General features: G+C 38.8%; 2 protein-coding genes across 2 annotated transcripts in view; both read right to left on the reverse strand.

Annotated features, from left to right (window-relative positions):
* Nucleotides 1–1603, reverse strand: part of LOC134747038 (uncharacterized) — a 10605-nt gene extending 9002 nt beyond the window's left edge. Inside the window, exon 1 of the mRNA XM_063681596.1 lies at nt 1488–1603. Within this exon, the coding sequence (XP_063537666.1) occupies nt 1488–1527 (40 nt within the window). The 5' untranslated portion in view covers nt 1528–1603. The remainder of the gene's footprint in view (nt 1–1487) is intronic.
* Nucleotides 1604–21319: 19716 nt separating this feature from the next.
* Nucleotides 21320–60736, reverse strand: LOC134747047 (coronin-7). The gene is made up of 23 exons (XM_063681606.1): nt 60560–60736; nt 59720–60097; nt 58172–58358; nt 55707–55907; nt 54879–55100; nt 53919–54046; nt 52887–53027; nt 49829–50293; nt 48468–48576; nt 47924–48025; nt 46996–47116; nt 45961–46059; nt 45104–45207; nt 43818–43931; nt 41428–41670; nt 40201–40460; nt 39277–39398; nt 38363–38501; nt 35839–35970; nt 33754–33828; nt 29527–29662; nt 24784–24896; nt 21320–23440 (listed from the first exon to the last, which is right to left on the reverse strand). Exons 2-23 carry the CDS (start codon nt 60026–60028, stop codon nt 23348–23350), a joined length of 3615 nt encoding a protein of 1204 aa, XP_063537676.1. The 5' UTR covers nt 60029–60097; nt 60560–60736; the 3' UTR covers nt 21320–23347.
* Nucleotides 60737–60948: the final 212 nt, after the last annotated feature.

Here is a 60948-nt window from a genome sequence, read left to right on the forward strand (position 1 = left end):
TTAGGTTTAGTTTTTAGTTTTAATTTAGTTTTATTATATAGATAAGTTCGTTTTCAAGAAATGTATTGTTATTCCTTTAATAAATATGTATATAGGTAGTATAGAGCAAAATTTATAAAATGATTAGATACCTAAATTAATTTGTTACAAATTAATTATCACAGTAGAGCTGTAATGTTAATTATAAAACTTGTCAAAACATTTATAACTTGTCAAAACATTTTATTTTCACGTATAAATTCAATATACGCGATATAATCCGTTTTCATAGTTTTATTTCATGAGTAACTATCGCGGTAACCGAAGACAATATTATTTTTAACTATTTAAATTTATTCTAAACAAAAACAAAACGGAACACGAGTTGCGTTTGAACGTAATACTAATAACCGTTAAATTAAAGCAGAGCTTTAGGATATCATTCGCAATTTTAATACTGTACGATATGATAAGACAATATGAGTTCTCATCTCAGTAGAAACGAGAGATGTGTAGTAAAAATACGGATATTGCCTTGAATGAATGAATCAGCTTAATAAGCAGGGTGAAATTAGTCATGAATGAACCACCGAAAATGTGTACGAGTAAATTACGTTTACACGTTCAGCGGAGAACACAATTTAATAAACTTACTCTCTGTGCCGTACACCCCATAAATGACCGGTAATAGCATTTCCCACAGTCCGCCTAAACTATACCTAACGCGTCGAATGATGTAGCTGTCAATGTCAAATGTTTTAAGTTTAGCACATTTATTTATTTGAAATTGTAACAATCAAGTAAAAAAATTGGCATAAACATAGGTTAAATAGGGTAAATAGTTCTTCGATTGTTTTTTTCTTAAGTTAAGCCTGACCAAAAGAGAAATGAAGGAACTGTCATAGCCTCCTAAGGCCCAGCTATACAAATTAAAAATCCAAAATATGCCACTGAAATTTGAACCTTTTGTGTAGGAAACAGAGTTGATTTTGCGTTGTTGGAAAATTGAAAGAAACAAAGCAAAAGCGACTGTTCCAATAGAATAGGATTTAAATTTCGTCGAACTGAAGAGGTACTATAGGTAGGACCTTGGGCCTTAGGAGGATAGGGATCATCACTAAACGCGCGAGATATACGTACAAAACTACAAAAAAAACCACGAGAAACGTAATTAGTAATTAATAAAATCCAGCACAGGGCGAATATGACCTGTACCATATTGTACGTACGATATTTTTTGTACCAATATTTTTTGACAAATATTTCTTGTACTATTTTTCTTCTGTATGATTATTACAGCAAGGTAGAAAATCAAATGTATAATAAACGAACTCAACATAAACTAAAGATATCATTATAGTATTTTTGCATAACTATCCGTCAATGCTAAAAGTGGATATGAATTAACGTATAAACAAGTAAATATTTTCATCAACAAATGCACAAAAGTAATTTTAATCCACTGACGTAAATAAATGAGAAAAATAAGAAATCACACTGCAACAAACCTGCACAAACTCCGGCAAATTGCATCTTCATTGTTTTCATCACGCAGTTTAAAAAAAAACAATCAATTTAACACTAGCACGTCCATCAGGACCGCCGATAACAATACCACTACACCCCATTAATACTTAAATACCGCGAAACACCAACTAACAACATAAAGTCACAAGCGACAAACCGTATTGTACAGTCGAGTCCACAAACATCTGTACGAGTCAACGTTACAAAAACATATAAACACGCCTCTAATACACTGGCAATAAGGTCGTGTATATATTTTTGGAACATTAGCCTGTAAAGATGTTTGACTCGACCGTACCCCTCCATACACGGGCCTCGAATGCCTTTAACCATTTTAAATCTTCTACGGTTCAAAGGTTTTATTTTTAGTCACTCGGTGAAGTCACGCGTAATATGGATCAAACGAAATTATATACGCAATGTGAATTAAAGAATTGACGACGCCTCCGGGTGCCCGTAATACGGGCCTATGCCCACGTTTTTAAACAATTGGGTCGGTATACTGGGGATATAAGGGACTTTCAAGGCTGTTGATAAAAATACCTGAACAGTCCTTGCGTACCATTAAGACAGTCCTGGGCACATGATTCTGAAACTATGTACCTATAGATGTAACAGTTTTGAATGATTCACGGTTAGTTTTTACAAGACATATCGACTGGGATATGGACCGTGATTACCTTTTGTATTGTTTTCGAGCTCCCGATATTTCGACGCAGTTACATTCATCTTGCTCACGGGTCACTGAAGATATCCCGGCGGTCGATAGAAGTCTATGTAGATGTATTTCTTTACATACTAAGTATAAAAAGAAATATAGTACTTTTGTACCCGCGAAGTATGCGGTGTCCAGAAAACTGGTCCCTATGGCTATTAAACAATATTATGTATTCTGATACATTCAAAGAAAATCATAGTCTTTGCCATTATTTCTTACAATTTTAAATTTATGAATTAAACCAATTTTCAAAATCAATTGATATATCCTTTAATAGAACGGTAATATTTAAGTCGCATATAATCGTGTTGAATCATTCATTACTGTATCATTAATGTATCATTGCATCCCAGATAGCAGTGACGTCAGCGACGTCATAATGACGTAATAATGACGTTACAATGACGTATAAATGTTACCTGGGCAGGTACGTAAGATGATCTAACTCTCCCAATGGTTCAAGTCTGCCGGTTTTCATTTATCTACGCTCTACGCTACTCACACGCGAGACGGGTTCTTACTTCTTAGTACGAGTCAGAATGAAGAAAATCGTTCCAATCGTCTGTTGTAGCGTGTGCGTAGTAGAGTAGCGTGTGCGTAGTAGAGTAGCGTGTGCGTAGTAGTGTAGCGTGTGACGATTATTAATCTAAATACGAGCACAGTGGGCTTTAATATTACTTTAAGGGTCAAAAACTTTTTTATTATGATATTGTCTTCGGTTGCCGCGATAGACTCATGAAATAAATCATCACCCGTTGAACACGAACGCTGTAAAAGGTTCGAAATATCGTGATGTAGTATTTTAAATTCATTATACGCGATATAAACCGTTTTCATACTCATGAAATAAAACTATGAAAACGGATTATATCGCGTATATTGAATTTATAATACATCCCGACGTTACCATACCCGTCCCGTTTTCATACTTTTATTTTTTAGTATGAGTTAGGTTTATGCAACTTTCCTGTGGACATCATAAAATAAACGGATTTCAAAGCCTAATTTTCGTACTTGCGGAAAACCATAGACTGTGCAGGACGGGGTTCAGGCAGACCGAAGATGGCGGGACGACTTGGACGCATTCTACCCCGAATGGTGGGAAAATGCCGATGACAGGCTCGAGTGGAGAAAACGAGGGGAGGCCTAAGGCCCAGCAGTGGGACACCAAAGTAGGGTAATAAAAAAAATTACAAAAAAATTAGAACTTTATCCTAATATAAGCATGTAAAAATCTTTTTCCCCTCACTAGCTCGGAAAGACGTCTTTTATCCTTTAAAACAAGCGGGGAAAAACGCATTTTATCCACTAGTGGGGAAAGTAATTTGACCTTGGATGGAGCGTGTTTAAGTAGCTTGACAGATAACAAAACGTAAAACGCTCATAATAATGGTTCTATCGATATTAATTATCATTAAATAAATGGTTTGAGAATCTAATAAAAAATACCAGATTTAGCTTTATTTAATGATTTTAAGTCATAAACCTTAAAATTCCATAATAAACGTTTGTTTTTTTAATAATTATGTTAAATATAATTCTGAACGCACAAGTTAAGCCGATGCAATTTCAAAACGCATCATTGACATTTCATACGTCAGAAATGTCAACATTGTCAACAAAATTTTGGACTTCCGGTTCGAGCGCCATCTTGATAGTTAGCATCGTGATTAATTACTTTGTTTTTTGCTTATTAATATTGTTTAAAGTGTAATATCGATAGCTTATTATACAGTAAACTAATGTGGTAGTGTGCAGTGAATGGAGAATTAATTTTGAAGCGCGTTTAACCACCATCTTGGAGTCAACGGCCGGTAGTCCACGTGCTTCTTGTAAAGTCTAGCTATCGATTTACAAGAGCTAACAAATCACCGTACACTGTCTTGTACAACCGTACAATTTTTGTCGTTTGTAAACCTCTCAATACCTTGATACTGGCGAAATAGTCCAACTGGGCTGAAGCCATAATTTTAAAAGAAGAAGAAGAAGAACAAAATTTTTACTTAAAAACTTCTCACGTAAAAGTACACAACTTCCAGAGTTTTCTGTTATAATATCGTAAAGAAATTAGTGATTCCAGTGATGAAGATGATCTAACGCCTGTGGATGTTGCACTTTCCTCGCTATTGTGAGGTGAAAAGTTTTGTGTTACACACGGGCTCAAATGTATTTTACTTCTCGTGTGCTGAAACACTCGCGGGTAAAATACAACTTTGCACCCTTGTATAACAAATAACTATTACAGTACATATGGTGCTATTTTCTAAAACGTTGTACGATACACGTGCGAATAGGTAATTACCAACTCGTGTCGATTTAAAACACTCCCTGCGGTCGTGTTTTAATTTATCGCCACGCGTTTCGAATTTCCTCTTTTCCGCACTTGTATCGTAAATAACTATTACTTAAAAATTGCATGACGAAGTCTCATAAAAATGTCTCATTAACTTTTGCAATGTCCACAGAAAATACAGCGGTTTTTAACCTTTAATGAATTTAGTTTGTTTTTTTCGTACTAATTACATGTTCTATAGTTTGTCAAAGGTCTATCTCATTTCAGATATAGACAGAGAGAATCATACTATATTTGTCTTATACTAGTACTAGCACCCAAAAGAAAAGGATGAGTATAGTTTTTTTGTTTTTATTTACTGACAATTTTGTTTGATTAACTATAATTCATCTGTCGATTCAGAGTGTGACTACGAATAAAGCCAAACAATTTACACTTACACAAAGTGTGGAATGGTGTGGATTACAATACTTCCGCACCACGCTTACGCGGACGTAACAGCCATTAAAAAAAGTTTGAATTTGGAGCTTATTGCACGGGGATACGGTAAAAAATTTAATGAGTTTTCGAACAGAATTAACCATCATCTAGAAATCAATTAATGAGAGTATGTTTTGTCCCTCGCAGAACTGTGACCGACCATTCAATATAGAAAAACGTGTGGAAAAGTGTGTAACACACAAAAGTTAGCCACTGCAAACTCAGCTTTAAGTGCTAGCCGAAAAGTTCAAATTTCCAATAAAAATATACTAGTTTTGACCATTTGGCGGTAAAATCTTATTGCATTGTTCACTATTGTTTAAAAACAGAGCAACTGAAGCGTGTTACGTATTATGTTATAACCTTTTTCACACCGGTCAGTGACCGTTCAAAGTCAAAGTCAAAACATTTTATTTGTGTTCGTGTACCGTAATACCGTAAATATAATTGATGACCTTTATTATAATCAGGTCATTTTCGCGTTTGTAACACGGATGTTAAAAGGAAATTTACTGACAGCAACACTTATCATTTTTCAAACTCACTCAGTATTAGGTAGGTATAGTTAAGCCAAACATAATACCCGTCCACATTTTTAAATATTCCATTATGACCTGACGTAGTAAAATACACATTGCCCCTTCAAATCATGAAAACAAATTAAAATTATAATAAACATAATTAGAAGTTATGTTTACTTAATTATTTTAATCAGCGTTAATACATCCATTTAAAAATAATTTAGATCTACTTAAAAAGTAAAGGTTAAAATAAAATACCTACCTACTACCTACCTTACCACTGCGTCGACCGAATGGGATAATGCCCTGAACCCCTAGGGGAGGGGTAAAATGGGGGGGGGGTGTAAATTTCATTAGATACCGTGACGATGACGTGCGTACTCATTTGAGTTATGTCTATTTTGTATGGGATTTTGAACAGCGCGCCAAGCGGGACGTTTTGGAAACTTAAAATTCCATACAAAAAGACACTTAACGCAAACGCGTACTTCACGTACGCTATCGAATAAAATTTACACCCCCTAATAGTACCCCACTGATGACAGAAAGTCACGATGTAACAAATATGTCTAGGTGTCACAATGTCCAAAATGTAAGCCCTTTTTTCGGGAATTTCTTTAGTTTTAAAAGTTTGGAGTTAACGTAACGTTAACAGAACTAATTGGCAGTAAAACATTATCATATTTTTTATTTTCATAATTACAGATAGGTTTCAGGCCCAGTATATTGTACTTGTCAGTTATTTGCCCCCGGGGTCAATTTATTTACTAACGAAACTAAAACACCCCTGTGTCTTCATCGCACGCGCATCGCATTGCATAGCTTCCGTTCTAAGTAAAACACACAAGTTTAAAAGCAACTATAGCGACTTTTCGGTAGCCAATCGGCTTTCTTAAATAGATTAAGGCCCAAGCTCGCAAAACACCTGATTTTAGCTCCATCATATCAGAAAGGCGCCATTCATTTATTACGTAAGACGATTTTTGCCAGTTTTTGACCCCCTCCCAACCCTATGTAAGAAAAACTAAGATTAGCCGGACCCCCTCCCCCCTGTATTGCATAAGAATCTAAGGAAAAAAAATAATACTTGTTTGTTGTTGTTTGCAACCCGATGGGATGTCCTTGGTTCCTTGGAGCTTGGGACGGATGTTGGTGTGGGATGCTACCTGCGTAGACACACTGGCACCGTCCCACCTCCAACGGACTAATGTAAAAGCGGGCGGAGCGGCGGAAAGCGCCGAAATTTTAAAACGTAATAAATATTAGAGCCTCGGTAGAGAGTATCATTTCGTTCCATTTGGAGTTGAAACTCTAGGTCCATGGGGTCCCAGCGCGCATAAGTTGTTTGCAGAAATCGCGAAGCGTCTGGTTGACGTAACTGGTGACCGAAGAGCTGGCGGCTTTCTCGCACAACGTATCAGCATTGCGATACAGCGGGGAAATGCCGCCAGCATCCTTGGTACAATGCCTCAAGGGCCTATTTTAGATTTAAGCTAGTTATTAATTTCGTTTACGTAGTACCACTGTATATATCTTGTATGTAAATAAATACTTGTTTGCTTTGTTTGTTTTAATTTAAAAAAATATTGGAATGTTTATTTGTGCCTACAAATCATCTTACGTAATAATAAATGATTGGCGCCAAAAATGTAGGCTCTGAAGTATCCCCGGTCACGTCACGGTGACGGATGACGGACGTTAATCACGACCGGTCCCGGACGAGTGGGACCACAAAGCGGCGGACGTCGCTGCCGGAACCCGGTTTTGTGTGACTGTCAAGTAAATTCCCAACGTTTCCTAACTGCACTGACTTTGACAGGAGGAGTTGCTTGACGACCGCCATCTTGGCGACATCGAGTCGGGATTAATTTTTTGTTTTTGCTCATTAACGTTGTTCGAAGTGTAATACTGATAGCTTATTATGCAGTAAACTAATGAAGACGTGTCCGGATAATGAATAATTAATCTAGATACGAGTTTATCCACCGTTTTGGCATCAATGCCAAGTAGCTCCACGTGGCCCTTGTATAGTCGCTATCGCTAAATAATAACACAACTACCGAACAACGTCGTGCTCTAAGAGCATTTGGTATTTTTACCTCTAACCGTATCTGGATAGAGCCCTAGAGGCCATAATTGTATTATTTATACTTTTACCGTACACTTGCTGATTTACATCAAGAATGAAGAAATATAACTCGATCCCACGTGGATCCCACTGACGTTGGCGAAATCATCGACAGTATCGATGGAGCCATTCTACATAAAGATTGATTGATTGACTTTGACAGAACGAACTGATTTAACAATCGGTTGAATATGCGGACATTGAACTATTATTACTAACGTATAGAACCGGCACAGAGAACCAGTATTTTGCGCCATGAGTTGCTGCCGTTTTGGCATCAAACCATGGAAGCGGAGCGTGAATCTCGCGACCTAAACGCGTAAGCGCCATGAATTTTACGGCGCTTACGGCGTTTTTGATCGCGTGGTACAGGTTCTGATTGTGACAATTTCATTGTTTGGTATTACGTCTCTATAGTAATAATAACTCAATTTGTATGTATATCGGTTGGTTAATAGGTAGAGATAGAGATACAGAGATAGAGATCTTTATTTGCATACCAGTATGTTACATAGGTACATAATGGACCCTGGAAGGGTATAGCAAAAACATGTTATTCACTATAATATATGCTACTTATTTGTATTAAGTGCTAATTTTCTAAATTACAATTCCAACCAAGTAACAAAAATTGTTTTAAGTTAATAACAACATAGATAGGTAAATATAATTATTTTTATTACCTCTCCTTTTTTAACTTTTTGCGACAGTTTGATACCTTATCGATCCTGAATTATTTTTAAATTGATATATTTATGCTGATAAAAATAACTGGTTGTACCTAAATGCGGTTATTAACTTAATTATTACTGTACCTAGTTAATTTAAATTTGTTTTCAAAACGTCAACACTGATTATGAGACTATTAAAATTGATTAATTAAGCAGGGTATAAATTGGGCAAAACTAATGTTAATGGTACATTTCAAAGTCACCATGGATCATACACTGCCGGTGATTTTCACCCTGGTGATTCAAGCATTATGGGGCTCTGGTAAGCCATAGACTGTTAATATCTTGGCCACCTCGAAAGGACGGGTAAAGATCGGACAGCCAAAAGGTCCTACTTGGGTCGACCAACTGGACGCCGTCCTGTTGGTCATCCTAAATATCGTTGAGCAGATCAGTGGAGACAGATCTCCGTGAGTTCGGCGTCGGCGAAAGCTGGCGTGATACCGCTCTGGACCGAGCAAAGCGGCGTGCTCTTGTGTCGGAGGCCAAGACTCATTAAATTTTTGGTTATCGCGTCAGCCAAGTATGAAAAACCTCCTTTACATAAAAGGGGAAAACTAGTTTTCGTCCCGTTCCATATATGTATTCCATATAACGGGTGTTTCCTGTAACAGGAGCAATAAATTAAGCTGTAGGCTGTACTCCTCAAACTGACCAACATTAGCTCAGCAACTTTTAAAAATAGCTTGTGTTTTGATTTTTATTACACTATAAAGTTTATTTTATAGTATTACTTTATAGTTTATTCTAAGACGCAATGTATTGCAAAATTTGTTATGTTTAAAGAGTGACAAGCAACGTCAAACACACAGATGGCAGCGTACATTGAAAATAATATTTAATTAGTATGAAAAAGGTATCTAAAAATTTATTAATTTTAAAAAGTTGCTGAACAAATGTTGGTCAGTTTGAGGCGATAGCGACTCACAGTATTGGGTGGGTAATAGTATCTGCAGTGCATAATTAGTGACTTCGTCCAGCAGTTTTTGAAAAATTGTAGCGCTTTTCTAGATCATAATAGGGTTGCCAATAAATATTAATATAGCAATCTTGAGGCCTTTTTTTATTAATTGAATCGACTCGGAACCTGATTAAACTAAACAACTTTCGTTCTCAATACAAGGTTTGTGTTTTACTTCAGTTCAGGTGATTCACTGCACCTACGTTAAAACAGGCATACGCAAAATCTTCCCATTCAATTAAATATGATTAGGGGCTAAATGATATTCTCTCAGATGAGGATATCCGTTTCGAATCCTTGATTAAAAATCTATTTACCGAAGCTAACATTTAGTTTTCACATTCCAGCCTCCGCCTCCCTGCTGGGCCCGCGCACAGCGGCCACCGAGATCAACCTAGCCGAGGTGGAAGGGAATGAATATTGCCACTCCTGCGTCAAAATCGACAACATCTGTTACAACCACAGCCTGTTGTTCGAGCTCCCTGCTCCCTTCGGTGAACACCCCCTCGTTAAACGAATGGGCATCATGAAGGCTACTGACGTTCTATACTACACCTTCGAACCTACGTTCAGTGATAAAGAATACTCCAAAGTTGCCTTCGTGTCGTTACGCTCTACGAAATTCTCTGGCGTCATTACTGGCTGGCAGAATTTCAACTTTGGTCCCTTCGATATAAATCAGAAAGATAAAAAAGTATATCTAGGTGGTTCCGACGGTATATGGGTTGTTAATTCTACCAGCCATATCCCAACATTTTTTGGCTTGAAAGCTAATCTCATCACTAACGTTGTCGTAAAGGACTTTGTGTATCTTACCAGGTCAGATCGTCAAGGAATAATTAAATATGTAAACGGTATGTTTGTGAACGTATTAGGAAATAAATGGATAAATAATTTTGTTTTGGATAAAACTGTCGGATATAATATTGTGTATTTAAATGAAACTGGTTTATATATTTCATTCAATAATAAAAACCAGAATGATGTAAGACTATCAACGGAACGGTTCATCAGAGGTTTGAGTGTTGATGCGAAAGGAACTGTATACGCGTGGCATGTGGATGGGATTTATAAAGTGACTGTAGGCAAAGTTTTTTCCCAGTCTACATTGAAACGCGTTTCAAATATAGCTCCCGATGCTTTGACGTTTGATGAATCAAACAACATCATTTATTCGAACAGTAAAACCTTGTACAAGTTAACTAAAGTTTCTACCAATAAGTGTTGGTAGGTAACTTATTCCAGTTAAAGATTTCACGTTATCTGTAAAATTACGTGGTCAACTACTTAATTTGCTTTGCTTTGCCATGGGAACCGGAAAACTGGTGCTGTATTTTGTTTCGAAAGAATAAATGAACCTTGCTTTTTTGCCTTTAATTGGTGTTAAAATAAATTTATCCTAAACCTTTCCTCTCTGCCTTTACCTACTGCAATGACGTCAGATGTCGCCAGATAACTAGTGTACTTTGGAACTAGTTTTCACTATAGTGGTAACAAATGCTACGCGCTACGGCGTAGCGCTCGTAGCCCATCTCCGCATCCTTCGTTCGCTTTTCTCTTTCTTTCAGACGCCTGGCCCCGTAGACAACATGCCAATCACTAACGCTCCGTAGCGAACGAAATGCAACTGTCACTGTCACACTAATAATATAGAAGAGTGACAGAGACACAAAGCGATTCAATGGTGAAGCGCAATCGTAACCTTGGCTAGGCCGCCTGTTCCAAAATTAAAATTCTCAAAACAGGTCGTCAGTGACAAAAGTAACGTTTTTGGTTAAAGAAATTGGACGAAAACTAGCGCAATGACCCTACTGATTTCCCATGTTAGGTATCGCGGCTATGCTCGTAGTGCGTAGTTCACGTTTGCAGTGAATGTGTTAAACATGTATCTTGTAGACTGCAGACATATTCTATGACTTTGTCCCCGGCAAGCTCGGCCGAATTGCACCTTCCCATACAAACGTAGTTCCGCTCTCATTTTAAAACTACGTGTTCGATTGTAATGAAACTTTGCACATACAATGACATGAGGTATATCTAAGTCTGAAATTAGTTATAGCTCCATTTTATAAAACAAACGAAATAGAGCAAAAACAAGTTTTATATGAAAAATTAAATTCGCTGTATTTTTTTTACTATGGTATCTGCAGCTACATAAACTAATTGCAGATATAGATATACCTTATCCTACTGTAAGTACAAAGTTTCAGAGCAATCTAGCTAGTCGTTTTAAAATGAGAGCGGAACTACGTTCGTATGGAGAACTGAGCTTGCCGGAGACCCTTAAGCTCAAAGCCAAGGTCACGTGAAATCGATACACTCTCTATAAATTGATGAGGTCCAACTAGGCGGCCATTGATATCGTCCGCAATTTCGTGAACCAGTAATTGGATCCCTGTCATAAAGCGCTGTCACAGAATACACAAGTGCAAAGCAGTACCTCAACTTCTATGCCTAAAGAATCCCATCTGCCCTCCGTCGTGTCCTTTTATCCTCTAACGCTATGTTCCTATCTCTGTCGCACGCACGTAATTAGCTCCATGGATGTTTTTATTTTTTTATTTTTGTGGTCATAATTTATATCGTTTGAACACCGGAAAAGATCAAAATACTTTTGTAAACCTTCACATTATTTTATTAAAAAATATTTCAATGATATAACGGTAACAAACACCCGAATAATTAATATTTAGTTCAAATATAAACTTCATGCATGAGACTAATTATATTGATGTCACGCCCATGATGCCGGCGGTCAATGCCACTGTAGACAGCAATATAATTTTGCGCGTGCGATAGAGATAGGAACAGGTGGGTAAATGTACGAATTTTTTGTAAGCGACCTTATTTTAGAAGATAAAAGGACACGACGACGGAGGGCAAATGGGATACGCCGTATCGCTACGAGTGTAGCTTAGCAGAGAAAGATCATCCCGCAACAAATTCCTTCCATAAGGCATAAAAAATAATCAAACGTCAATCATTCTTCCTAGCATTTCTTGAATGTTCATTAAGATATCCCTGTCTACCACCAAGAGCATAGGTACGTTCGACAACAGCTTACAACGGTACCTATTCTAGACTCAAATCTGGTTTTTACTATTGATCAACTTGGACATTATTATTGTAAATTTTGCTTCATAAAATACTATTTTGAAATCGGTATGTTATTATTGTTAAATTTAACCTCGTGAGTCTAAATGTACATTAAAATGTACATATTCATTGCAATCTAATTTGAACCTTTCATGAAACAAATAAAGTCGCATTTCTATTGTTTCATTGCGTTCTAAAACAAACGAAATTCCTTCCAATTTACTTATAGAACAAGGTTCAAATTAAAAATTGGAAAACTTTATATGGTGGGTCTTACGAGGATAAAGTTGACTTACTGCTTTACAGTATAAATATACTGTACCGCTGACCACTGAAGATGGTGATTCGTATGACTGAGAAATTTATAGCACGAACTTTGAGTACGGTGAGCAGCAGAAGTTTAGTACGGTCAGCGCTGATAATATGTACTCAAAATTATATAAAAATGCTCTTATTCCCTTTGTAAATAGAGTCGTTAGCTTATATTTTGAGAACTTTTGTTCCGTATAAAATACTTTATTTGCTAACTGTACGCACCTAATCCAGATTCATGGCCGTTTTATGGTGTTTCTATGGTGTATTCAGTTGGAATTTGTATGTGGGGCTCTTATAACTTGATGGGGTGAATAATGCGGTCACGTTGGAAAGGGTCCTCATGAAGACCTGCCTGATGCCTTAACGGCCAATTAAGATTTTATACCATGAGGGTCTCCGGCAAGCTCGGTTCTCCATACAAACGTAGGTCCGCTCTCATTTTGAAACGACTAGCTAGATTGCTCTGAAATTTTGTACTTACAGTAGGATAAGATAGGGATCTATGTCTGTAATTAGTTTATGTAGCTTCAGATACCATAGTAAAAAAAATACAGCGAATTTAAGTTTTTCATACAAAACTTGTTTTTGCTTTAGTTCGTTTGTTTCATAAACTGGAGCTATATACACTAATTTCAGACCTAGATATACCTCAATTACCTCATATCATTGTATGTGCAAAGTTTCATCACAATCCAACACGTAGTTTTAAAATGAGATCGGAACTACGTTTGTATGGGAAGGTGCAATTCGGCCAAACTTGCATGGGACTTTAAAAAAGGCCACCTCGAATACTTTTCTAAATAAAGATATTTATTTATTTAAACTTTATTGAACAAGATACAAAAAAATACAAATGGCAGACAATGCCTAAAGGCATTCTCTACCAGTCAACCATAAGGCAGAGATTAAACAGAGATTTAATCAAAATAGTGTAATTAAGAATCCGACTGGTGTAAGAAAATTTAATATAGAGAATTTCATTGTAATATCTCGACAGGTCGCTTTCAAAAGTATCTTTAAAAGAGAATAAGTATGGTACTTATGGTAGGAACTATTAACGCATAGTGATACTTTTGATGCTGAATATACCACATTTTAAGCTAAATAAACTTGGTCTCCCTACATATGTCGGCGCGGAATCGGCAAAAGCCGATAGAAAAAACCTTTATGTCTGCGCAATAAGAGGGAAAGTCGTCATTCGGCTCGGCTCGCATCGGCCGACGCCTGCCGACGCGCCGACGCCTCTTTCGCTCTTGTTGCACAGATATAAAGGTGTTTTGTATCGGCTTTTGCCGATTCCGCGCCGACATATGTAGGGAGACCCTTATTCGATTCTAATTCTAATACAGTGCCGTTCACAGTCAGCACTGGTTAGGCATAATCCATACTTATATACTTATCCATACTATCCATACTAATATTATAATCCATAGTAATATTATAAATGCGAAAGTCTGTCTGTCTGTCTGTCTTTCTGTCTGTGTGTTCCCTCTTCGCGCTTAAACCGCTAAATCGATTTACATGAAATTTGGCATAGAGATAGGTTGAGTCCCTGAGAAGGACATAGGATAGTTTTTATCCCGAAAATCATCCCTTAAGAAAGTAAAAAGCCGGGTGGAATTGAGATAATTAATGAAGTGCCTGCTAATTTGTGTGCATAATATGCTCAAATTGAATTTGCTATTAGAATTTTTCCAGGCGCTATACTTTAGCTGTTGTTACTAAGTCCACGCAGACGAAGTCGCGAGCAAAAGCTAATCAATTCTAAAACAGTAAAGGGGCCCACTGACTATCAGTCCGCCGGACGATATCGGCCTATCAGTTGTTCGGAACTGTCAAATTTTTGTTCTAACTGACAGGCCGATATCGTCCGGCGGACTGATAGTCAGTGGGCCCCTTAACATTCGTAATCAACACTGAACATAAGCTCCTTCTACGCATCATATAATCGCGTGTTACACATTAGTGTTACGATGTGTTGACATTGATCTCGTGTTACAAGGGATCATGTTGATTACGGAACTAAGGTTCCCTGATTGACGCGGGTGCTTCGGCGGAGGAAAATCAACAATTAGATGAGTAGTCACGCATACAGGGCGATCAATCCAAATCGCCGCTCCTCGTATCTGCAACACTCATTTGATGGCAAAAACACCATTCCGAATGGATGAAAAGCGACATTTCCATCAAATGATTGTTGCAGATATGAGGTTGAGTAAGTATAGCGACGAAATGGGTCAAGAGAAGTCAGAAACTATGAGATAGAGAAATCTGTTCTTAGGAACCATGGCGTCGATTTTAGATTTAATAATAATGACATTCAATTTTTTTTTTAAACTCATACAAACCGGGAATCGAACCTGGTCAATATTTATGTAATCGCCTGTAGTATTTGTTTGTATAATTGATCCTGAAAGTATAAGGACCAAATTTTGCTATGAAATTTGACCATTTTTTTTTAATGCCATTATTATTAAATCTAAAATCGAAGCCATGGTTCCTAAGAACAGATGTCGCTATCTCTCATAGTTACTGACTTCTCCCTACTGACCCATTTGGATTGATCGTCCTGTATATGTAGGATGGAATAGCCCGTAAAATGCCACAATAGAGGCGTGTTCAGATATTTGTGAGCGCTTTGGCCGCTCCGATATATCTGATGGCGACTGTACATTATTTAAGAGTCCCCGGCAAGCTCGGTTCTCCACACAAACGTAGTTCCGCTCTCATTTTAAAACGACTAGCTAGATTGCTCTGAAACTTTGTACTTAAAATAGGATAAGATATATCTAGGTCTGTAATTAGTTTATGTAGCTTCAGACACCATAGTCTAAAAAATACAGCGAATTCAAGTTTTTCATACAAAACAAATTTTTGCTCTATTACGTTTAATTTATATACTAGAGCAAAATAAACTAATTACAGACCTAGATATACCTACTTATAGCCGTGAAATTTATATTTCCCCTATTATAAACATTTTGTAGAAATTCGAAACGATAATTTTCAAAAATATTTACACACAAACGGATTATTGACGGACATAGCGACACTATATTGGATTTTACAATGTTGCAGATGATAAGCGGGAAACCTGAGAATTAAAGAAAACAACACATTCATAAATAAAACGCATAATTTATTAGCAAGAGTTTAATAAAAAAATGCAAAATAATAAAAATATCTCCAAATATTGCCTTAACACTAGGATATCTGTAGGGCTTAACATCCAAAAGTATGAAAAATACACACACGTTCCCTGATGTCAGCTAAATATTACCAACAAAAATTACTCACTGAAATATCAACCCTTTCTTAGAAGCAGTAACTCATTTTGGATTGATTTTTCAATCAAGTATAACTTTAATTGGTAAAGCGTGAACAATTTATACAGTTAGCCAATTTTTATACAAAATTAAAAAACATATTGGCACTCGTTTACCAAAACTTGTAGCAATCACGATCCAATTCCTTAATGATAAAATAATGGATTGTAAAATTTGCAGTTTCGTAAGACTAGCAAATTCATTGAAAAGTTCATTAAAATACAAAAAAGGTAAACAACATAACCCTGATATGATTTTGACTCATGCCAATTATAATTTATAATTCTAGTAATTGTAAAGTAAACCGTTACAATGTCGACCTAGTAAGATCTAAAATATGTAAATAATTAGATTAATTTTCGGTACACAATACAAACAGATATTCTAGAGAATGGTTTTTTTTTACTTTAACCACAGGGCGGACACGCTATACATCAAAAATCACTTGCGTTTCTATGTGTGAACGGCACGTCTGTACACGCGGCATGCGTCATTGGGAGAGTAAGTTGCTTAAAAACAGTACTGAGCGGCCGGCAAACGGCCGTCAATCTGCTGTCGCGGGGCGAGGTAATTCGAGTCGGGGCGGGGCGGTGCGTGGCCGTTCTGTATGATAATACTATTGCTTATACTGTGCTTTAACATAATAAAGGACGAATTGCATTGAGTAATTTAAAAACAGGGGTCCTGAAAAAATTATTAATTTCGAAGCAAAGCTGAAATATACCTGTTAATACCGTTACGAACCATATCCTTACCTAAATTAACCGGTTTATTTGACAAGTACAGTAGGAGGCGACCGAGTAAGTACAAAAGAACTTAGCAGCCCCTCTTCTTTACTGTCTATAACCAGTTTTAATAGTTTTAAATCGGTTATTCCGGTAAACCTTTTTATGAAACTCCTCCAAAAACCGGTATATTAGTTTTTGGCTACAAAACCGAAATAATAAGGTTTGGAAATTTAACCGGTACCCGAGTGTTTACTTCAACAGCGTTAAGAACACACGAAATAAATACTTATTTCTACCATTCTCTAGAAACTCGAACCATACATATTTGTATTGTGTAGAATGCAAATAAAAACAGAAATTATCATAATTTGGAAGATTCTAGGAAACAAATTATTGTCATTCCACAACTTTGGTACGGATCAGGATTTGTGCAAGAGAAATTCGTATGACAATTCGTTACGAAATACAAAATTATCCATCACACAATCTTACAATTAACATAGAATACAATAGTGGTGTGAGAAATCTCGAAAACTGGATACAATACGTCAGCAGATACATCTCAACGGGCGTAAAGTTGAAAAATATCTACACGATTTCTTTGTAGACAATGCAGAAATGAAGCTAGAAAGTTTAAAAATCCAAAAAGGTCATATAAATGCAAGTGTCCTTTCGAATAGTACCCGTTTATTATTCAATACCCGTTTATAATCCAAATCAACACCCAAATTTTAAGATTTTTCACACCACCATTAGGATTCGATTATATAAAAATGTCAGATGATATATTTAATATTTTATTTTATGCGATTAAATATCAAAACGATGAAAATGTCATACGAATGGGTTGATTAACAATTTACATCGTTTAATTAAACTTTTGTCATTCAATTTATAGGTTTCTAATATTTTTCAAAAACATTATACAACGTGTAAAATAAATGCCAAATGTCATATCAACAATTTGGAAGGATTTAGGTATACCAAAGGTGCGTATTTTTATATTATATTGAAATAGCTTATAGCCATGATATGGATATGTGCAAATGTCAAATTTTACTTGTCAAACTACACGTATACCACCATCGAACCTGAGCGAACAATATCCTCAAAATATATAAACATACATATCGTCAACATGTTCAGATATTTTTGCGAATCAGCATAGTGTATGGAAATAATAGTATATTTAAACAAGTAGTTTCGACAAAAAAGTGACCAACTTAATTAGAAGAAAATACTCTTTAATTATAATCATAAATTAATATTAAAGAAATACGCATGAAACCATAAGGAATAGCTTTTTGACTAGTAATAAAATTACATCTACTCTATTTATATTTAAGTAATACGAAAGCGTACGTATCTCCCTGTCCGTCTCGCTCGTAAGCGTTCAATTAGAGCGAGATGGGAGATATGAGGATATCCTCGATATTTAATCAATTTACAAAAATTCATTGCCACTTACAAAGTTTGAAGAATCGTACCTACTGATTGAACAAGCAAAACTAATCTGACTTAACTGATCATTGGTGTACCTTATATCTTCGCAATATGGCTTATTGTCAGTTAACAGTATAGGCGATGGTAATTCTGTACACAAGAAATGTGACTTCAGACAAAAGACGACCTATTCGCGTCAGTCAATAAGATCGATTTTTAAATGCATATTTATTGAAACCGGCAAAGTAAAATTACCAGTTATCACCCTCTTAAATTTGCTGTAACTAGAAGTGAAAGGGACAACTGTAGTTTAGCTCGTTCAATCAGTACTATCAGTATTTGCCAAATTTCCTTTACAAAACTTACAAATACATGATAAATAATGTCATTATGAGATTCTGTTTAATAGGACCTATAATGATGCCCACAAATAAAATATAGAGTACATAATCAAAAATACCAAATCACCTAGTTTTAACCCGTGAGGGTTTATATGTTTTTTTAAGACAACTATTCATTAAACTCCTTTATTTTACTGTTTTAAATGTTGCTTACAACAGACACACAGATTTCATTGTGTTTATAGATCTCTTGAATGACGTTTAAAAAGCAAAGTTATTGGAGATAACGAATAGTAGTCGACTCGGTTCCTTCACACTGTTATATTGAGCACATTTTATATATTTGCGAATTATTATACATAGTTTTAAGAAAACAGGACTTTACGAAAATGCTTTTTTTTCTGCCTAAAATTAATATATGTATATAATTGTTTACTAGTTCTGGGAATTTTTTTTTAACAAACATCGATTTTCACTGCTAAATCAGTGTTAGAATTTACATAGGCAAATAACTTTTTATGAATCTGAGCTAAAGATTTGAGTATTATGTAAATAATTTAATTAAAAAAATGCTAAGAAAGTACTAATTTCATTTGCCATAGCATAATAGGAACCGAGTATAAATCAATATTGTAAATAAATTATGTTGACGAGACAAAACTCTTTGGCTGTTTGAGCAAAACGTGTGATGTATGGCATCAACTAGCAATACTAAACGCACTATAATATAATAATATAATATGATTTTGTATACAATATAAATAAATATCCACTGATAATATAGGGACCGGTTGAAACCGGTTATTCGAAAAACCGGTTTTTTATTACGACTTATGTTTAAAAAGTCTAGTCTGTTTTTTTATTTAACTATGAAGAACTGCCCATAGAAAATAACGCTCGTTACTTGCATAAAATGTATGGCGTATTACTTTATAGTAATAAAAAAGGTCTAACTCAGTGGATCGCCACCCTAACAATCATATAATTCATATAGCAATACAATATTACGTAGAAAAAAATCGTCAATTCCCTAAGACGATCTTCACATTGGATCCGGAGCCGCACGCCGTTCCGGTGTGAAAACGGGACATCGCTATATACATGTATAGCACAGTCTCGGTCACACAACGCGAGTGAAACCGCATCAGTGTGATAACGTAGAAGTACCCTATATTTCCTTATCTATATATACGCGTTACGGTTTATACAGTAACAATATTTAAATACATAAAAGTACGCATAAATAAATGCATTTCATATGGCAAACGTAGGAATGTTACGTTTCTGAGTTATACAGGGTGGCTAAAAAATAAGTGCATTCCCGTTGCCAGGGAGGTTTTGGAATTATACTGAGCAACTTTTACTATGGGACCAACCACGAAATCGCGAAAAAAAAGCCATTATTCTTTTTGTATGAGCGGTCGGCCATTGCGTGCCATTGTGTCTGATAATGCCACGCCCCGTAGCACGCGCTCAGACTCAATTAATATGAGACTAACCCCGAAATCGCGAAAAAAAAATTGGCTGTTTCATACGTTTTGGCTGGTCCATTTTCTATGGGAGGGTAAATTTTTTTATTCGCGATTTCGTGGTTGGTCCCATAGTAAAAGTTGCTCAGTATAATCCCAACACCTCCCTGATAACGGTAATGCACTTATTTTTTAGCTACTCTGTATATGGGAATATTTTCATGCGAAAAGCGTCTTCATACGGAGAATCGAAAAGAATAGACATCAGATGATCTTTTACTGTCAAATGAAGTAATTATATAAAATTCATCGATAAGGGGTCTTATATTTTGTCGTTTTAGTTCATTTGACATGAAGGCGTTTAAATATATGAAACCGGGGTCACTCACGTTTATAAAGTCGATGATTGCTCGACATGTTTGGCTATATAACGAGAAGCACTTTTAAAGACCGCTCGCGTTGGTGGTTAGACTCAAACTGCGGGCTGCAGCTCTCCGCGACCCGCGACCGATTACTCGGTGCGGGCGACGGCGGCGGCAGGGGAGACGAGAAACTACCCTCGATCGTCAATCATCGACTTTATAAACGTGAGTGACCCGGTTTTAATATATAATATGTCAGTGCGTCACGGACGTTTTGGTATGAAGACGTTCACTGCGTAAAAAAGCCTTAAATTAAGTGATCATTGGAGTATGTGCGATCATTTAATTAATTTAGTTCATATTTCGTATCGTAGTGCATTATTATAGATTACATTAGGTTATCTAATATATCACTTCGCCACAACACTTCGGGAATTAAACGAATTGCTAATATCAAAATTAAAGAAACCTGGTACTTTCTGTATGGGATTCTATAGAATATAGAAAATGTACCTGTTTTTATTGTTTTAGAGTGTATATTTAGTGAGCATTAATGAGCATCGCTTCACAGTCAGAGTTTGGTCGAATGTGAGATCAAAATAAATACTTTTAAAATAAATCGTATTTACTAGACTTATATTGACCGGGATATGGACCGTGATTATCTTTTGTATTGTTGTACTGCGTCCAAATATCGGGAGCTCGAAAATAATACGAAAGGTAATCACGGTCTATATCCCGGTCAATATAAGTCTAGTGAAACCAACCGTGAATCATTAAAAACGAAATCGTATTTAGTCCAGCTATATTACGATTATCGGAAAGCTACGTTAAGTCGGGAAAAAGTTCTATAAAATATGTATCAAGGTCCGTATTCATAGGGTATAAGTCATATGCTTCCTACATTTATATGTTAATCGTACGCGAAATGACATAATGACATACGGCAAACGGCAGCAGAAAAATGGTATTACTTTAGACCTATTTGAAATGATGATTAACATTTTGTCATTTCAATGTTGTTTGTGAAACAAGCTTAGGAAAGAACTATACAAACAATTTGATTCATAACCCTTTCAATGCTACTCCGATCGTGCGCGGCGCGCCACCTTGAGGGCATGCACGAAGGTTGATATTGGACTGTACCGCGCGCGTCATTAAACGTCTTTGGCAGTCAAAGGGTTGAAGTTTGTCGATAAAAAAAACAATTTATTTGAAGATTCTAACAAAAATGTCGTCCTAAAGCGTATCCGGATGCGGCGAGGATGTGATAACCGCCTAGAGTCGAACCAACTGTCACTTTGCAATGACAAAGTATGATAATGTCCGAATTTAAACTATCGTGAAACATATTAACTTAAGTAACTTAGCGGTTTCAAGTATTTTTAATCACTCGCGCGACATGTTTGTGGCGCCCACCCGTCGTGACCGCTACTCACTCAGGCACTGTTAGTGCTTGAAAATGGAGACCTAGACTCTCCGAAACATGACGCGCGAGTGACTAAAAATACGTGAGTGAAACCGCTAAGTTAGTTAAGTGTGATAATGTCATCATTAACGACAAGTTTCTGTGAGAATATGCCGTTTATAACGACACTTCCACACTTTGCTATGTTCATGTCGGTGCAGAGTTAGCCTAGACGGACACTAACACTTTGCCTTTGTCAAATCATTGCAGTTTCTAGATTCATTAGGAAACTGACTAATATAAATGTGTCGCTTAACTTCAAACTCAGGAAAATCCATTTGACCCTCAGCAAATATCTACCTTATTACCTTTTCTTAAGATCTCTTAAGATTTCTTAATATCGAAATTCGAAAGCTATGAAATTACTATTTAAGTTAAGATTGTTTTTCTTCTTTTTTTGTTTATAGTAATCACATAATAAATAACCGAGGAAAGTTGGATTAAAAGTCCGAGTTAGAGGTTACTTTGGGAATTAATTGTATCGAGCGAAGTGTCATAATTCGTGTATCGGAAGCTATGATATTAAAGATAATATAGTCAAGAACTACATATATTTTTTCCACGTCTACGAATATCAACGCCTCTTAGAAAAACATGATCATATAAGGAGATTTTTCGCCTTCTGGCTCAGGGAACCGCCTTAATACCAAAATCGCATAACCTGACAGATTGATTTACACGAGCTTGATGTTAAGCGACTCAAATACTGTAACAAATAGGTCTAAAAATCGTTGCCAATATATTCCTGTCTAAATCGCTAATCTATGTCTAAAGATATACAAAAACTTGAACTGAAAGCATTATAGAAAACTTCTTACACCTAACAGTCTGTTCCTAAAGGAGTTTCATAAGGGAATCGCAAATCTCTTATTTCCTTCAAGTGAAGTAAGAGGTTTAAAGTAAGAGCTTTAGTCGTGGATTTGTTTCTTTATCACTATTTTACGTCTTTGCCATGCCTAGATAATCGTCACTATACAGTATTGTAATAACTCTTGGCAGAAACAGCATATCTCCTTACACATGGGTTATGACAGGATTTGTCCCACAAGGTGGATATACAGTAGGTTCGCTTAAGACAAAACTGTGACTACAAAAAGCCGATTTAGTACGCATACATATCCTCGTAAGGCCCATTGTCGTTTGTTTTAGAAAACAATGAAACAAAAGAAATGGTACTTAATTCAGTTAGTGTAAGGTTCAAATTAGATTGAAACAGAGTGTACATTGTAATGCACATTGGGCCTTACGAGGTTATAAGGTTTGAGCCATTCCTCGACCTCATGTTGCGAATGTGTGCGTATCACGTATAAATACGAGAAAAACTTCGTAAGAAATAAGTTTTGTCGTAGCCTGACAGCTTACCTTTGAACTCTATTTTTAAAGGTGTGACAACCTATTTTGAGCTTTAATGTGTTATAATTAAGGTATATTGTGTCGGTGTAAGAAGAATTCGTCAGCAGCTCACTGGTCCCATTCGGCCTGGTCCACGCCTTCCATGTTGTCCTGCTCTAACTTCAGGTCCATTGACACCTTTGCGCTCATGGATTTCATTATCTGTTGACAATTATGAACCATGGTATAATGACAATATTTGTGTCGTTTTTAAGTAAAAGGTACCACTTTGTCGCTTACCATAAGGACGCTCTGACAGGTTATTCGTATAAAGATATTAGCAAATTTCGTATTTATGGTAAGTGACAATGTGGTACCTTATACTTGAAAACGACACATTTGATGACATACTTACTAGGAGGATATAACCAACGGAGACGCCTTGTCTGTAATTTGCTGTACAAAAAGTCTGCCAATTTTTGCGGGGGAGGGGCACGTCAAATGTATACGTAACGTCAAAATAGCCATGTCAGATAAACGTCAGTCCATACATTGTGTATGACCATTGGCCGACTATTTTCGACAGAGGGGAACGCCTGTTAATGGCTACTCCGTTTGGTTATATCCTCTAAGCATACTTAGCACAGAATTTTTACACAACTCCGACTTATTTTCAAATCTTTGTTGCAAGAAACATTTGGATTTTTTGAAAAATAAGGACATATCGCTATTTAGCTTAGAATAAGATAAAATAAGATAAGATAATATTTATTCATTTAAAACTTATGCTAATTGGTTTTATACAGTGGTAAATATACAATTTATACTTAAATACTAGTACATTCATAGATTCAACTCAAAAATAGGTACAGGTCAAGTTAAAAACTTTAATACCGAACGAATTTGTATTTTCTGTCGCTCATGGAAATTTGATAACAAGATAGAATTTGATAACAAGAATAAATTTAAAAGTGAAAAAAATACTGCCCTGGGTCATCAGTGCCATTTTCAACCAAAAGGGTACTTATTGTCGCTTGTCAGTAAGGCGCTATTTCCATATAGCTTCAATTAGAAATCAACATTATCAACAAGCGACAATGTGGTACCTTTTGGTTGAAAACGTCACATTTATTCTAAGCTTAATAGCATCGTTCGCAGACGTTTCTGCTTGTTAGAAATTATATTGCTATTTAGTTTATCTTTCTGTATAAATCTCTGGAATGTTTTTCGGGCGGCGGTAGGCTCTTAAAAATTTGAAGCGCTGGTGGCCTAGCGGTAAGAGCGTGCGTCTTGCAATCCGGAGGTCGCGGGTTCAAACCCCGGCTCGTACCAATGTGTTTTTCGGAACTTATGTACGAAATATCATTTGATTTACCACTCGCTTTTCGGTGAAGGAAAACATCGTGAGGAAACCGGACTAATCCCAACAAGGCCTGGTTTCCCTTCTGAGTTGGAAGGTCAGATGGCAGTCGCTTTCGTAAAAAATGCCGGGACAACGCGAGGAAGATGGTAGGACCTTAAAAATTTGCAGGAAAATAACTTTAAGTTAAAAGGTGAAAACTTACGATGTCCTGTTTCTCCTTAGGGTCAAGTGGCACGTGCGACTTGATCAGGTCGGGTTTGGGCTTCTGTGGAGGCTTCGTTGGCTCTTTAGCCGCGGGCACGGAATGCGCTGACACTGTACAATAAATATAAATAAAAAATGCATAAAAGTATAAAAAACCGGCCAAATGCGAGTCGGAATCGCCCACCGAGGGTTCCGTACTTTTTAATATTTGTTGTTATAGCGATAGCGGACAAAGAAATACATCATCTGTGAAAATTTCAACTGTCTAGCTATCACGGTTCATGAGATACAGCCTCGTGACAGACAGAAGGACAGACAGACGGAGAGCGGAGTCTTAGTAATAGGGTCCCGTTTTACCCTTTGGGTACGGAACCCTAAAAATGCATAAAAATATAAAAGACTCAAAATGTTCAGTCGAGTACCGTGTTTGGGCTACGCTTGCATAGTGACCTATGTAAGGAACGAGATCGAAAAGCTTGATAACATCAGTATTTTATAGAATACTTTATCTACGAGTCAACTATTAAAATATAAAAGTATAATCTTTACTTTTTCTACTATATAACCTAAATAATAAAACAAAATTAGGTTGGTCTAATTCATTACAATGCATGTGCTCGAAAAGTGCGTTTCCTACGGAGCCATATCATGCGGAAAGTACTACTTTTCCGCACTAGTGCTTTTTGTTTTCAATTTTTTTTTTTCAGTACATATGGTGCTACTTTCTCGCACTAGTGCGGAAAAGAGCACTTCTCCGCACTAGTGCTTTTTGTTTTCAATTTTTTAATAATTAAACTTATTTGCTATTATATGTTTTTTTTATTTACTCGCACAATGCATAGTAAAACATTGTATGATACACGTGCGTAAAGATGATTTCCGACAAATATCTATTATGCAACAAGTGCGGAAAGTGTATGATTTCCAACGAGTGGAATTTTATTCACGAGCGAGCAAAGCGAGCGAGTGTATAAATGAATACGAGTACTGTACCATAAACCACCACCACCATATGTACTGTAAAAAAAAAATCGAAAACAAAAAGCACTAGTGCGGAAAAGTAGTACTTTCCGCATGATATGGCTCCATAGGAAACGCACTTTTCGAGCACATGCATTGTAAATAGCTATTATAGTTTACTTATGTTTCGTGATGAAGTTTTTTTAGTATTCCTGTAATTTATTTAATTTTCCCATTCATTGTTATAAATTGCTCATTTTCTATCTATTTAATTAGATGTAGTTATATAATTCAACATGTGTCAACAACCATATTCAACCATTAAAGACGATGAGTAGAAGAAGTTGGTAATTTGTTTATAGTTGGTCAAACCTAATTGTCAGAGCACACTTTCTACAGTTTTGCACATTTTATTAAATAAGTAATTACCTAATGTTATTGTAGGTATACTTTTATTTGACATGTATTGATAACGCTAATTGTAATTTAATTGTAAATTTTTATTTTGAATGTAATGATTGTATTTATAAAGCTAATTTTAATTTAATTGTTTTTATTTTTTATTTTTAATGTAATAATAAAAACGATATGTAATATGAATTATTATGAATATACGAATATGAATATCAATAAGAACAAATTTAAACAATGTATTTTTTATGGAAAATGTCTAAAAAACCCGTAGGGGTCGGATCAAAAACTAAGTAATTAAGGCCGACTCACGCTTGACTGCACATTTCTAATAGGTTTTCCGGTGATCTATAGGTAAATATCTATTTTGTGTATTTTTTTTCAAAATTTTTGACCCAGTAGTTTCGGAGATAAAGGGGGAATGATCATTTTTTGCCTATTTTCTTGAATAACTTCTAAACTGTTTATTTGAAAATTATTAAAAAAAAAACAGTAGTTTCGGAGAAAATAGGCTGTGACAGACGGACAGACAGATAGACAGACGCACGAGTGATCCTATAAGGGTTCCGTTTGAGGTACGGGACCCTAAAAAAACAACTATACTCATCCTTTTGTTTTGGGTGCTAGTACTAGTGTAAGACAAAGATAGTATGATTCTCTCGTTCTACGTTTGAAATGAGACAGTAGTTTGATAAAGTATAGTTAGTTACAGGGCAGCATGCCGGGCGGCTGCAGGCTGGCGGTGCGCGCGGGCACGCGGTCGTCGGTGAGCCAGGCGCGCGACGACTGCCACGGCGCCCACGTCACTAGCGTCGGCGGGAACAGATCGTCTATAAGTATAGTTAGTTACAGGGCAGCATGCCGGGCGGCTGCAGGCTGGCGGTGCGCGCGGGCACGCGGTCGTCGGTGAGCCAGGCGCGCGACGACTGCCACGGCGCCCACGTCACTAGCGTCGGCGGTAACAGATCGTCTATAAGTATAGTTAGTTACAGGGCAGCATGCCGGGCGGCTGCAGGCTGGCGGTGCGCGCGGGCACGCGGTCGTCGGTGAGCCAGGCGCGCGACGACTGCCACGGCGCCCACGTCACTAGCGTCGGCGGGAACAGATCGTCTATAAGTATAGTTAGTTACAGGGCAGCATGCCGGGCGGCTGCAGGCTGGCGGTGCGCGCGGGCACGCGGTCGTCGGTGAGCCAGGCGCGCGACGACTGCCACGGCGCCCACGTCACTAGCGTCGGCGGGAACAGATCGTCTATAAGTATAGTTAGTTACAGGGCAGCATGCCGGGCGGCTGCAGGCTGGCGGTGCGCGCGGGCACGCGGTCGTCGGTGAGCCAGGCGCGCGACGACTGCCACGGCGCCCACGTCACTAGCGTCGGCGGTAACAGATCGTCTATAAGTATAGTTAGTTACAGGGCAGCATGCCGGGCGGCTGCAGGCTGGCGGTGCGCGCGGGCACGCGGTCGTCGGTGAGCCAGGCGCGCGACGACTGCCACGGCGCCCACGTCACTAGCGTCGGCGGGAACAGATCGTCTATAAGTATAGTTAGTTACAGGGCAGCATGCCGGGCGGCTGCAGGCTGGCGGTGCGCGCGGGCACGCGGTCGTCGGTGAGCCAGGCGCGCGACGACTGCCACGGCGCCCACGTCACTAGCGTCGGCGGGAACAGATCGTCTATAAGTATAGTTAGTTACAGGGCAGCATGCCGGGCGGCTGCAGGCTGGCGGTGCGCGCGGGCACGCGGTCGTCGGTGAGCCAGGCGCGCGACGACTGCCACGGCGCCCACGTCACTAGCGTCGGCGGGAACAGATCGTCTATAAGTATAGTTAGTTACAGGGCAGCATGCCGGGCGGCTGCAGGCTGGCGGTGCGCGCGGGCACGCGGTCGTCGGTGAGCCAGGCGCGCGACGACTGCCACGGCGCCCACGTCACTAGCGTCGGCGGGAACAGATCGTCTATAAGTATAGTTAGTTACAGGGCAGCATGCCGGGCGGCTGCAGGCTGGCGGTGCGCGCGGGCACGCGGTCGTCGGTGAGCCAGGCGCGCGACGACTGCCACGGCGCCCACGTCACTAGCGTCGGCGGTAACAGATCGTCTATAAGTATAGTTAGTTACAGGGCAGCATGCCGGGCGGCTGCAGGCTGGCGGTGCGCGCGGGCACGCGGTCGTCGGTGAGCCAGGCGCGCGACGACTGCCACGGCGCCCACGTCACTAGCGTCGGCGGGAACAGATCGTCTATAAGTATAGTTAGTTACAGGGCAGCATGCCGGGCGGCTGCAGGCTGGCGGTGCGCGCGGGCACGCGGTCGTCGGTGAGCCAGGCGCGCGACGACTGCCACGGCGCCCACGTCACTAGCGTCGGCGGGAACAGATCGTCTATAAGTATAGTTAGTTACAGGGCAGCATGCCGGGCGGCTGCAGGCTGGCGGTGCGCGCGGGCACGCGGTCGTCGGTGAGCCAGGCGCGCGACGACTGCCACGGCGCCCACGTCACTAGCGTCGGCGGGAACAGATCGTCTATAAGTATAGTTAGTTACAGGGCAGCATGCCGGGCGGCTGCAGGCTGGCGGTGCGCGCGGGCACGCGGTCGTCGGTGAGCCAGGCGCGCGACGACTGCCACGGCGCCCACGTCACTAGCGTCGGCGGGAACAGATCGTCTATAAGTATAGTTAGTTACAGGGCAGCATGCCGGGCGGCTGCAGGCTGGCGGTGCGCGCGGGCACGCGGTCGTCGGTGAGCCAGGCGCGCGACGACTGCCACGGCGCCCACGTCACTAGCGTCGGCGGGAACAGATCGTCTATAAGTATAGTTAGTTACAGGGCAGCATGCCGGGCGGCTGCAGGCTGGCGGTGCGCGCGGGCACGCGGTCGTCGGTGAGCCAGGCGCGCGACGACTGCCACGGCGCCCACGTCACTAGCGTCGGCGGGAACAGATCGTCTATAAGTATAGTTAGTTACAGGGCAGCATGCCGGGCGGCTGCAGGCTGGCGGTGCGCGCGGGCACGCGGTCGTCGGTGAGCCAGGCGCGCGACGACTGCCACGGCGCCCACGTCACTAGCGTCGGCGGGAACAGATCGTCTATAAGTATAGTTAGTTACAGGGCAGCATGCCGGGCGGCTGCAGGCTGGCGGTGCGCGCGGGCACGCGGTCGTCGGTGAGCCAGGCGCGCGACGACTGCCACGGCGCCCACGTCACTAGCGTCGGCGGGAACAGATCGTCTATAAGTATAGTTAGTTACAGGGCAGCATGCCGGGCGGCTGCAGGCTGGCGGTGCGCGCGGGCACGCGGTCGTCGGTGAGCCAGGCGCGCGACGACTGCCACGGCGCCCACGTCACTAGCGTCGGCGGGAACAGATCGTCTATAAGTATAGTTAGTTACAGGGCAGCATGCCGGGCGGCTGCAGGCTGGCGGTGCGCGCGGGCACGCGGTCGTCGGTGAGCCAGGCGCGCGACGACTGCCACGGCGCCCACGTCACTAGCGTCGGCGGGAACAGATCGTCTTGGAACAGCTCGCTCTGAAAACCAAACATCGAGTAAGGGACAACGCGTACAAACTTACGTTTATTTATGGCCTGACGTTTAGAACGTGACGTTACGTTCGTGGTCACAGGCAGACTGGCGAGGAATTGTATCGACATCTTGCTGCGCGGGTTTTGCGAACTACCCGCACTTGATCTTGATTATTAACTTTTACGCTAGGATTGTCACTTTGCCTACACACAACACTCACGACATCCGATGGTATGTGGTGGGATGGTGAGTGTTGTGTGTAGGCAAAGTGACAACCCTAGCGTACAAGTTAATAAATATATTCATATCATTAAAAAAATATCTATAAAAATTAAGAGTCCACGGCAAGCTCGGCCGAATTGCACCTTCCCATACAAACGTAGTTCCGCTCTCATTTTAAAACTACGTGTTGGATTGTAATGAAACTTTGCACATACAATGACATGAGGTATATCTAGGTCTGAAATTAGTTTATATAGCTCCAGTTTATAAAACAAACGAAATAGAGCAAAAACAAGTTTTCTATGAAAAACTTAAATTCGCTGTATTTTTTTTACTATGGTATCTGAAGCTACATAAACTAATTGGGCACCTTTGCGTCTGGACGGGCGCGGGACGAGTGGTTTGACTAGGTTCTAGGTGTGTCTTTTTTTAGTTTAGTTTTAATTTAGTTTAGTTTAGTTTATAGTTAATTTTAGGGTAATTTATTATTATGTACAATGTCGATGTATTGTTGTGACTTGGTTTTGGTTTAGTTTACTTTTTAGTTAAGAGCGCTATTACATTTCGGCGTTGAGCGAGTTTAGGTATTTTACGCGCTGCGGCGGGCTGTGCGAGCTCAGTATGCCGATCCCTTCTACCACGTTTTCCCGCTCGCTCGCACTACAATGATGGATTAAACAATCTTGATCCTTCGTGAAGCATATTGAAAACAATTATAACGACACTAACTTAAAATCCTAATTATTGTTATTTAGTACGAAAATTGGGACAATGTCACTTGGTGCTAAATTATATCCCAAAAAGATAATTTTCACTGAAAATGACAAAAACTGTCAAATTTGACTGATATGTCAAACAACACTAAACTATGTCACTTAGTACCAAACTTTAACAAAACATGTTAATTTTCACTAAAAATGACAAAAACTGTCAAACTGTCAATTTTGACAGTTTTGACAGATGTGTCAAACTAACCAATTGCATTAAAGTTAATTCGAATTAAATTTTTGAGACGTTAATGGCCATTGAAGTTAATGTTTTGTTTAGTGTTGTTTGACATATCAGTCAAATTTGACAGATTGACAGTTTTTGTCATTTTCAGTGAAAATTATCTTTTTGGGATAGAATCTAGCACCCACCGACATTGTTAAATGTAGATTTATACTATCTGTCAAAATTGACAGTTGGTGACCTTTTGAGAGTTTTGGATCCCAAATCGAAACGGCTTGTCCGATTTTGATAGGACCTTCAACATTAGTCATGGGATGGAAAATGTAGTTTGACACATCTGTCAAAACTGTCAAAATTGACAGTTTGACAGTTTTTGTCTTTTTTTGTGAAAATTAACATGGTTTGTTTGCTAAATTATATCCCAAAAAGATAATTTTCACTGAAAATGACAAAAACCGTCAATCTGTCAAACTTGACTGATATGTCAAACAACACTAAACTATGTCACTTAGTACCAAACTTTAACAAAACGTTAATTTTCACAAAAAATTACAAAAACTGCCATACTGTCAATTTTGACAGTTTTGACAGATGTGTCAAACTGCATTTTCCATCCCATGACTAATGTTGAAGGTCCTATCAAAATCGGACAAGCCGTTTCGATTTGGGATCCAAAAATGTCAAAATGTCACAAAATGTCAATTTTGACAGATTGTATAAATTTACACTTAACAATGTCACTTGGTGCTAAATTATATTACAAAAAGATGAAAATGACATAAACTGTCAATCTGTCAAATTTGACTGATATGTCAAACAACACTAAACTATGTCACTTAGTACCAAACTTTAACAAAACATGTTAATTTTCACGAAAAATGACAAAAACTGTCAAACTGTCAATTTTGACAGTTTTGACAGATGTGTCAAACTACATTTTCCATCCCATGACTAATGTTGAAGGTCCTATCAAAATTGGACAAGCCGTTTCGATCTGGGATCCAAAACTGTCAAAAATGTCAATTTTGACAGATAGTATAAATCTACACTTAACAATGTTACTTGGTGCTAAATTCTATCCCAAAAAGATAATTTTCACTGAAAATGACAAAAAACTGTCAATCTGTGAAATTTGACTGATATGTCAACCAAACCTTAGTTCCACTAGGTACTGCCAGGGTTCAGCATCAGCTCTATCATGGGTACTGCTCTCCTAAGTGCTCATCAAGACGAGTCGGATGACTAAAACAGCGTGTGCCTTTGCACCAAACCTTAGATCCACTAGGTACTGCCAGGGTTCAACATCAGCTCTATCATGAGTACTGCTCTCCCAAGTTGCTCATCAAGACGAGTCTAATGACCAAAACAGTGTGCGCCTATGTTGCACCAAACCTAAGTTCCACTAGGTATTGCCAGGGTTCATAAGGAGGATGAGTAATACATAATTAAAAACTTATACAAGTTCAGTCTGTTATATCGGAGCATCGTTTATATAATGGCGTCAGCGCCATCGACAATAAGATCCCTTTTTATAGGAAATACCACATTTTATTCTGTTTTTAGTATTTGTTGTTATAGCGGCAACAGAAATACATCATCTGTGAAAATTTCAACTGTCTAGCTATGACGGCTCATGAGATACAGCCTGGTGACAGACGGACAGACAGACAGACAGACAGCGGAGTCCTAGTAATAGGGTCCCGTTTTTACCCTTTGGGCACGGAACCCTAAAAACAGAATAAAATAGATATTTAAGTGGGGCTCCCATACAACAAACGTGATTTATTTACCGTTTTGTGCGTAATAGTACGGAACCCTTTGTGCGCGAGTCCAACTCGCACTTGGCTGTTTTTTTTTTAATTTATTACCTATAAAATGTCAGGTCATTTCAAATATTTTTAATGTTGTTCGAAAGTTTGTTATGTTACTATACTATATTATAATACTATAAAAACAAATACAGTACTCGGATCAAAGTTTCTCAGTCGCAATTTACACGCACACAGTATAGCGTTTTACACGGCGCCTGCCGCACACATCGATAAAAAACCTCGTTGTCGCCGTCGAAAACGTGCGGAGCCGACCGACACAGGTCCGACCTCTTCAAGCTCTGCCGCGGTACTGAGATGTCTGAGATCGCCAGCGCGCGTCATCGGCAATATAGAGTAGTTTTCAAAAAATTGCCAAAAAATTAAAGTAGAATTTGATAAACACAAATGTATACCAACAGTATAAGCAAACGTTGTAGATTGCTCGTGTATAAAAATGACTTCGATACTAAGTAGATTTTCGTAGGAATTTACACTTGTTTCGAAGAGAAAATTCAATTCGTTTAACATTGATTTTTCTCTTTTTTAAAAGCATGTAGGAAGAATATCATTCGATATTCCTAAAGTACAGGATATTAGTAATACAAAATATCCAACTTCAGCAGAGTAAACTTCTCAAAATTTACAAATAAGAGCTCACAATTCAGTGCTTCACGCGGTTTTTCGTAAACGACCATCAGAAAAACAATCATTACTAATTTAATAAGTCCTTTTTCTACAATGTACAACGATATTCCTAAGGATAAGAAGACGCTCTTACTGGAACAAGTACTCTTTATTTCTAATAATGAGCGTAAAATCTTAAATGTTGTCGGGAATATCATCAATTTTACATTATTTCGACTTTTCTTGTAAGAACGCTCTTAATTTTAATGTAAATTGATGTATGTTTAAAGACTGGTTTCTTCTCAATAAATAAATAATACATTTTTAATTACAGCAAAGATATACCTTATCCTATTATAAGTACAAAGTTTCAGAGCAATCTAGCTAGAACCGAGCTTGCCGGAGACCCTTAAGTTCTATGGATGAACATAAGACTGGTGCAGTATAAAGTGGTGTAAGTTATAACCTACTTAACATTTTTAACTAACCTTTATCCTAGGCACAGTGAAGGACAGAGGCTCGATATTACCGTTGGTCAACCTTAGTGCCCTCGCGAATTCCACCTGCAATGAAAAATCATCCCTAAATTCACTATAATAAGGTTCAAGCACCATGAGAGAAAGTCTCCCGCTAATAGTATTTTATAGTATTTAAAAATATAGTACAAAAAACATCAACGCACTTCTTATTCATTTAAATAGTAGCGCGTTGATGTCTTTTGTTCTATCCTTTGGCGACATGTGATTGGTCGAATTCATTACAGTTGACTAAAGCGTTTCGTAAGAAGTCATTACAGTTGAGTCGAGAGCCCATAGTGAATAGCAGGCGATTTGGTATACGAAGTCTTAACCTTTTGACCGCCAAAGACGGTAAATCACGTCGTCGACATTTTGTGCCACTCACGCCGCCGACGTCATTTGCCGTCCAAACTTAATTTATCAAAGACTCTTCAATAAATAACTATATTTCTTTGTTTGTATTTGCATTATTTTATTTTGCCCTTCTACTTTATTATATAACTTTATTACAATTCAACTATGAATAGAAGGTTAAAAAAAAACAACATTATGTTATAATACGACTTACCCAGTAAATAGCATAGCTAGCCACGCCAAAAACGGCACTTGACGTCGCCTAGTGATGTGACCGAGTCATGCAGGAATAATATTATTATATGAAAGTAACAATCTCCTAATAGAAATCGTTTCGCGCAGTTCCGACAAACACGCTAGCGCCATCAATAATAGATATGGCTTAATCCCATACATTTTGTAATAGGAGTTGTTTTTGCTAAAATAACTGCTATTTGTGCTGTTACGGTACTTGTTTTCGTGCTTAATTTAAACAACTTGGTTTGAAAGACGGTACTGACCTTTTGTGATAATGTAACCCCTTATGCATTTATTTTATTGTAACGATACTGCAGTTTGCTAATTAGTAGGTAATAATAATCGACAACGGGTTTGCACATCTCTGAGTAACGCGCGCTTATCAGTGTTCCGTGCGCCCATGACGGCACTTCACGTCCGATGCCTGACGTCACCACCAAGTAGTGATGTGGCATTATTGAGAGATTTGAGTGGAAGTTACAAGTACATTTTGATATTTAAATACGTTATTTAAAGGTTTTTAGTAGAGCTAAAAGCCAGAATTATCTAATATTATATTGTAAAACACCTGTGTAGTGGTTCTTCTAATCTAAGTATGTCAAAAACGAAATCAGTGAAAATATCGATATCCTGTTTTGTAATCACTATTGTTCTCTAAGGTTTTATTTTGCTTCATTGCGGTGTCACGTCGAGTTACGTCAATGCTTGGCGTTCAAAAGGTTAATTCAACCATTAAATTCGACGAGTAGGTAAAAATATTTTCATCACACTCGCTCAGTAAATGTGGAATTGTACGCAGGCTTAGCGGGAACTATAGAACAAGCGTAGGGAATTATGAAGTTTCTAGTATTATAATTAAAAGTTTTTTTGTCTACACTTAATTTTTGTATCGCAAGTGTGATGAAAAACATTGTTTGTAACTCGGGGCGTAATAATATTGCATACTCGAGTCTATAAATCGCTCCGGCAAGCCGTCGCGATTTAACTATACTCTCGTTTGCAATATTTAACTTACGCCACATGTTGCACAATGTACTATTATTCAATAAGGGCTATCGTTTTTGTGGTCACCAGTTGGCGCCACTGTAGATGTAGGTCCAGAAAAACAGATCTCAAAATTCTTCTATGCTTATTTTTATAAAATCAATACGTTCTAATATACACAAAGGTATTTTAGCGTATAAATGTGCCATTTTTTCAACCTGTTTAATTTTGCATATATTTTATTTGGCACTTTTTTTAAACCACTTACATTTATTGAGCTAAGATATCAATTGTTTACCATGATTAATCAAAGATTTACCAGAATTATGAATAAGGAGTGAAAATTACCGATAAAAAAGCTTAAAACCCCCAAAACTTCTATGTATTTGACATTTTGAAAGACCTCCATCTACACTAGCGCCCCTAGCGGCGAAATTAAACGCGGTAGCCCTCATTGGTGGAAAAGTGAAGGTGACGTACCTTTTCTACAGCGACCAACTTCTTGTTGAGGAAGGAGATGCCCTGGTGTAGCGTCGGCGAGCGGTGATGCGACAGCGCACACAGGTAGGGAGCTTCGCTTGTCACCTCGTAGCAGTAGATCGTTGAGTCACCCTGAAACAATTATATACTAATAAGTTAGGTAGATAGGTCCAACTAATAGGTAACCTGACCATTAACAGCAGAACATAGGGACAAACTCGCTAAATACCAACGTGCTACGGAGAGAAGTATGCTCGGTACAAAACTAAGCGACAGAATCCGGAACGTAGAACTAAGGCGAAGAACAAAAGTAACAGACATACTTGAGCGTATGGACCAACAAAAGTGGAGGTGGACAGGTCACATGCTGCGGGAGAATAAAGAAAAATGAAGCAAACAAGTGACCCACTGGTACCCACTCGGCTGTAAGCGCAAAAACGGCAAATAAATAACCAGATGGGAAGACGACATCCAGTTACTAGGACCCCACTGGACCAGAGTTGCCTTAGACAGGAAGCACTGGAAAGAGTTGGAAGAGGCCTATGCCAACAGGCACACCACACTAAGAGACATCCTATAACATAAAAAACTAAATATCTGAATTTGTATTTACAATTGTCTCTTAATATGGAATAAAGGCTTATTTTATTTAATTTTAATTAATTTAATGGGAGTCCAGATAACAATACAAGATAACTATTTTTACCTTTTTTTTTTTTTTAATTTATTTAGGAAACAAACAGTCACATACAGATAAGTTTAAACTTGCAGATATACAATAAGACCTATAGTTCCATTAATTATAACATACTGATATTGATAACAAGTAGAAACAGGGCTTGTTCGGCACTGCCTATAAATAGGAGGATACACAGAAGTAACAATTGGATACACAACTAATTAAGTACCTAAGTATCAAACATGCTTACAAACATACATACGTTACATAAGACTATAGAACAATTACAATTTTTTTTTTAAAGCAAAGTTACACTGCTATGGAAAAAGTAAGCTCCGCAGACCACTACTATATTTACCGAAAGACAATGAGAAGATATCTAGATTTATGAAATTAACATTGTAATCATGACAATATGTCTAAAAAAAGTCTAATATGTCTAAAAAAGCTAGTCTAAAAAAAGTATTTTTGGCGAAATTAGATCTACAAAAATCGATATGGAATTTCTGTTTCCAATGTTTATCGTAACATAGTAAGACAATTTTATTTAAGTCATAAAATAATTTTAGAATGTATTTGTATGATCATAATATTATATCCAAAATTATTTCGAGGAAATTACGTGATAAGTTAATCTATTGTACTTAGGCACCAAAATTACAAATACCATAAAATATGAAATAAAACTATGAAAACGGATAAATATCGCGTATATTGAATTTATAATACATCCCGACGCTTCGAACCCTTTACAGCGTTCGTGGTCAACGGGTGATTTTGCATGTACAGCCTTAAAGTTTAAAGTCTATGATGGTTCATTATTTTTTGTATGTGGTTATTTTTGCACTTTGTAGTTTTTCCTCAGTCACCCGACCACGAACGCTGTAAAGGGTTCGAAACGTCGGGATGTATTATAAATTCAATATACGCGATATAATCCGTTTTCATAGATTTATTTCATGAGTAACTATCGCGGTAACCGAAGACAATATTACCATAAAATATTTTGAGATATAACCATGCATTTGCTATTATAGCAAACAACTAACCGCTGCCGCCGAACGTGGTATTTGAAAGAAAGAAAGAAAGAAAATACATTTATTTGACGCCACAACATAGTACATAAAAAAGAAAAGCATGCAGACAAAAAAACATTTGGACGCCAAAAAGGATCCCCACTCAGCATAGTGCCGCGGCAAACCGTGGCGCTGGTTTTCTGTGGGGACCTGTCTTAATCTAATAATAATGGCGACACGTACGCCAACGACACACAAATAAAATTTACATTGACATAAAAATACAAACATTATTAAACAGAAAATTAAGACAAACAAAATATTAATTACCGCCTTTTTTAAATATATTTATAACGCAAGTTACAGAAAAAACCAACACCAGAACGAACTAAACTTAAGACTAAAACTAAAACAAAGACTAAAACTAAAACAAATCATCAAATTGCCGCGGAAATGTAAAAATGTGAGTGATAAGTGTGCGAGTGAGTGACTGATATGTTACTGTGATGTCTGTAATTGAATTTGTAACAAGTGTGCACGACATTTCGATTTGAAGCCACTTAACGACTTCAGCGAACGGATTGGTGGAGGCAGGTCATTCCAGATCTTCGTAGCGGCGTGCCGGAAACAGCCACGAAAGGCCGCTGAGTGGTGACGAGGGCAGACAAGTTGCAGGTACCTAGATGACCTGACCTCCGAGGATCTGGAGTTATGAGCCCAGGTTAGCTTTCAAACGTAAAGGAGCGCCGATGTGTAATAACTTTGCGATCTTGGATTTCAACTGAGAAAAAATAAAACTATCAAAACACCCGTTTATATGACAACTTACCCGTCCCGTGAGGAAAATGGTGCCGGAATCATGATCGATATGCGTCTGCAATATTGCCGGAGACACATCTAGGCCCACAGTACACACGGGTGCGCTCAGGTCGCTCGCCTTGTATAGATAGATTTGCCGTTCGGATACTCTGCAAACAAGTAAAAACGTCATTCAATAATATTTTACAAACCACAAAAACCTACCACGAAAGTATGGAAACACACGCCAAATAGAAAAAAATCGTTAAAACTCGTGTCTATTTAAATATTACTCAAAATCCAATATTGGATATGTTTCGATACTGTTGGTCTGGAGCAGGGATGTTGCGAATATTCGCATCCGCATCCGCAACCGCAGAACTTTCGGATTATTTTCAACATCCGCATCCGCTTCCGCATAAAATCGATGCGGAGCTTAATGCGGATGCGGATGTGGAACAGATAGGTACAGGAACGTCTTAGCGGCGGCGTAAGTGCTAGGTAATTTCGTCATTAGCCAATAGGAATCTCGTTTCGTTTTTGTGATTCGTCGATCGAGCAATTTAGCCTATGACGGACAGCGACAAGACGTGAATAATTTGTTTTATTTGGACTTCAGTATAGTAATGAGATTGTGGGGCACCTATATTCTTGTTCAAATACTAAACATTTCGTTTTTTTTTTTCTAATAAACATTACTAAAGTGTAATATTTGACTTTTTTCTCGACATCCGCATCCGCGTCCGCGGATGTGAGCCCTTAAAAATCCGCATCTGCATTCGCATCCGCGGATGTCAAAAAATCGGCATCCGCAACATCCCTGGCTGGAGTATAACTTATTTTCCACTAATTAATTTCCCAAGGCACTCATGAACATTTAACTTCTTTAAATACCATTAGTTTTAGATGACGCTGTCGTCTAACGATTGTAGACTTGGAACTTACTTGTCAAATCCAGTGACGACTAGATGAGTTTCGTTGAGAGCCCAAACTATCCTCGCACCGCGACTGCCCGCTGGCCCGGGGCCGCTGCGGATGGCTTCCGACGAAGACCGGGGCTTGAAGATCTGAGCAAAAATCTAAAGTTTACTTTTACTCAGTATCAATAGTGACTAGTGACATAATGCTTCGCGCCAATGAAAAGGGTGTGCTACCCTCTATAGTTCATGCACGCTCCCTGTAGGTACAACTAGCTTATGCAATGACAGCGAGATTTTGAAAATAGTATTTTTCTGTTTTTCCTACCGATAGAAAGTTGAACCACCAACTGCAAAATGGACTAAAAAGTTTCTTTAAGGTTTTTTATAGATGCACCGGATATTCGGTATCTGGCCTATCCAGTCCTTATTTTAATGTCCGGCCGGATACCGGATAACTGCTTGATTTCGGAGTAAACAGATTGGATTTTGAGGAAACAGTCACGATCATACCGTACTCGTTTATTATTTTAAAACAATTTAAATAATTTAGTAGTAGTAAGTAACTAACGTAGTCATAAGCCAAACTAACAATTCTATGGATAAAATAATTATCTGAAATAAAGAATTAATAATAATAATAAACATTCCACTCTGTTGCACGCGCATTCAGTTCGAAACTAGAATTGAGGCCGCGCGAACGTTCACTACGTAACAGGTCAAAACCTGCACAATGCGCACCTGAAAAACCGAAATGTAGGTTTGAATCCTCTGGTCGAATATTCGGCGGCCGGATACCGAATATTCGGCCGATGGTCAGGTCATGGCTGCTTCAGGGACATGCTGCGGTGACAGCTGCAGTGGCGAGTAGGTCGGAGGCGCTTGGGTGGAAGCGCACTATGAAGATCATAGACCCCATAACTAAATAGTAAAGTCTTTAAATATGACTTACCCTAACAAGTCCATCCTTGCACACTGTAGCCAAATAATCCCCACAAGGCGACCAATCCAAGGCAAAGATCTGCTCTGTATGCCCAGTCAAAGTGATCGCCGCTTGTGGTACATCTAGGCTGAGATCCCATATCTTAATAGTGAGGTCGTGTGCTGCGGTGGTCAGCAGGTCGGAGGCGGTCGGGTGGAAGCGCACTATGTAGATCTTATCGGGGTGAGCGGAGAACGTGCGGTTTGGTGTGTTGGAGGACTCTTGGAGGCCTGGAAAGAAATTATTTGGTGAGTGTGGCTTTGATATTTAGCTTAATAATTCTTATATTGTATTTTATCCAAGCAGGTCCTGTTAGGTAGTTCTCATAAAACGTGAATTACTTAAGTTCAAGACATGTATTCTGCATCGGTACTTGATAGCGCTACATTAACCAGTAGCCTATCATCTCTAAACGGATCCCAAGCCCAATCTTGCAACACCACAGGGTGTAACAAGGCAGGGGATGAGATCCTGAAGGGTGAGTGGGTGGTGCGGTGGCGACGGGGACTTCTTCATATCGTAAGGTCATATATTAAGTCTTACCCTCCTTTGTTATATAAAAATACTGCGGAGAAAGCTCACCTCCTTCCGGAATTATCCACTTTCGAATGATGCCATCATCACACGCCACTATGAGCCTGTCATCTCTGAACGGGTCCCAAGCCCAATCCTGTAACACCGCAGGGTGTAGCAAAGTCGGTGGGTAGAGTCCGGAGGGGTGTGCGGGTGGCTCGGTGGCGACGGGGACTTTCACAGAAAGAAAAGACTAAAGAGTACTAAGACTCACCTCCTTCCGGGATAATCCATTCTCGAATGATGCCATCATCACAGGCCACTAACAGCCTGTCGTCTCTGAAGGGGTCCCAGGCCCAGTCCTGCAGCACCGCCGGGTGCAGCAGCGCCGGCACGTGGAGGCCGGAGGGGTGTGCGGGTGGCTCGGTGGCGACGGGGACTTTCACAGAAAGAAAAGACTAAAGAGTACTAAGACTCACCTCCTTCCGGGATAATCCATTCTCGAATGATGCCATCATCACAGGCCACTAACAGCCTGTCGTCTCTGAAGGGGTCCCAGGCCCAGTCCTGCAGCACCGCCGGGTGCAGCAGCGCCGGCACGTGGAGGCCGGAGGGGTGTGCGGGTGGCTCGGTGGCGACGGGGACTTTCACAGAAAGAAAAGACTAAAGAGTACTAAGACTCACCTCCTTCCGGGATAATCCATTCTCGAATGATGCCATCATCACAGGCCACTAACAGCCTGTCGTCTCTGAAGGGGTCCCAGGCCCAGTCCTGCAGCACCGCCGGGTGCAGCAGCGCCGGCACGTGGAGGCCGGAGGGGTGCGTGGGCGGCGCGGCGGCGCGGGGCGAGGCGCCGCGGGGGAGCTCCACGACGGCCACGCGGCCGCCGCCGCCGGACACGGGCACGGCGCAGCGGACGCCGTTCGCTGCAAGTTGGTTCAGATACGTTGGTTGGTTTTTAAACGTATTTTTATTTTTATTTTTCTACTCGTCGAGTATAATCTATGTATTACGACTTCATATGCAACACTACTCTTTTCAACGTTGTATAGTCTATGGCACTTCCGACTCAAGCATAAGAATTTTATCGATACGGTTTAGTCAATTATAAAAATTTTGAAAATAGAACTTCATACATTTCAGTAAAATATTTCTTGTTTAAGGAGACTCGATTCAATGCAAATTAGCCTACTTAAACACGCTGCTGCGTCGCATCTGCTTTGTGATTGGTTGGTAAACAAAAACATTTTATTTTATGTTGTAGTAGAAACAATTGCTTCAAAAGTCAGAAACGCGCAAGTGACACCCTTCATATAGCAACATCCATACCCTACGAAAACCGCTTAGCGTTGCTTGTTAGTCTCCATAGGCTACGGTGGCAAAAATCGAGAAAAAAACTGTTTTAAAATTGAATTTAGCAAGGAGCAGGTACCAGGGCCTCATGAGTTACGAAGAGGTGTCTTTGACCAACCCGCCGGGGGCGCCGGGCCCGGCGGCCGGGGCGCGTACGAGTAGGAAGGTATCGTGGGCTGCGGCAGCTCGCGTATCTTAGCTGTAGATATACTCTTGGTTTGTTTACCTATATGATTTTACTAGCCGAAAGTATTATTTTTTTGTCTCGTAGAAAAAGTATTGTATACAATAGTGATATAATCAAGCTTTTCAATCTCGTACCTTAAACACGGTACTCGACTGAAAAGCTCTCTATTATATCACGATTGTATAAAATACTATTATTTTATAGATAAGTGTCGGAAGTGGGGAAGTAAAAACGACACATTCTATGAAACAATTTTCTGCAAAACGAGGTACAACCCGTGTTTTTACTTCCCTCCTTCCCACACTTATCTATAAAATAAATAAAAATAAAAATACGTTTAAAAACCAACCAACAGTTGTACAGTCGCCATCAGATATATCGGAGCGGCCGAGGCGCTCACAATATCTGAACACGCCTCTATTGTCAAGGCGTTAGAGTGCGTGTTCAGATATTGTGAACACGTTGTCTGCTCAGATAAATCTGATGGCGACTGTACCTTGTTTTGCAGAAAATTGCTTCATAGAATGTAATGTTTCGCAGAATTTTCATTTCATAGGAAACATATTTTTTCAAAAAGGGTAGCAGTTCCAACCTAACCTAACCTACTTTTCTGTTCGACCTAATGAGTTCTACACGACGACCTTTTAGCTGTACCTAAAAGGTTAACGGTTTTTGAAAAAAAAAAGTTTCTCTTCTTCCTTGCGTTATCCCGGCATTTTACCACGGCTCCTGGGAGCCTGGGGTCCGCTTGACAACTAATCCTAAGAATCGACGTAGGCACTAGTTTTTACGAAAGCGACTGCCATCTGACCTTCCAACCCAGAGGGGGAACTAGGCCTTGTTAGGATCAGTCCGGTTTCCTCACGATGTTTTCCTTCACCGAAAAGCGACTGGTAAATATCAAATGATATTTCGTACATAAGTTCCGAAAAAATCATTGGTACGAGCCGGGGTTTGAAACCGCGACCTCCGGATTGAAAGTCGCACGCTCTTACCGCTAGGCCACCAGCGCTTCCAAAACACGAGATACGTGACTTATTCCTATTCAGCATGCGAGCAACTAAAATAAGTAAAAAAATATATATTAACACATTCACTGCGAGCGACCCGCTACGCAGGTCCCATGTTCGTAAACGCTTTCCGCTACAAATCAAAAAATACTCTCACTGGAAGTGAATGCAAAAAAAACATGTCAAATTTTCAAGCCCTTGAAGTGGCAGGAACCGCCTCGCGGACAATTAACGTCTTTAAATTTGGAATTAGATTAATTAAAATAAAATCGACATTCCTTCAACTCAAAAATAACTATACCACTTGAAAGCCTAAAAACCACTCACTCATCAACTTGTAGTGCTTTTTGTGAATGATTCCATAAATATTAAAAAGCACTTTTAATTCCAGTTCTATTCATTACCCCCTATCGTTACCTCATCAATTAACAAAAAACACTTCCCCAAAATCTAAAAACTAGATTTTAAACACGGGGCAAACTGCGTAAACTGAGTAAAAACCGGCAGGATAATGAAATCTTACCGTAAAATCCGTTGCACTCTCCCGATATCTGTCGGCTGATATTTTTGATGTTTTCCACGTGTGTCGACTTGTGTCCTGGCGTTCCTTTCAGATGCCGGAATTTTGATACTTTTCCTAAAATCAAGAGATACCAATATTAATTTAAACATTTTGTCTTGCTTAGTCTTAGACCTAGTTTAAGTAGTAGATAACTTAATTACGTATATGTAGACTTAAGATCTTACTACTGTTTATATAATTTTCCTGGAGATCTCCTCCCTCTAGCGTTATATTTTAAATGAATGTTCTTTTCCTTTTGTGCACACATGTTTAGAGTTATGGTCCAGATCTGAACTGTAAGTCATTAGTGTAATTTATATAAATGTCTGTAACTTGTTTTGTGAGCCAAATGAATAAAATAAATAAACTTTTATTCAGATGCGAAGCATTTACAAGTAAATATAAACATTTAGTTCAGACAACTGCACCTATTCAAATTACCTAATACAAATACAGGATGTAACTAAAATAGTCGGGGGCCAAATTTTTTTCGCACGAAAAAAATTTTTTTTTTTACTTTTTCCTAACTAGAACTGTTCTAGTTAGAAAAAAGTAAAAAAAAAGTTTTCGTGCGAAAAAAATTTGGCCTTTGGATTGGCGGTTGGCCGGCTTGGAGGACCTGGCCCATAGAAAAAAATATTTTTTTCCGCGTCAAATTTTTTTTTCTTATAGGTACTTTTTCCTAATCAGAACACGATACCGAATATGCCCTTAAACGGATCCCCACAATTTTTGTTACATCCTGTATAATGGAAAGGTTACAAACCTTGACCGCACTTTTCTCAGTAACAAAAGAGGACGCATATCTATTTATCTTCTAGAATAAGGGCAGTTGCCTCTTAGGAACACAATACATACTTTCCCTGGTTTTAATATTTGATTATTTTTTTAAAGGTTTAGCATTAAAGATCAATCATTAAAAACCGAACAAGTGCGAGTCGGACTCGCCCACCGAGGTTTTTTTATTTTTTATTTAAACTTCTTTGCACAATACATGAAGAGTACAAATGGCGGACTTAATGCCAGAAGGCATTCTCTACCAGTACTTTTTAGTTTTATGTTGTTATAGCGGCAACAGAAATACATCATCTGTGAAAATTTCAACTGTCTAGCTATCACGGTTCATGAGCCAAGCCGCCTGGTGACAGACAAACGGACAGACAGACAGCGGAGCCTTAGTAATAGGGTCCCGTTTTGACCCTTTGAGTACGGAACCCTAAAAAATGACTAAGATAAGAAAAACTCACCAAACACAGTAGAGGTCCGCTTGGTGGTCACGTTCGGTACAGATGCGCGTTTGTCCTTTTCCTCGCGATCTGGACTCTTACGTGATTTCAATGAGTCGCGCCGCCTGAATATAAACATATATTTCAATGAATAGTGAAGTGATACGTACACTACCGCTCAAAAGTATTTTGGCACCCGCAATTTTCACCATACAATTAGCCTCATACATGAAGTTTATATTTGAACCTCCCGGGCGAAAATTCGTATAGTGGTTAACGGCCATGTATGATGAACCCTCGTGAACGTCAGCTGCTGCTCCGTTGGTGGGTTGAGGAATGGCAGCAAATAAAGTCTATAAAAAAAGTTTAGTCAACGCCTCCTGCTTGATACTTTGTCAGATGATAGTTTAGATGCTATTGTAATTTATCAAAATCGTCAGCCGATTGTATCGCTGTGGAAAGACCGTCAGCTGGTCACATGAACATGTAAAAAAGAAAATTCTTTTCATTCATCGGCGTCATCGCCTCCCGTTTGATACTTTGTCAGATAATAGTTTAGATGCTATTGTTAATAAAACAAATCGTCAGCAGGTTGTATCGCGGTGGAAAGACCGTTTTACGCGTTTCGGTAGCTGCCATTCCTCAATCCACCAACGGAGCGTCAGCTGACGTTCACGAGGGTTCAACATACATGGCCGTTAACCGCTATACGAGTTTACGCCCGGGAGACGATATCTGACAAAATTTGCGCCTGGCTCGCGGTCTATAGTGAGGTTATTACTAATTACTAGTGTTTACTCAGTGATCAAAGTAAGGTTTTTTTTCTCATTTGCGTCAAGTTATTAGACCAAAAGTAAAGCTATTCATAATAAATTTACCTGAGAGGTGCGGGTGACGGCGGCGTGTCCGACTCCACGGCGACGCTGACGGATCGAGACTCGTACGCGCGCCGGCGATCTGCTATCGATTGATTCCCACTACGCACAACATAAGCCCTACATAAAACAACGTTCCTTTCACGACAAACCTACGAATCTGTCTTGCTTTCGTGACTTAATATGTTTTTGGCAAAAAAATAACAAAAAACTCATTTCTGGTACAGTCGAAGGCACAAAAATCGATACAGACAAATGGCTCTAAAATATGTGAACACGACTTTATTGCCTAAAGTGTAAGAGCGTACATATATTTGTGAAACTTTGGGAATGTATATATATTTATGCCCTTTGTATGGACTACCATCCACTACCATTTGTATGGATCTATATTTTGGCCTTCGACTGTACATTGCAATTTAATAAAAAGCTTGTAAAAACGCTAATTCCCAGATACACAGATAGAACAAACCGTAGTGATAAATAAAAGGCAACCAAAAACACGTAGGTGTAAGGTGTACCTTACCAAATATTACTAATATTATAGCAGCATCCTCTAACCTCTAATCCTTCAGTTACTTCTTATACAATACTATGAATCAAGTAAAAAACACTCAAGCTATGATATCACAACGTACTCTACCGCCAATCGGTTTTTTAAATAAGATTTTGATAATTTAAAAATTATAAAAAGTGTTATATTTCTATAAATAATAGATGAAAACACAGCACTAATGGCAACCTTGGTTATTCCATATACAGTATGAATAATTATAATTAGTAATTTAATTTAGGTTTTTATGTTTGATGTTACTTGGTTCACGAAATTAGCTAAAAAACTTTTTAAATACAGTTGCTCACCCCAAGCCACGCCCATTTTAGCCACGTCCCTTTTGGTCCCAAGCCACGCCCATTTTGGCCCAAGCCACGCCTATTTTGGCCACGCCCCTATGTCATTCTTCACTCGTCCCGGTACTCGTGAAGTAATGACATACTTTCCGCACTAGCATCGAAATGTACTATTTTTAAACTACTTACTCAGTGGTCTCAAAGAGTTTCCTCCTGTCGGCAGTGCTTGGGGTCTTAGGAATGTAGCCAGAGTCAGAAGAATTCACCTCCTCTTCCAAGCTCGTGTCAGATTTTCCGTTCGTGTACTCTTCTGTTGAAATATAACGTCATAAGTCGACGTCATTATGACGCAAATGCACAAGTAGGGTGCTCTTATAAAAATAACCTTGCGATACCCTAATGACAACGTCATTCGTCATACTCATGAATATGATAATGACAATATTATTGTTTATTAATAAAAATATTTGGTATTTATTATATTCCTAACATAGGTGATACGAATAAAATATGTTAATGAGTAATGGGTAAGTAATATTAATAATATTATAACAAAAATATTTAAATATTTTTTTATACCTATTTCTTTTTTTTCTTTTTTTTATCTACATATTTAAAAGGAGCCTTTATCAGTGAGACATGTCGGCTCCGTTGGGCCTCTACGTTACAGTTTCAATAAGTGTTAGTATACATCAAAAAAACTGTACACGAATTTCGCAGTTTTAGACAGGGGTTCCGCCAATATCGTGTGAAAAACCCCAATGTCAGTTACTGCATAACCCCTAGCTTCAAATAGTTGCGCCCTCTTGTCTCGAGTCCGAACACATTCCATTAGGAAGTGCTGTACATCCTAGTTGTAGTTGGGCGACTCTGCTTTCCTCATCAGATGAGCAAACATATTCAATGGAATGTGACCGGACCGAAGCCTGTGAGCGCGTACAATTTTCGCCCGGTTCAAGTATTTACACCTATTTCTTACTTTTGGTGTTACAACAGGAATAAGGTTTTTTTTTTTTTCAAACACTGTATTTTGCTTCACGTTATCCGTCTGCCATCGGCACCAAAGTTACGCTCGCTGTATTAAGTTTTAAATTTGAAGTTGTATTGTGTTTTTTACCTTTAGGTGCAATTTCAACGTCACTGGTTGGGGACAGCGATTTGTCCTTTTCTTCATCTTTGCCCACTGGCGTGGAGGCCGCTTGCGTCAAAGGCGAAGTGGCTGTAGAATAAGGCAATAGTTATTTGTGCAACAAGAGAGGAAAGTTGGTTTTTCTTGCGAGTGTTTAGTTTGAGTCCCGAGAAAGACTGATACTTATACTTGGGGTAACTCCACCCAGCAGATCCTGCAGCAAGGACAAGGAAGAGGAGACTACAAGGGGATGCGATGATGATACAAATAGCACTGTAAGCTCGCATGGCTCTGCTGATTCAACCTAAGCGGCAGCGAGTCGGTGGAGTATGTCAGCGTCACCTTACACCGGCTAAGCCTCACGCTAAAACAAACAAAGTACGCGCGCAAACCGGCTTATTAGGCCTACTGTCCACGACGCGTAGCTGCATAGACACTGCATGAATACGCAGTGCAGCTTCGCGCCAACATTTTTTAAAGTTGCAATCTTTTTCTGCTGACAAAAGGGCTGTGCCAGAGTATATTTACTTACCTGAGTCAGATTTGGGCACGCCGGGTACAACCGGCACAGAGAAGACCTTGTCGAATGAGAATTCTTCGCTGCCCGACGACGCTGAGAATGGCTTCGGGCCCAGGCGTGGCTGCAAATATCATAAATAATGCAATTCAAAGGGGAATATAGTTTCAGCTTGAGCACAGCGAAATAAAAATAGTAGTCAATTAAAATTTTATATTAAAGGAAACAATGGAAAAAGTTACACTTCCGGCAGGATTTAAACCCGCAACCTCCGCAATCCGTGCGTTGGTTAACCAATTGAGCTACGGAAGCCTACCAGAACCTTGCAAATCTTTCCATTCCTTCCCTTATGTATACACGCCTTTGGGGTGGCGTAAAGCAACGAGCGAGTAGTCAATTATCTAAGGTGACACTTGTTTAAGCTTTCAACTCCCAGGGATCAAAACTCGCCAGCCAAAACACGACAAGGAAGTGGCAAATTTAAATTTCAGATGCTGCTTGCTGGCGAGAGATTAAACTGACAACTACTATTTAAGTAACATAAACAGTCATTTTTTTTTCAGACATAGATAAAGGAATACCAAAAAGCCAGTTCAAAAATTATAGCTGCATATTATATTAGGTATAGGTTGATTCATTAGAGATAGCGCGAGATTTTTACTGAAAATGAACTGTCTAAATGCTTATAAAAAATCCGCGCCAGATCTCGTGAATCAACCTGTAACTGGTTTGTATGTAAATACAAAGTAAAAAACACATGGACTACCATAATCAGGGTCAAACGCTGGCTTTTACCGTGCATGCATTTTAAATTTTAGTTAGGATCGCTTAAACATAGAAATAAAACAAAACAAAAAACATATTCAAAATCACGTCTTAAAAAAAATGTTAAAAAATAGTTTTTCCAAAAAAATAATAATTTTAAAATACCTACCGCAACAATATGTTACTTCGTTAGCGCATGCAATTACCAAATCAGGTAATTTCTGCCTATTTGGGTTCTTTCTTAAAATTTCCATAAAGAAAAGTACTAGTAATTTAAATTGTATTTTTTCTTATTTACTCGTTATGCATGTTAATTATAAGATGTAATAGTTTGAAAAGATGTGTCCCGCCGAGTTTATTGCCGGTCCCATATTGGGATACCCTCCTCCAATTGAGGGGTGATTTAAATCTTCTCGAGGCAGAGGTGTAGGGTTAGAGCCGGCGTAACTTTATTTGACGTTCATAAGCGCATTGTAATTAAATATGCCTACTTGAATAATAAACTATCTTTATCTTTAGATACAAAACTTTAGCTATAATCGCTAGCACTCTACTTATCTCTAAAAGTAAAACTCAAAATAAAACAACAACGCCAACTACACATTTTATACCTTATAACCCGAAATCTGTACCGCCGTGGTCCTAGGCTTAGGTTTCGGCGCCTCACTGTCATCTCCCGACGGCTCCGAAATAGAAGACCTAGGCAACGGCTTAGGAACTTGAACTGGAGTCCCGTTGACATAGCTATTGCTTCTAGAAAGACACGTTTCCGAGTCTGTGCTTTCAGTTTTCTCTAGAATCTTCTCTTTATCCTCTGTGTCATCTTCGTCATGCCCATTGGCTCCGTTGTCTAATTTCTTATGGAAACCGTTTTCTTTCTTGCCTTCCATGCCTTTGATTAAATCTTTAACGTTGACAAAGTCGATGCGATCTTCGTCTTTTGGTTCGGCTGCGGGTTTAGGTTTCGGGTCTTCTTGGGTGATGACTGGAGTTATGGCTTTTTTAGCTTCTGCCTTTTTAGGTGGAGGCATAGCGAGGATGGAGTTCGCTAGTTCTTCTAGGTTTCCACGGTGGATCTAAAAAGGTTTAGAAGAGATGTTTTGTGTAAAAAGGCAGGGACGATCTTAACGCCTATGTCGCGATAAAAGTACAGAGTCTAAATGTGCCATTTTCAATCAAAAGGGTACTTATTGTCGGTTGTCAATAAGGCGCTATTTCCATACAGCTTCAATTTGAAATCAACCTTATTGACAAGCGACAATGTGGTACCTTTTAGTTGAAAATGTCACAAATACTCTAGTTATGTTTAGAGTATATTTCTAACATTTAAGCCGAATGCAAACTTTTAATTTCAATACCAATTACGCAATTTGTAAAAAAAAATTCTGGTGAATTTCGTGATTTTTGGGTTGTTCGTAAAAAAGTTGTTGAAGATGATATATTTATTTAGCTCATAAAGTAGGAATAAATAGTTTAAAAAAACCGACCAAGTGCGAGTCAAACTTATATGTTGTTATAGCGGCAACAGAAATACATCATCTGTGAAAATTTGAACTGTCTACCTATCACGGTTCATGTGATACCGCTGGTGACAGACAGAACGACAGTGGAGTCTTAATAGTAGGGTCCCGTTTTTACCCTTTGGGTACGGAACCCTAAAAAACACCCTGAATGCATACAAGGCAAATAAGATGGCAGACAACACCTATTTAACTCCCTAAATGCAGCTTTGTGTATGTTTTAAAAATATTTAGCTAATTGCATAATATATAAAGCCAGACCAGGAATATATGATCTGGAACTAATTTTTTCATACTATACTATACTGAACTGTCACCCTATACATGAACATCAACAGCGCCATCTTGACAATGATCATATATTACTGGTCAGGCTTCACATATGTGAGATAAGTGATAACCAAATCAATAAAAAAAATTATAAAGCAATGTATCACAAGCGTTAAAAAATTAAGAAGAAAATAAAAATAAATTACTTACGCATTCAACACTAAACTAACCCAACTACAAACAAAACAATACATAACACCACACAACACAATAGTATAATAATCATGTAAAACGCACATCAATCACCGGTATTTTAACTGTTAATAAAAAAAATACATAGTAATTGGTCAAAAACAATCAAAAAAATTAAATTATTTTAAGACCTAATCCCACGTGTCATAAACCCACATTAAACCGCAATAAAAAAAATCATGCACCAAGTCATATGTCATAAAACTCATAAATTATGAATATACATTGATAAAACATTTCTAAGTTTCATTTTAACTATACTAATACTGGCATAGCAACTCAAAAGTTAATAAAAAACATACACATACACACATATTGTTAATTCCGATTATTCCATATTTCACAAACGTCAGTACACTTTACTAGACTACACTTTGGAGACCCCCAATGTAATAAGTTAAGTGGGGTCCCTTTGTTTGACATAATCAGAGAGCGTAACTTTGGTGCCGATGACAGACGGATGACGTCAAGCAAAATACAGTGTTTAAAATAAAATAAAATAAAATCTTATTCCTGGTGTACCCAAAAATATAACACCAAAAGTAAGAAATAGGTACAGAAAAATATTTTCGTTATAATTATATTACTTACTCATTAATATAATTTTATTCGTATCACCTGTGAATATTTTATTACTCACATTTGTTCATAATAAATACCAAACATTTTCATTAATAAACAATAATATTGTCATTATCATGACGAATGACGTCGTCATTAGGGTATCGCAATGTTATTTTTATAAGAGCACCCTATATGTGCATTTGCGTCATAATGACGTCGACGGCGGTTACGCTCCCTGGACATAATTATTGATAGTCATGTCATAATGTAATGTTTGTCAGATTATCATTAGTCACAATTCTGAAACCGTTAATTTTTCAGGATTTTCGTAAGGTTATCCTATAGATAGGTTAGGTTAGGTTTGTTTTATGGCAATCCTGAAAAGTTACGCGTTTCTGAGAAAAACCAAATTATGACTAACGAAAATGTGAACAAACAATACATTATGACTTAAAACTTTATGGGAAACAATAGAGACCCGTAATAAGTACATAACCCGAGGTTTTTGGGTGCGGAAATGATTTCGTGTGTTTATATAATATAATTTGTAACGTTTATTGTCAAATAGTTACCAAACTATGAATTAAGATGGAAAGCTCGAAATGTGCTTAGGTATGTTAAAATAGTTTCTGTATTTACAGTTTCACCTAATTTTTGGCTAGTGTAAACCATTTCCCGCACCCAAAATCCTGAGGCATGGTAATAAACAGCTACGGCCCGCGGGCCCCACAGATGGCTAGCTAAAAGGCAGCAGAAGAGACAAAGGCTCGTGGGCCCTCCTGTCAAATAGTTTGGTGGGTAGTAACTCACATCACATGATGCTCAAAGTTTACCTGTGTGCAGTTATTGGCATCGGGATGCAGAGAAATGTTAGGGACGGGATGGTCTTGGTTGTCAAGCCACAGTTACCATTATACTCAGTTAATTGACAATGCGTGAAGCTTATTGCAATGACATAAGATCTGCCACTCAGGTTATTGGTACAGTTGATGCCGGGGGGCGTTAGGACACGTACATCCCAATCGGTGTCAGGGTCCAAATAGGCATGGTATATGGTATTTACCTGAGTACAGTTGTTAGCATCAGGATGCAGAGAAATATTGGGGACGGGATGGTCCTGGTTGTCGAGCCACATGGGAGCGCTGAGGTACGTCACGGAGCCGGCCGTGTCGGGGTACAGATCCGCGTGGTAGTCCCGGTAGCTCTGTGGAAACGAAAAAGTTATTAGTTGATTTTCAACAACCTTCTAAAAAGAATAAAGTTCAGGTCACGTCAGATACGTAAGTCCCGGCCGAAACCGTCCTATTATATTTACAATAATTCTGGCCAACTTTACTGCCCCACCTGCGATAGAGTTCTTAAAGTAAGTTCGGCTTTGCCAGCCATATCAGAGCACACGCTAGTAATTAGCTAGGGTCGCCGTTGCTGATTACGGCATGGATAGCTATATTTATATTAACAACATTTAATTGTAAAAAGCTTCTTTCTAATAAATACGGCCTGAAAGTCGATATATCTCATGATAGTTATGATCAATCCCAAGGAAATACAAGCTTGTCTCAATGAGAAAAGCCACTGTTAATATGATTGTCTATGCCATTGTCGAAATCCATGCAAGAAATGTACTAACAATGTCACAGGAGCATTATCCACAATTGGCTTAGACACAGCTGTCTAATTCCATATCCATATTAATATTATAAATGCGAAAGTCTGTCTGTCTCTCTGTGTGTTACCTCTTCAGGCTTAAACCGCTGAACCGATTTAGTTGAAATTTGGCGTAGAGATAGTTTGAGTCCTGGGGAAGGACATAGGATAGTTTTTATCCCGAAAATCATCCCTTAAGAGGGCGAAAAGCGGGGTGGAATTATGGTGGAATTGAGATAATAAATGAGTTGCCTAATATTTGTGTGCATATTATGCTCAAATTGAATGATTGCTATAAGTTTTTCTCCAGGCGCTATTCTTACTCTAGCTGGGGTTACTAAGTACACGCAGACGAAGTCGCGGGCAAAAGCTAGTAATTTATAATGTACCATCATCGAGAGCGCCATCTACGTTCAGTTTTTGCTTGTGTCGTGACTGTTAAACTCACCTTTCTTGGCACCTGGTACATGATAGGCACAACACTGGAGCCCGTCAGTTGTAGTACTCGGTTGACTTCGCCCTCCATCACCCGGAGAGCTCGCTTCGGTACGAGGCAGGCGCCTTTCGTCTGTTCGCCTGTCGAAAAAAATTGAGTTATTTACTATTTTTTAATATGTAGCTTCACAGAATCCTTCCTTAATAATTAGCACTCTTCGTAATCTATATTTGCCCCAAAAAAACACAATATATTTCCGCTAGAACCTGCCAATAAGACACTGAATACGAACAATAGAATAACATTTTATGGGTTATCTCGACTTGCGGTCAAATTTACGGTTATCAATTTTTGCTTGTTTTTAATTAATTAATTTAGGTAAACAAACTGTCACTACAAGAGAAACTTAAATATAGTATTTTTAACACTATTTACCTACAGTACGTGTAACCAACACCGTTTACCACTTAACAAATACAATTATTTTGATTATTCGGAGCTTATATCCCACTGCCTTAAGGCTACGGGAGACATTGACAAAAGAAAAGATAAGTATTACTTAGTATTAGCAAAGATAGATATAACTCCGTAATAGATGGATACAGTCTAAGGAAAAAACGTGCCTCGAAAATCAAGAAAATTTGATTCTCGTTCAGAGGGCACTACTAGTTTTGGCCTACAGTCGTATAGATGGCGTTGACGGTTTCGTATGTTATTTAACAATTTTAACGCATATCAGTGAAAGAACATGGGTCAAAATCATCAAAATAATTAATGCAAATAAAAAAAGTCATTTATCTATATTTAAATACATTTTATCGTATTTTTACAAATCTTCAATTTTAGTTTTAAAGTGTGTCGACAGATGGCAGTGAATTTACTGGGGTTACAAAATTTACTATGACAGTACCGCTCTAGTATAAGTTACTCTATGGTATTAGTTATATGGTCATATACTCAGTATCTACTCACCGGAATGCCTCAATCCCTCAATGAGGAATGGTTCTCTGTCTGTAACCTCCATGTACAAGATGGTGGTGTCTCCCTTGCCAGCAAGGAAGAGCATGTTGGTGTCAGGATCGAAGAGAGGCATAAGAATGCCAGTAGAACAGTCTAGTTCGAGTGTTTTCTGAGTTTGAGAGAGGTTGCGGACGTCGCGTATCATGATCTGACGGAGGCGGGCTGCGTCAAAGCCTGAAAGTAAATAGAAAAGATTGAGAATAATAGAATAGAATAGTTTTTATTCGTAAACACACAGAAAATAGACATACATTAAAAGAACATACCTAGTGAAAATAAAGTGTCACGAAATGGCCATGGCACTATTTTCTCTTTCCTCTTATAGGAATCGCAATAAGACTATCTTTCTTTATCAAAGAGTGTCAGGCCCTTAGTCTAAAGCGTATATAATAAAGAAGGTTAAGTTATGAAACTTCGTCTCAGTCGGGCAAGCTCCGGTAGTTCACTTGGTAGAGTGGACAGGTGTCCGAGAGAAGCTAGTCATGCTAGTGATTGGTCGCCTGATATGGTGAATTTATATTATCTTAATTTTTTGTTTGTTTGGTACCATGGCTAACCTAATCTAAACTTATTTCTTCTTAGCTTGTTTTCCCGGAGACAAATATTCTGTCTTCACAAAAAAAATATATATAAAATTATTATTTATTCACAAGGCGGGGACCAATGGGAATGATTTATATGAAGACACCTATTCCCATCTGTATCCGGCGAGGACAAATAATAATACTTCAGAGTTCCTAAAAACACTTTTTACATTAAGACCTGTGTCTCAGTACATACCAGTGGTCAAAATTCGGTCTTGGTCCAGCCATACAACCCTGCTGTCTTTGATGCCATGGTGGCTAGAGGCCGAGTCCAACACGGCCGAGGCCGCTCGAGGGTCCACTATGCGGACCTTTCTGTCTTTGCACGAGGTCGCCATGAGACGCCCGTCCTTCTTCCATGATGTGGATTGGATCACGTCGCCGTGGTCTCGGTTTACTGTGAAAAAAAGAGTATTGAAATAAAAAAAGCTAACAGTCACAACACAACTAAAGCACAGAATAAGTAATAGTATTATCATACAGAACGGCCACGCACCGCCCCGCCCCGACTCGAATTACCTCGCCCCGCGACACCAGATTGACGGCCGTTTGCCGGCCGCTCAGTACGATATTTAAGCAAGTTACACAATGACGCATGCCGCGTGTACAGACGTGCCGTTCACACATAGAAACGCAGGTGATTTTTGATGTATAGCGTGTCCGCCCTGTGACTAAAGTAAGGACGCTAACCACGAAGAAATTCATACATAGACCGGCCTGTTCCTATCTCTATCGCACGCCATGATGCCGGCGCGGCGGTTAATGCTACTGCATGTGCGAGCGAACCAGCAATATGATAATCCGCGTAGTGTGAGTAGACGACCGGTCTGGCCTAGTGGTTACCCTGCCTGCGAAGCTGATGGTCCTGGGTTTGAATCCCGGTAAGGGCATTTATTTGTGTGAGGAGCACAGATTCGTTCCCGAATCAAGGATGTTTTCTATTTATTTAAGTACATATAAAACCTCCAAGCCTCCTTGAGCTTACCGTGGGACTTAGTCAATCAGTGTAAGAATGTCCTATAATATTTATTTATTATTTATATATTTATAGTACGAGCATAGAGTAACTTATACTAGAGCGGTACTGTCATAGTAAATTTTGTAACCCCAGTAAATTCACTGCCATCTGTCGACACACTTTAAAACTAAAAATGAAGAATTATAAAAATACGATAAAATGTATTTAAATATAGATAAATGATTTTTTTATTTGCATTAATTATTTTTATGATTTTGACCCATGTTCTGTCACAGATATACGTTAAAATTGTTAAATAACAAACGAAACCGTCAATGCCATCTATACGACAGTTGGCCAAAACTAGTAGCGCCCTCTGAACGAGAATCAAATTTTCTTGATTTTCGAGTCACGTTTTTTCCTTAGACTGTATCCATCTATTACGGAGTTATATCTATCTTTGGTACGAGATCACTAGAGTCAAACCAAGGAAAGTCTGCAGAGATTATGGCAGCACACGGAGTGCAGGTGTTATTTTAAACGTCAAACTTCTATGAAATTATGAAGTACAAATAACAATGGCACTGCGTGTGCTGTCAAAATCTCTGCAGACTTTTCTTGGTCTCTAACATAGACATAGTATAGTAGTTATAAACATGAAACCGAGCGACCAGGGGTAAGAGAAAGACATATTCATGTATCGACAGGTTAATGTATGACAGCATAATCCTTTTTCTCTTTCACTCTTATAAATTTCGATATATCGCCATCGCCTCCTACCTATGCTGCCATAACCCGACCATGAAAAAAACCCGGTCGATGATAAGGACAAAGCATGGCACTATTTTCTTTTTCCTCTTACAGGAATCGCAATAAGACTATCTTTCTCTATCAAAGAGTGTCAGGCCCTTGGTCTCTAACTATAGCGATAATTGATTGTCACTGTGACAAGGTACGAAATGGTACAGAAATTAAATTCCTTGACATCACGAGGTTTAGGATACGCGTATATACGGCATAAAAGAGTTTTAAGCTGTCTTCGCCTAGTTCCATAAACCTTTATAATAACGTCAAAACAGTATTTAATTTGCCAATACAAAAAGTGAAAGCGTGACTGTATCGTGGCCCTTATCGGGCCGGGTCAGACCGCCGGAAACGTCTGTACTTCCGGCCAACGACAAAGGCTTACATTCAATTGTTCTCGGAGAGAATGCCCGTCTTACGGAACTTGGGAGTTGTGCCTTATCTATGTGATATAATGTGTGGAAGATTTGTGCGACGCCTACTCTAATATGTTATGTCCTATGTATGATTCATTAATTATGTACGAACAACAATATAGATAGGTATCGCATTTTTTAATTGAGTCTGGTAACGATTCGAAAATTGGTTGAATTATACGATCAATATCAAGTTAAATACTGTTTGTATGTAAATAAGTAAATATATGAGGTGGATTCCTCAGACTCATTCAAAGGAAGTGGATTTGTTATGACGTCACAGAATGATTCATAAAATATTCACTTTGTTTCATAAAGAGTACCTGATTTGACTTAATACACAACCCTCATACAATTTATACTCATACTACTAATACTAATAAACGCTTAAACCGATGAACCAATTTAGATGAAATTTGCTATGGATTCATCCCACGCATATGAAGTCACGGGCAAAAGCTAGTAAAAAAACTATAAACTCACCAAAAGCTTCCTTCTGCTTAGTCAAATCCCATAGAGCCAACTCATGACCTGAAGCCACATGGATCAGCCCGTCAGCCACCGGGTGGAACCCGACGTTCTCCACACGCCGCTGCTTGTGGGACAGTGTGCACTCCGGGTTGGAGAGGGACTCTTTCAAACCCTCTGGAGGTATGTGCCATACTTTTACCTGTAACAATGGAATGGAAAGATAAGGGTTTGAAAATAAATTTAGGAATTACTTAAGTTATTTGCCCGTTGTTAACCCTCTACTATAGGTACATCATTTTTTTTTGCATTGGAAAAAGGGTAAACAATCGCATAACAGGAAGTATTTTGAAAGCAAGAACTACATAAGGCTCATATTACCAAATAATGTATAACTTATTACAACATCAGTTACTTAATCTTATTCTGAGATAATTTATCAACAGATGTGATATTATCTTATCAGTGACTTATCTATCAATGATATAAATGCTATTGTCAATGGTATTGTCATTTGGATTATTGTTGAACTATTTTAAGTATGAGAAAGTATTTTGAGTTTCATAGTAAATTCCATAATTAATTATATACAGAACATGGACATAATTGTACAAATGTACACCCATATAAGGTTAATTTCCTGTAAACCCATAAACAATTTATCCTATCCTCAAAATTAAGATAATTGTATTAGTCCATATGCATTAGTCCATTGACGACCGGTCAGGCCTAGAGGATAGTTACCCTGCCTGTGAAGCCGATGGTCCTGGGTTCGAATCCCGGTAAGGGCATTTATTTGTGTGATAAGCACAGATATTTGTTTCTGAGTCATGGGTATTTTCTATAACACAAGCCTCCTTGGGCTTATCGTGGGACTTAGTCAATCTGTGTTAGAATGTCCTATAATATTTAATTATTTATATAAGGACATTTTCCTTGCTATGTGTAGGAAATTCCCTTTGGGAACTTAAGGAGGGCCTTTATACTAAGCTTTTCAAACCATTGGCTTGCTCCCATAAGGAGGCTCACAGTATTTGTTGTTGTTGTTGTCCTATGGCAACTCAAGAGGTGCAAAGGGCCTTCACAAGCTCGTGCCACGCCTATCTTCAGTGACCCTCAGTCTCGCTCCAGCTCAACCTACCCGCTCGTAGCTTACTCATGACGCACACAGTATTTAATCCTAATATATTATGTTGAAAAATACAAAAATGATTTCATATTTGTAGTTGTTATCTTAAATTCTAGAAAATAATAGTTCAAACTGTAAGCTCTGCATTAAATAAATGAGTCATAAAATAGGAATCTTTCCTTTGTCAAGTGAACCAACTTTAAAAAAAGTACATATAAGAATGATTATTCAATAGCAAGCCTCTAGAATAATGTAATATGTTAACACATTCACAGACACAAATGCTATAACTATATCATTCGCATAGTTTTTTGTTTCCTTTGGCCTATGACACATGACATCAATTACTGTCCGTGAATGTCTTAAACAGTTCTCAAACTGCACACAGCACACAGTTTTACAACAAAGATTGATACAAAGACTAATAGACTTACTAAAGAGTCCTGAGATCCAGTTAGCAGCAAACCATCATGGAACGGCGAGAATTCCATATCAGTGATTGTGTCAGAGTGTGCATGCAGCAGCGGCATTGTCTTGCTCTTCCTTCCGCAGTCATCCAATGGCAGCACCGCCATACTTGACCCCACATGCTCCCAGTTAAATGCCATGAAAGACGCCGAAGCGCAAATATTGTTCCCAAAGGTCTGATACGACCCCACACAAATGTCCCGAATACATGCCTCGGGCTTAGGCACAATCGGTGCAGCATTTTTATACTTAGAGGCTTTAAAGCGCCACGCCATTTTAATCCACTTTTTGTAAAGTCAGTCTTTTATTGGGAATGTTCTTGGCCTCGGGAGAGGCAGTAAGAGCTGGAACAATTTAAAAAGTTAAACACATTTCCTAATTTTACTTTAATGGTCAAGTTCGTTTTTTACTTATCTGTAAAGAGATTACGGGAAGTTCGATAAAGAAGTGAGCCTTTTTACGTACATATTTCTAAACTGTAACAGTAAAGTAATGACTGCATCTCTAATTAGGAGCACAAAAATAATTAACATAAAAAGTTACTAAATTTCAACACACTGTCGATTGCGATCTAGGGCTCTCGAGCGAATCACAAATGTTTTTTTGCTGTTACCAGGACAATCTGTGAGGCAGAGACGGTGTGGAGACACGAAAAACTATTATAAACACCTTTGTTTTGAAATACTTGCCCGGCAGTACGACCGGAAACCATCAAAGTTGAGCAAAACAGACACACAAAACTATTACACCTTTCTGTTCATTTACAAGAGTATTGGTTAAAATAAAAGTCGTAATAAACAAGTTACCTTATTGAGTAAAAATTACGAAGAAATCCAATTTCCGTAAAACACTAGACACTCCCCCTAAACGTCGGCCATTTCAAGCAACGTTAGTGCCGTATCGATCAATAATGAAATGAACCCATAACAAAACTAACAATCGAATCACACAATGTCAAAACAAAGGGTTGTCATTTGAATCGATACTAATGAATTGTAAAGTTGTAAACTGAAATACATCGTATAAATTAATTCTAAATCATTCAGTAAAGTCCATTATAAAGAAAGTTGGATTAAAACAGTGTTTATAAAATGTTTTGTGGAGAATAATTTCTTGAAATTAATTAATCGGAAAAAAATATTCGATTGTATCGAGTCGGCGATGATCGTTGTTAGTACAACACTGAGCACTTGGC

Source organism: Cydia strobilella, chromosome 14 (assembly GCF_947568885.1).
Source record: "Cydia strobilella chromosome 14, ilCydStro3.1, whole genome shotgun sequence".
Taxonomy (NCBI): Eukaryota; Metazoa; Arthropoda; class Insecta; order Lepidoptera; family Tortricidae; genus Cydia; species Cydia strobilella.

Excerpts from the sequence above, each read along its gene's own strand:
- LOC134747047 (XM_063681606.1), bottom strand. The coding sequence starts at position 60,028 with ATGGCGTGGCGCTTTAAAGCCTCTAAGTATAAAAATGCTGCACCGATT. Across the intron at positions 48,577-49,828 it reads TACAGATTTCGGGTTATAAG|CCACGCCTGGGCCCGAAGCC; the intron begins GTATAAAATGTG and ends TGATATTTGCAG. Across the intron at positions 46,060-46,995 it reads AAACTCTTTGAGACCACTGA|TGGGAATCAATCGATAGCAG; the intron begins GTAAGTAGTTTA and ends TGTTGTGCGTAG.